General features: G+C 45.1%; 1 protein-coding gene across 1 annotated transcript; it reads right to left on the bottom strand.

Annotated features, from left to right (window-relative positions):
* Positions 1 to 24,349: 24,349 nt before the first annotated feature.
* LOC116376492 (ras-related protein Rab-15) lies at positions 24,350 to 54,917 on the bottom strand. The gene is made up of 6 exons (XM_031836804.1): positions 54,369 to 54,917; positions 34,400 to 34,460; positions 33,151 to 33,211; positions 32,162 to 32,239; positions 31,844 to 31,999; positions 24,350 to 29,203 (listed from the first exon to the last, which is right to left on the bottom strand). The coding sequence occupies exons 1-6, from the start codon at positions 54,490 to 54,492 to the stop codon at positions 29,045 to 29,047; spliced, it is 639 nt and encodes a 212-aa protein (XP_031692664.1). The 5' UTR covers positions 54,493 to 54,917; the 3' UTR covers positions 24,350 to 29,044.
* Positions 54,918 to 60,948: the final 6,031 nt, after the last annotated feature.

Here is a 60,948-nt window from a genome sequence, read left to right on the forward strand (position 1 = left end):
GTTAGAGAATGACCAAATGATCACTGTGGAGAGGAGTTAGAGAATGACCCTGTAGAAAATGACCAAATGATCCCTGTTGAGAGGAGTTAGAGAATGACCCTGTAGAAAATGACCAAATGATCCCTGTTGAGAGGAGTTAGAGAATGACCCTGTAGATGATTAGTGGCTCTTCCACGAAGACATAAGGACAAACTAACAGACTAACAGACTAACAGACTAACAGACTAACAAACTAACAGACTAACAGACTAACAGACTAACAAACTAACAGACTAACAAACTAACAGACTAACAGACTAACAGACTAACAAACTAACAGACTAACAGACTAACAGACTAACAAACTAACAGACTAACAGACTAACAAACTAACAGACTAACAGACTAACAGACTAACAAACTAACAGACTAACAAACTAACAGACTAACAGACTAACAAACTAACAGACTAACAGACTAACAAACTAACAGACTAACAGACTAACAGACTAACAAACTAACAGACTAACAGACTAACAGACTAACAAACTAACAGACTAACAAACTAACAGACTAAAAGACTAACAAACTAACAGACTAACAAACTAACAGACTAACAGACTAACAGACTAACAAACTAACAGACTAACAGACTAACAGACTAACAGACTAACAGACTAACAGACTAACAAACTAACAGACTAACAGACTAACAGACTAACAAACTAACAGACTAACAGACTAACAAACTAACAGACTAACAGACTAACAAACTAACAGACTAAAAGACTAACAAACTAACAGACTAACAAACTAACAGACTAACAGACTAACAGACTAACAAACTAACAGACTAACAGACTAACAGACTAACAGACTAACAGACTAACAGACTAACAAACTAACAGACTAACAGACTAACAGACTAACAAACTAACAGACTAACAGACTAACAAACTAACAGACTAACAGACTAACAGACTAACAGACTAGACTGGAAAATGCTATTCTTTGTATGTATTTTGTATTTATTGAAAGAACAGTGGGAAAGTGTAGCGGGGGCAGTAGCATGTAGAGGGGGTAGTAGCATGTAGAGGGGGTAGTAGCATGTCGAGGGGGTAGTAGCATGTAGAGGGGGTAGTAGCATGTAGAGGGGGTAGTAGCATGTAGAGGGGGTAGTAGCATGTCGAGGGGGTAGTAGCATGTAGAGGGGGTAGTAGCATGTAGAGGGGGTAGTAGCAGGTAGAGGGGGTAGTAGCATGTAGAGGGGGTAGTAGCATGTAGAGGGGGTAGTAGCATGTAGAGGGGGTAGTAGCATGTAGAGGGGGTAGTAGCATGTAGAGGGGGTAGTAGCATGTAGAGGGGGTAGTAGCAGGTAGAGGGGGTAGTAGCATGTAGAGGGGGTAGTAGCATGTAGAGGGGGTAGTAGCATGTAGAGGGAGTAGTAGCATGTAGAGGGGGTAGTAGCATGTAGAGGGGGTAGTAGCATGTAGAGGGGGTAGTAGCATGTAGAGGGGGTAGTAGCATGTAGAGGGGGTAGTAGCATGTAGAGGGGGTAGTAGCATGTCGAGGGGGTAGTAGCATGTAGAGGGGGTAGTAGCATGTAGAGGGGGTAGTAGCATGTAGCGGGGGTAGTAGCATGTAGAGGGGGTAGTAGCATGTCGAGGGGTAGTAGCATGTAGCGGGGGTAGTAGCATGTAGAGGGGGTAGTAGCATGTCGAGGGGGTAGTAGCATGTAGAGGGGGTAGTAGCATGTAGAGGGGGTAGTAGCATGTAGAGGGGGTAGTAGCATGTAGAGGGGGTAGTAGCATGTAGAGGGGGTAGTAGCATGTAGAGGGGGTAGTAGCAGGTAGAGGGGGTAGTAGCAGGTAGAGGGGGTAGTAGCATGTAGAGGGGGTAGTAGCATGTAGAGGGGGTAGTAGCATGTAGAGGGAGTAGTAGCATGTAGAGGGGGCAGTAGCATGTAGAGGGGGTAGTAGCATGTAGAGGGGGTAGTAGCATGTAGAGGGGGTAGTAGCATGTAGAGGGGGTAGTAGCATGTAGAGGGGGTAGTAGCATGTAGAGGGGGTAGTAGCATGTAGAGGGGGTAGTAGCATGTCGAGGGGGTAGTAGCATGTAGAGGGGGTAGTAGCATGTAGAGGGGTAGTAGCATGTAGCGGGGGTAGTAGCATGTAGAGGGGGTAGTAGCATGTAGAGGGGGTAGTAGCATGTAGAGGGGGTAGTAGCATGTAGAGGGGGTAGTAGCATGTCGAGGGGGTAGTAGCATGTAGAGGGGGTAGTAGCATGTAGAGGGGGTAGTAGCATGTAGCGGGGGTAGTAGCATGTAGAGGGGGGTAGTAGCATGTCGAGGGGGTAGTAGCATGTAGCGGGGGTAGTAGCATGTAGAGGGGGTAGTAGCATGTCGAGGGGGTAGTAGCATGTAGAGGGGGTAGTAGCATGTAGAGGGGGTAGTAGCATGTAGAGGGGGTAGTAGCATGTAGAGGGGGTAGTAGCATGTCGAGGGGGTAGTAGCATGTAGAGGGGGTAGTAGTCGAGGGGGTAGTAGCAGGTAGAGGGGGTAGTAGCATGTAGAGGGGTAGTAGCAGGTAGAGGGGGTAGTAGCATGTAGAGGGGGTAGTAGCATGTAGAGGGGGTAGTAGCATGTAGAGGGAGTAGTAGCATGTAGAGGGGGCAGTAGCATGTAGAGGGGGCAGTAGCATGTAGAGGGGGTAGTAGCATGTAGAGGGGGTAGTAGCATGTAGAGGGGTAGTAGCATGTAGAGGGGGTAGTAGCAGGTAGAGGGGGTAGTAGCATGTAGAGGGGGTAGTAGCATGTAGAGGGGGTAGTAGCATGTAGAGGGGTAGTAGCATGTAGAGGGGGTAGTAGCAGGTAGAGGGGGTAGTAGCATGTAGAGGGGGTAGTAGCATGTAGAGGGGGTAGTAGCATGTAGAGGGGGTAGTAGCAGGTAGAGGGGGTAGTAGCATGTAGAGGGGGTAGTAGCATGTAGAGGGGGTAGTAGCAGGTAGAGGGTGTAGTAGCATGTAGAGGGGGTAGTAGCAGGTAGAGGGGGTAGTAGCAGGTAGAGGGGGTAGTAGCATGTAGAGGGGGTAGTAGCATGTAGAGGGGGTAGTAAGCATGTAGAGGGGGTAGTAGCAGGTAGAGGGGGTAGTAGCATGTAGAGGGGGTAGTAGCATGTAGAGGGGGTAGTAGCATGTAGAGGGGGTAGTAGCATGTAGAGTGGGCAGTAGCATGTAGAGGGGGTAGTAGCATGTAGAGGGGGTAGTAGCATGTAGAGGGGGTAGTAGCATGTAGCGGGGGTAGTAGCATGTAGCGGGGGTAGTAGCATGTCGAGGGGTAGTAGCATGTCGAGGGGGTAGTAGCATGTAGAGGGGCACAGATGGGAAAGTGTAGCAGGGGTGGTAGCATGTAGAGGGGGTAGTAGCATGTAGAGGGGGTAGTAGCATGTAGAGGGGGTAGTAGCATGTAGAGGGGGTAGTAGCATGTAGAGGGGGTAGTAGCATGTAGAGGGGGTAGTAGCATGTAGAGGGGGTAGTAGCATGTCGAGGGGTTAGTAGCATGTCGAGGGGGTAGTAGCATGTAGAGGGGGTAGTAGCATGTCGAGGGGGTAGTAGCATGTAGAGGGGCACAGATGGGAAAGTGTAGCAGGGGTGGTAGCATGTAGCGGGGGTAGTAGCATGTAGAGGGGGTAGTAGCATGTCGAGGGGGTAGTAGCATGTAGAGGGGGTAGTAGCATGCCGAGGGGGTAGTAGCATGTAGAGGGGGTAGTAGCATGTCGAGGGGGTAGTAGCATGTAGAGGGGGTAGTAGCATGTCGAGGGGGTAGTAGCATGTAGCGGGGGTAGTAGCATGTAGAAATCATTGTAATGGTATCAAATGCATCAAAACACATGGGTTCCATTCCATTCCCTCCGTTCCAGATATTATTATGAGCCGTCCTCCCCTCAGCAGCCTCCACTGGTTGCAATACCCCAGCACATATTTGAATCGATAACCTTCGGCGTATCATTGGCTGAATTTGCTTGGGCCTCTTGGTGCTAGACCAATAAACACCAGTCATAGAGAAGCCCCACAAACAAATACTGGAAAGCAAAGGGAGAATGGAGGGTAAATCATCAATTATTTACTAGGTGTATTTTAAGGCTGTAGCTCCACTTGAGGTACGAGTTGCATCACAGATCTACTGCAACACAAATCATAGATGAGGAAAATACTGTTGAGTTGAGTCCGAAGGAGTTCATTCTAAGTAACCTTGTTTTATTGGGTTTAAACGTTTGTGTGTGTCTGTTAAAAAACAAACACATATTTTATACCGCTATACTGCTCTCTCAATTCAATTTAAGGGCTTGACTGGCATTGGCAACATGTGTTAATGGGAAACATGTGTTAACATCGGCAAAGCAAGTGAAATAGACAATAAACAAAAGAGAAATAAACAATAAAAAATGTACAGTAAACATTACACATACAGAAGTTACAAAAGAATAAAGACATTTCAAATGTCATATTATGTCTATATACAGTGATGTAATGATGTGCAAATAGTTAAAGTACAAATGGGAAGATAAATAAACATAAATATGGGTTGTATTTACAATGGTGTTTGTTCTTCACTGGCTGCCCTTTTCTTGTGGCAACAGGTCACACATCTTGCTGCTGTGATGGCACACTGTGGAATTTCACCCAATAGATATGGGAGTTTATCAAAATCGGATTTATTGGTTGTGGAATTTAACAGCTCTTTTCTGGATTTTGATAATTAGCGTGTATCGGCGTAATTCTGTTCTGCATGCATTACAGAGGATATTTTTTGCAGAATTCTGCAAGAGTCTCAATTTGGGGTTTGTCCCATTTTGTGAATTCTTGGTTTCTGAGCGGACCCCAAGAACTCACAACCATGAAGGGCAATGGGTTCTATAATTGATTCAAGTATTTTTTTTCCTTCTGATGGCATAGAAGGCCCTTCTTGCCTTGTTTCTCAGATTGTTCACAGCTTTGTGAAAGTTAACTGTGGCTCTGATGTTCAGGCCAAGGTACACTACCGTTCAAAAGTTTGGGGTCACTTAGAAATGTCCTTGATTTTTAAAGAAAAGCACATTTTCTGTCCAATAAAATAACATCAAATTGGTCAGAAATAAAGTGTAGACATTGTTAATGTTGTAAATGGCTATTGTAGCTGGAAACGGCAGATTTTTTAAATGGAATATCTACATAGGTGTACAGAATCCCATTATCAGCAACCATCACTCCTGTGTTCCAATGACACGTTGTGCTAGCTAATCCTCGTTGATCATTTTAAAAGACTGAAGATCTCATACAACGCAGAGTTCCTCTGTCCAGTGTCTGTGTTCTGATGCCCATCTTAATCTTTGATTTTTATTGGCCAGTCTGAGATCTGGCTTTTTCTTTGCAACTCTGCCTAGAAGGCCAGCATCCTGGAGTCCTTCACTGTTGACGTTGAGACTAGTGTTTTGCGGGTACTATTTAATGAAACTGCCAGTTGAGAACTTGTGAGGGGGCCGGTCTCTTAAACTAGACACTCTAATGTACAGTCGTGGCCAAAAGTTTTGAGAGTGACACAAATATTAATTTCCACAAAGTTTGCTGCTTCAGTGTCTTTAGATATTTTTGTCAGATGTTACTATGGAATACTGATGTATAATTACAAGCATTTCATAAGTGTCAAAGGCTTTTATTGACAATTACATGATGTTGATGCAAAGAGTCAATATTTGCAGTGTTCAAGACCTCTGCAATCCGCCCTGCCATGCTGTCAATTAACTTCTGGGCCACATCCTGACTGATGGCAGCCCATTCTGACATAATCAATGCTTGGAGTTTGTCAGAATTTGTGAATTTGTCAGAATCATGACCACAAGTTCTCAATGGGATTAAGGTCTGGGGAGTTTCCTGGCCATGGACCCAAAATATCAATGTTTTGTTCCCCGAGCCACTTAGTTATCACTGTTGCCTTATGGCAAGGTGCTCCATCATGCTGGGAAAGGCATTGTTTGTCACCAAACTGTTCCTGGATGGTTGGGAGAAGTTGCTCTCTCTTACTTGCAATTCATCTGATCACTCTTCATAACATTCTGGAGTATATGCAAATTGCCATCATACAAACTGAGGCAGCAGACTTTGTGAAAATTAATATTTGTGTCACTCTCAAAACTTTTGGCCACGACAGTACATAATGTCCTACTTTTTACCAGAGCCCTATGGGTTGACTGTACTTGTCCTCTTGCTCAGTTGTGCACCGGGGGCTCCCACTCCTCTTTCCATTCTGGTTAGAGCCAGTTTGCACTGTTCTGTGAAGGGAGTAGTACACAGAGTTGTACGAGATCTTCAGTTTCTTGGCAATTTCTCGAATGGAATAGCCTTAATTTCTCAGAACAAGAATAGACTAATGAGTTTCAGAAGAAACTTTTTTGTTTCAGGCCATTTTGAGCCTGTAATCGAACCCACAAATGATGACGCTCCAGATACTCAACTAGTCTAAAGAAGGCCAGTTTTATTGCTTCTTTAATCAGAACAGTTTTCACATAATTTTAACATAATTGCAAAAGGGTTTTCTAATGATCTATTAGCCTTTTAAAATGATCAACTTGGACATTGGAGTAATGGTTGCTGATAACTGTACATTTATGTAGATATTCCATAAAAAAATCAGCCGTTTCCAGCTACAATAGTCATTTACAACATTAACCATGTCTACACTGTATTTCTGATCAATTTTATGTTATTTTACTGGACAAAATGGGCTTTTCTTTCAAAAACAAGGACATTTCTAAGTGACCCCACATTTTTGAACGGTAGTGTATGTATAGTTTTTTGTGTGCTCTTGGGCAACGGTGTCTAGATGGAATTTGTATTCGTGGTCCTGGCAACTGGACCTTTTTTGGAACACCATTATTTTTGTCTTACTGAGATTTACTGTCCAATCAAATCACATTTTATTGGTCACATACACATGGTTAGCAGATGTTAATGCGAGTGTAGCCAAATGCTTGTGCTCCTAGTTCCGACCGTGCAGTAATATCTAACAAGTAATCTAACAATTTCACAACAACTACCTTATACACACAAGTGTAAAGGAATGAATAAGAATATGTACATATAAATATATGGATGAGCGATGGCTGAACGGCATAGGCAAGATGCAGTAGATGGTATAGAATACAGTACATATGAGATGAGTAATGTAGGGTATGTTAACATTATATAAAGTGGCCTTGTTTAAGTGACTAGTGATACATTCATTACATCCAATTATGAATTATTAAAGTGGCTAGAGATTGAGTCTGTATGTTGGCAGCAGCCACTCAATGTTAGTGATGGCTGTTTAACCGTCTGATGGCCTTGAGATAGAAGCAGTTTTTCAGTCTCTCGGTCCCAGCTTTGATGCACCTGTACTGACCTCGCCTTCTGGATGATAGCGGGGTGAACAGGCAGTGACTCGGGTGGTTGTTGTCCTTGATGATCTTTTTGGCCTTCCTGTGACATTGGGTGATGTAGGTGTCCTGGAGGGCAGGTAGTTTGCCCCCGGTGATGCATTGTGCAGACCTCACTACCCTCTGGAGAGCCTTACGGTTGTGGGCGGAGCAGTTGCCGTACCAGGCGGTGATACAGCCCGACAGGATGCTCTTGATTGTGCATCTATAAAAGTTAGCCAAATTTCTGTTGCGCCTTCTTCACCACGCTGTCTGTGTGGGTGGACCATTTGAGTTTGTCCTCCCCCTCTAGGTCAGGGCCCAGGTCTGTCAGGGCCCAGGTCTGTCAGGGCCCAGGTCTGTCAGGGCCCAGGTCTGTCAGGGCCCAGGTCTGTCAGGGCCCAGGTCTGACAGGGCCCAGGTCTGTCAGGGCCCAGGTCTGTCAGGGCCCAGGTCTGACAGGGCCCAGGTCTGACAGGGCCCAGGTCTGACAGAATCTGTGCAGAAGATCTAGGTGCTGCTGTAGGCCCTCCTTGGTTGGGGACAGAATCACCAGATCATCAGTAAACAGTAGACATTTGACTTCAGATTCTTGTAGGGTGAGGCTGGGTACTGCAGACTTTTCCAGTGCCCTCGCCAATTTGTTGATATTTTTGTTGAAGAGGGTGGGGCTTAAGCTGCATCCCTGTCTCAGGAAAGAAATGTGTATGTTTTTTGCCAATTTTGACCGCACAATTTTTGTTTGTGTACATAGATTTTATAATGTCATATGTTTCTCCCCCAACACTACTTCACCAAAATTTTGTACAGTAGATCCTCATGCCAAATTGAGTCAAACGCTTTTTTGAAATCCCCAAAGCATGAGTAGACTTTGCCTTTGTTTTGATTTGTTTGTTTGTCAATTAGGGTGTGCAGGGTGAATACGTGGTCTGTCGTATGGTAATTTGGTAAAAAGCCAATTTGACATTTGCTCAGTACATTGTTTTCACTGAGGAAATGTATAAGTCTGCTGTTAATGATAATGCAGAGGATTTTCCCAAGGTTGCTGTTGATGCATATCCCACGGTAGTTATTGGGGTCAAATTGGGTTCTGGTCTTTAATAGCTGATTCTAAAATGTGTATTTGATCATGTATGTTTTTGCTGTTTGTTCTTTGTTATAGAGCCAATCAGATTGGAGAAGTGGTTTATCCATACAACTCCATTTTGGATAGAAAGCTCTTTGTGTTGTTGTTTGTTTAGAATTTCCCAGAAGTGATTCTATGGATTCTTCAATCCCATTGAGCTGATTTCTGGCATGCTGTTCCTTCTTTTTCCGTAGTGTATTTCTGTATTGTTTTAGAGATTCACCATGGTAAGGGCGTAGTCTCAGGTTTTCTGGGTCTCAGCAAGGGCTGATTTCAAGGTTTTACTGCTAACCTACAAAGCATTACATGGGCTTGCTCCTACCTATCTCTCTGATTTGGTCCTGCCGTACATACACGTACAAGGTCACACGTACCTACACGTACAAGGTCACAAGACGCAGGCCTCCTAATTGTCCCTAGAATTTCTAAACAAACAGCTGGAGGCAGGGCTTTCTCCTATAGAGTTCAATTTTTATGGAATGGTCTGCCTACCCATGTAAGAGACGCAAACTCGGTCTCAACCTTTAAGTCTTTACTGAAGACTCATCTCTTCAGTGGGTCATATGATTGAGTGTAGTCTGGCCCAGGAGTGGGAAGGTGAACGGAAAGGCTCTGGAGCAACAAACCGCCCTTGCTGTCTCTGCCTGGCCGGTCCCCCTCTTTCCACTGGGATTCTCTGCCTCTAACCCTATTACATGGGCTGAGTCACTGGCTTACTAGGGCTCTTTCATACCGTCCCTAGGAGGGGTGCGTCACTTGAGTGGGTTGAGTCACTGATGTGATCTTCCTGTCTGGGTTGGCGCCCCCCCTTGGGTTGTGCCGTGGCGGCGATCTTTGTGGGCTATACTTAGCCTTGTCTCAGGATGGTAAGTTGGTGGTTGAAGATATCCCTCTAGTGGTGTGGGGGCTGTGCTTTGGCAAAGTGGGTGGGGTTATATCCTTCCTGTTTGGCCCTGTCCGGGGGTGTCCTCGGAAGGGACCACAGTGTCTCCTGACCCCTCCTGTCTCAGCCTCCAGTATTTATGCTGCAGTAGTTTGTGTCGGGGGGCTAGGGTCAGTTTGTTAAATCTGGAGTACTTCTCCTGTCCTATTCGGTGTCCTGTGTGAATTTAAGTGTGCTTTCTCTAATTCTCTTTCTTTCTCTCTCTCGGAGGACCTGAGCCCTAGGACCATGCCTCAGGACTACCTGGCCTGATGACTCCTTGCTGTCCTCAGTCCACCTGGCCGTGCTGCTGCTCCAGTTTAAACTGTTCTGCCTGTGATTATTATTATTTGACCGTGCTGGTAATTTATGAACATTTGAACATCTTGGCCATGTTCTGTTATAATCTCCACCCGGCACAGCCAGAAGAGGACTGGCCACCCCACATAGCCTGGTTCCTCTCTAGGTCTCTTCCTAGGTTTTGGCCTTTCTAGGGAGTTTTTCCTAGCCACCGTGCTTCTACACCTGCATTGCTTGCTGTTTGGGGTTTTAGGCTGGGTTTCTGTACAGCACTTTGAGATATCAGCTCATGTACGAAGGGCTATATAAATACATTTGATTTGATTTGATTTGATTTAGTTGGATAGGTTTCTCCATTTCTTTTTTAGTTTTTTTCTTCATCAAACAATTGTTGTTAATTTTCTTAGGATGTCTGCTTGAAATCTTTATATTTGATAGGGAAGTTGATATATTGTTTAGGTTTTCTACTTCCAAATGTATAGCTTTATAATGAAACCTTTCGTCCAGGAAAATGTCTAGAAGAGATTGAATTTGTTATTGCCAAATTGTTTTTGGGGTAGATTTCCAGACTATTGTCCTTCCATCTATAGCATTTCTTAATATTATTCAGTTCATTTGGCTTTGATGCCTCATGATTGAGTATTGCTCTGTTCCAGTAGACTGAGATTTTGCTGTGATCTGATAGTGGCATCAGTGGGCTGACTGTGAACGCTCTGAGAGACTCTGGGTTGAGGTCACTGATAAAGTAGTCTACAGAACTACTGCCAAGAGATGAGCTATAGGTGTACCTACCATAGGAGTCCCCTCGAAGCCCACAGTACCATTGACTATGTACATACCCAGCGTCCGACAGAGCTTCAGCAGTTCTGACCCATTTTGGTTTGTTATGTTGTCATAGTTGTGCCGAGGAGGGCATCAGGGGGAGGGAATGCTGTCACCTCCAGGTAGGTGTTTGTCCCCCTGTGTGCTGAGGGTATCGGGTTCTTGTCCAGTTCTGGCACTTAGGTTGCCACAGACTAATACATTTCCCTGGGCCTGGTAATGGTTAATCTCCCCCTCTAGGATGGAGAAGATGTTATCGTTAAGGTATGGGGATTATATTGGGAGGATATAGATAGCACACATTTCTCTGTTGAGATAATTTCCTTCTTTTTTTTTAACCAGATGTAAAATGTTCCTGTTTTGACTAATTTAATGGAGTGAGTTAGGTCTGCTCTATACCAAGTTAGCATACCCCCTGAGTCACTTCCCTGTTTCACACCTGGTAGATTGGTGAATGGGACAACCAGCTCTCTGTAACCTAAAGGTTAACCAGTGGGTCCATCTCCTCTATACCACCCACCTGGTGGTTTAGGGGATGGGCTACCAGCTCTCTGTAACCTAGAGGGCAACCAGTGGGTCCATCCCCTCTATACCACCCACCTGGTAGTTTGGTGGATGGGCTACCAGCTCTCTGTAACCTAAAGGTTAACCAGTGGGTCTGTCTCCTCTATACCACCCACCTGGTAGTTTGGTGGATGGGACTACCAGCTCTCTGTAACCTAAAGGTTAACCAGTGGGTCTGTCTCCTCTATACCACCCACCTGGTAGTTTGGTGGATGGGACTACCAGCTCTCTGTAACCTAAAGGTTAACCAGTGGGTCTGTCTCCTCTATACCACCCACCTTTTAATTTTTTAATTTTTTTTATTTCACCTTTATTTAACCAGGTAGGCTAGTTGAGAACACCTTTATTTAACCAGGTAGGCTAGTTGAGAACAAGTTCTCATTTGCAACTGCGACCTGGCCAAGATAAAGCATAGCAGTGTGAGCAGACAACAAAGAGTTACACATGGAGTAAACAATTAACAAGTCAATAACACAGTAGAAAACAAAGGGGGAGTCTATATACAATGTGTGCAAAAGGCATGAGGAGGTAGGCAAATAATTACAATTTTGCAGATTAACACTGGAGTGATGAATGATCAAATGGTCATGTACAGGTAGAGATATTGGTGTGCAAAAGAGCAGAAAAGTAAATAAATAAAAACAGTATGGGGATGAGGTAGGTGAAAAAGGGTGGGCTATTTACCAATAGACTATGTACAGCTGCAGCGATCGGTTAGCTGCTCAGATAGCTGATGTTTGAAGTTGGTGAGGGAGATAAAAGTCTCCAACTTCAGCGATTTTTGCAATTTGTTCCAGTCACAGGCAGCAGAGTACTGGAACGAAAGGCGGCCAAATGAGGGGTTGGCTTTAGGGATGATCAGTGAGATACACCTGCTGGAGCGCGTGCTACGGATGGGTGTTGCCATCGTGACCAGTGAGCTGAGATAAGGCGGAGCTTTACCTAGCATAGACTTGTAGATGACCTGGAGCCAGTGGGTCTGGCGACGAATATGTAGCGAGGGCCAGCCGACTAGAGCATACAAGTCGCAGTGGTGGGTGGTATAAGGTGCTTTAGTGACAAAACGGATGGCACTGTGATAGACTGCATCCAGTTTGCTGAGTAGAGTGTTGGAAGCCATTTTGTAGATGACATCGCCGAAGTCGAGGATCGGTAGGATAGTCAGTTTTACTAGGGTATTGTATGGCATTGAAGCTTATTTGGAGGTTAGATAGCACAGTGTCCAAAGACGGGCCGAAAGTTTATAGAATGGTGTCGTCTGCGTAGAGGTGGATCAGGGAATCGCCCGCAGCAAGGGCAACATCATTGATATACACAGAGAAAAGAGTCGGCCCGAGAATTGAACCCTGTGGCACCCCCATAGACTGCCAGAGGACCGGACAGCATGCCCTCCGATTTGACACACTGAACTCTGTCTGCAAAGTAATTGGTGAACCAGGCAAGGCAGTCATCCGAAAAACCGAGGCTACTGAGTCTGCCGATAAGAATATGGTGATTGACAGAGTCGAAAGCCTTGGCAAGGCCGATGAAGACGGCTGCACAGTACTGTCTTTTATCGATGGCGGTTATGATATCGTTTAGTACCTTGAGTGTGGCTGAGGTGCACCCATGACCGGCTCGGAAACCAGATTGCACAGCGGAGAAGGTATGGTGGGATTCGAGATGGTCAGTGACCTGTTTGTTGACTTGGCTTTCGAAGACCTTAGATAGGCAGGGCAGGATGGATATAGGTCTGTAACAGTTTGGGTCCAGGGTGTCTCCCCCTTTGAAGAGGGGGATGACTGCGGCAGCTTTCCAATCCTTGGGGATCTCAGACGATATGAAAGAGAGGTTGAACAGGCTGGTAATAGGGGTTGCGACAATGGTGGCAGATAGTTTCAGGAATAGAGGGTCCAGAGTGTCAAGCCCAGCTGATTTGTACGGGTCCAGGTTTTGCAGCTCTTTCAGAACATCTGCTATCTGGATTTGGGTGAAGGAGAACCTGGAGAGGCTTGGGCGAGGAGCTGCGGGGGGGGGGGGGGGGGGGGGCGGAGCTGTTGGCCGAGGTTGAAGTAGGCGGAAGGCATGGCCAGCCGTTGAGAAATGCTTATTGAAGTTTTCGATAATCATGGATTTATCAGTGGTGACCGTGTTACCTAGCCTCAGTGCAGTGGGCAGCTGGGAGGAGGTGCTCTTGTTCTCCATGGACTTCACAGTGTCCCAGAACTTTTTGGAGTTGGAGCTACAGGATGCAAACTTCTGCCTGAAGAAGCTGGCCTTCGCTTTCCTGACTGACTGCGTGTATTGGTTCCGGACTTCCCTGAACAGTTGCATATCACGGGGACTATTCGATGCTATTGCAGTCCGCCACAGGATGTTTTTGTGCTGGTCGAGGGCAGTCAGGTCTGGGGTGAACCAAGGGCTGTATCTGTTCTTAGTTCTGCATTTTTTGAACGGAGCATGCTTATCTAAAATGGTGAGGAAGTTACTTTTAAAGAATGACCAGGCATCCTCAACTGACGGGATGAGGTCAATGTCCTTCCAGGATACCCGGGCCAGGTCGATTAGAAAGGCCTGCTCACAGAAGTGTTTTAGGGAGCGTTTGACAGTGATGAAGGGTGGTCGTTTGACTGCGGCTCCGTAGCGGATACAGGCAATGAGGCAGTGATCGCTGAGATCCTGGTTGAAGACAGCGGAGGTGTATTTGGAGGGCCAGTTGGTCAGGATGACGTCTATGAGGGTGCCCTTGTTTACAGAGTTAGGGTTGTACCTGGTGGGTTCCTTGATGATTTGTGTGAGATTGAGGGCATCTAGCTTAGATTGTAGGACTGGCGGGGTGTTAAGCATATCCCAGTTTAGGTCACCTAACAGAACAAACTCTGAAGCTAGATGGGGGGCGATCAATTCACAAATGGTGTCCAGGGCACAGCTGGGAGCTGAGGGGGGTCGGTAGCAGGCGGCAACCGTGAGAGACTTATTTCTGGAGAGAGTAATTTTCAAAATTAGTAGTTCGAACTGTTTGGGTATGGACCTGGAAAGTATGACATTACCATTATCTCTGCAGTAAACTGCAACTCCTCCCCCTTTGGCAGTTCTATCTTGACGGAAGATGTTATAGTTGGGTATGGAAATCTCTGCATTTTTGGTGGCCTTCCTGAGCCAGGATTCAGACACAGCAAGGACATCAGGGTTAGCAGAGTGTGCTAAAGCAGTGAGTAAAACAAACTTAGGGAGGAGGCTTCTGATGTTGACATGCATGAAACCAAGGCTTTTTCGATCACAGAAGTCAACAAATGAGGGTGCCTGGGGACATGCAGGGCCTGGGTTAACCTCCACATCACCCGCGGAACAGAGAAGGAGTAGTATGAGGGTGCGGCTAAAGGCTATCAAAACTGGTTGCCTAGAGCGTTGGGGACAGAGAATAAGAGGAGCAGGTTTCTGGGCATGGTAGAATATATTCAGGGCATAATGCGCAGACAGGGGTATGGTGGGGTGCGGGTACAGCGGAGGTAAGCCCAGGCACTGGGTGATGATGAGAGAGGTTGTATCTCTGGACATGCTGGTAGTAATGGGTGAGGTCACCGCATGTGTGGGAGGTGGGACAAAGGAGTTATCAGGGGTATGAAGAGTGGAACTAGGGGCTCCATTGTGAACTAAAACAATGATAACTAACCTGAACAACAGTATACAAGGCATATTGACATTTGAGAGAGACATACAGCGAGGCATACAGTAATCACAGGTGTTGAATTGGGAAAGCTAGCTAAAACAGTAGATGAGACAACAGCTAATCAGCTAGCACAACAACAGCAGGTAAAATGGCGTAGACTAGGCAACGGGGCCAACAGATAAAACAAACAAGCAGAATGGAGTACCGTGATTAATGGACAGTCCAGCGTGCATCAGCTATGTAGCCAAGAGATCAGTGTCCAGGGGGCAGCGGTGGATGGGGCAGGGAAGCTGGACTGGCGAGTGTTATCCAGGTAAAAAAAAACTAACAATGACTAAATAGCTTGTAGCTAGTTAGCTGGTTAGCTTCTGGAGGTTCTTGAGTGTGTTCTAAAAATAAAAAAATAATAGCGATTCCGTATCACATTGGGTGAGGCAGGTTTCCGGAAGGTATAAACAAATTAAAAGTCAAAAGAGATAGAAAGTAAATATGGGTCCGGTGAGCGTTTGGGACGCGGCGATTCAGGCGGTTAGCAGGCCTGTGCTAACAAGCTAACAGTTTGTAGGCCCGGGCTAGACAAGGTAGCAGTTAGCGGACCGGAGCTGGACAAGCTAGCAGTTAGCAGGCCGAATTAGCAAGCAGGGAGATAGCGAGGGCTAGAGAGTTAGCCTTTGGGGGACGTCGCGATGGGGTGAGTCTGTTTATTCCTCTTCATGCGGTGACATCGATAGACCGGTCGTGGGCCCGGGTATTGTAGCTCAGGAGTATGCTACGGTGGTAGCACAGGTGCGCAGGCCAGGCTAGCTTCAAGCTAAGTGGGTGGAAACGCTAGCCAGGAGTAATCATCCGGGGTTGCAGTTTAGCTAGATAGATAGTTGTGAAGATCCAGCTGACCGGTTAGCTGAAGACCGCTAGCATAGCTGGTGGTTAGCTGGCTAGCTTCAGTTGAGGGGTTCCGAAGTAAATATAAATACTTTAGGAAAAATAGCTACATTGGGTGAGGCGGGTTGCAGGAGAGTATTTGGAAGCTTAGGTTTAGCAAAATGTTTTTAAAGAGATATGCGGAGAAAAATATGTAAAAAACGAAAAAGAAACGATATATACAGGGACACGACAGGACAGGACGACTTACTGCTACGCCATCTTGGGACACCAATGATTGGTAGAGCTGGTAGATTGGTGGATGGGACTACCAGCTCTCTGTAACCTAGAGGGCAACCAGTGGGTCCGTCTCCTCTATACCACCCACCTGGTAGTTTGGTGGATGGGACTACCAGCTCTCTGTAACCTAGAGGGCAACCAGTGGGTCCATCTCCTCTATACCACCCACCTGGTAGTTTGGTGGATGGGACTACCAGCTCTCTGTAACCTAGAGGTCAACCAGTGGGTCTGTCTCCTTTATACCACCCACCTGGTAGTTTGGTGGATGGGACTACCAGCTCTCTGTAACCTAGAGGGTAACCAGTGGGTCCATCTCCTCTATACCACCCACCTGGTAGTTTGGTGGATGGGACTACCAGCTCTCTGTAACCTAGAGGTTAACCAGTGGGTCCGTCTCCTCTATACCACCCACCTGGTAGTGTGGTGGATGGGACTACCAGCTCTCTGTAACCTAGAGGTCAACCAGTGGGTCTGTCTCCTTTATACCACCCACCTGGTAGTGTGGTGGATGGGACTACCAGCTCTCTGTAACCTAGAGGTCAACCAGTGGGTCTGTCTCCTTTATACCACCCACCTGGTAGTTTGGTGGATGGGCTACCAGCTCTCTGTAACCTAGAGGTCAACCAGTGGGTCTGTCTCCTTTATACCACCCACCTGGTAGTTTGGTGGATGGGACTACCAGCTCTCTGTAACCTAGAGGTCAACCAGTGGGTCTGTCTCCTCTATACCACCCACCTGGTAGTTTGGTGGATGGGCTACCAGCTCTCTGTAACCTAGAGGTCAACCAGTGGGTCTGTCTCCTTTATACCATTACCGTTTCTTGTAGGATGACAATGTCTGTATTTCTAATTTCTTTGATGAATTCTGGGTTCCTGCTCTTTAGGCCACAGGCAGAGGACCTCAGTTCGTGTATATTCCAGGTTGAGATAGTAGAAGCTTTGTGTTCCATAGTGTCTGGTGTTGTTTCTGTTGTTGGTTTAGGCCCCGGACCATCACAGTGAGCAGAGCATGTTGAGCATCTCTCTCTCTATCAATTACTCTCACACATTTTAGTCTCTCAACCACACAAGAAGCAGTTTAGTTAAATTGTGGATAATCGTTTCAGCAGTCTTTCCCATACATTTCCAATAAGCAGCTCTTAGCCATTAATATTTAGCCACATTCTTGACACTAATCTAGACTTTGGCTGAATGAAGAATATGTTTGTTTTAACAATTGGCAGCTTGTCTAGTTTACAGCTCTGCCTCTCTCACTTCCAATTATGCACCCACCTGTGTGTGCATGCATTCATGCGTGCCTGTGTTTGTATGCATAGGTATGTATAGAGGGACTGGAGGAATATAAAAAATAAGATATATTTTAACATATATAAGTAGAAGAAAAAGACTGCAGCTTCAAAACTGGCCTGTTTATCATTCAGCAGTGAGGGAGATCTGGCCTGTTTATCATTCAGCAGTGAGGGAGATCTGGCCTGTTTATCATTCAGCAGTGAGGGAGATCTGGCCTGTTTATCATTCAGCAGTGAGGGAGATCTGGCCTGTTTATCATTCAGCAGTGAGGGAGATCTGGCCTGTTTATCATTCAGCAGTGAGGGAGATCTGGCCTGTTTATCATTCAGCAGTGAGGGAGATCTGGCCTGTTTATCATTCAGCAGTGAGGGAGATCTGGCCTGTTTATCATTCAGCGGTGAGGGAGATCTGGCCTGTGTATCATTCAGCAGTGAGGGATATCAGGCCTGTTTATCATTCAGCAGTGAGAGAGATCTGGCCTGTTTATCATTCAGCAGTGACAGTGATCTGGCCTGTTTATCATTCAGCGGTGAGGGAGATCTGGCCTGTTTATCATTCAGCAGTGACAGTGATCTGGCCTGTTTATCATTCAGCGGTGAGGGAGATCTGGCCTGTTTATCATTCAGCAGTGAGGGAGATCTGGCCTGTTTATCATTCAGCAGTGAGGGAGATCTGGCCTGTTTATCATTCAGCAGTGAGGGAGATCTGGCCTGTTTATCATTCAGCAGTGAGGGAGATCTGACCTGTTTATCATTCAGCAGTGAGGGAGATCTGGCCTGTTTATCATTCAGCAGTGAGGGAGATCTGGCCTGTTTATCATTCAGCAGTGAGGGAGATCTGGCCTGTTTATCATTCAGCAGTGAGGGAGATCTGGCCTGTTTATCATTCAGCGGTGAGGGAGATCTGGCCTGTGTATCATTCAGCAGTGAGGGATATCAGGCCTGTTTATCATTCAGCAGTGAGAGAGATCTGGCCTGTTTATCATTCAGCAGTGACAGTGATCTGGCCTGTTTATCATTCAGCGGTGAGGGAGATCTGGCCTGTTTATCATTCAGCAGTGACAGTGATCTGGCCTGTTTATCATTCAGCGGTGAGGGAGATCTGGCCTGTGTATCATTCAGCGGTGAGGGAGATCTGGCCTGTTTATCATTCAGCAGTGAGTGAGATCTGGCCTGTTTATCATTCAGCAGTGAGGGAGATCTGGCCTGTTTATCATTCAGCAGTGAGTGAGATCTGGCCTGTTTATCATTCAGCAGTGAGGGAGATCTGGCCTGTTTATCATTCAGCAGTGAGGGAGATCTGGCCTGTTTATCATTCAGCAGTGAGGGAGATCTGGCATGTTTATCATTCAGAGGTGAGGGAGATCTGGCCTATTTATCATTCAGCAGTGAGGGAGATCTGGCCTGTTTATCATTCAGCAGTGAGCGAGATCTGGCCTGTTTATCATTCAGCAGTGACAGAGATCTGGCCTGTTTATCATTCAGCGGTGAGGGAGATCTGGCCTGTTTATCATTCAGCGGTGAGGGAGATCTGGCCTGTTTATCATTCAGCGGTGAGGGAGATCTGGCCTGTTTATCATTCAGCGGTGAGGGAGGTCTGGCCTGTTTATCATTCAGCAGTGAGGGAGATCTGGCCTGTTTATCATTCAGCAGTGAGGGAGATCTGGCCTGTTTATCATTCAGCGGTGAGGGAGATCTGGCCTGTTTATCATTCAGCGGTGAGGGAGATCTGGCCTGTTTATCATTCAGCAGTGCACACCTCTCCTCCTCTCAGGGAGCTCTGGAGGGGAAGAAGAAGAGTGACTCACTCTGGAGTGAACACACCGCGGAGAAGAGAAGAGGTGGGAGGATGACATCACTACAGTCATAACACTGAAGAGTTGCCTTAAAGCTGCTGCTGATCACAGATACACACACACACACACACACGCACATACACACACACACACACACACACACACACACACACACACACACACACACACACACACACACACACAGAGACAGACAGACAGAGAAACAGACAGAGGGAAACAGACAAACACAGAGAGAGAGAGATAAAGACACACACACAGAGAGAGAAACAGACACATACACACAGAGAGAGAGCGAGAGAGAGAAACAGACACTACACACAGAGAGAGAGCGAGAGAGAGAGAGAAACAGACAGAGAGAGAGAGAAACACATGCACACAGACACACACATTCTCCCTCCCCATCTCCACCCACCACCAATGTCAAACTCCTCTTCCACATGCACACTGAGCCCTCCTCTCCTCCCTTCATCCTCCCTCCTCCCATAACAACACAGAACATCGCCCTCCTCTCCTCCCTTCATCCTCCCTCTTCCCATAACAACACAGAACATCGCCCTCCTCTCCTCCCTTCATCCTCCCTCTTCCCATAACAACACAGAACATCGCCCTCCTCTCCTCCCTTCATCCTCCCTCCTCCCATAACAACACAGAACATCGCCCTCCTCTCCTCCCTTCATCCTCCCTTCTCCCATAACAACACAGAACATCGCCCTCCTCTCCTCCCTTCATCCTCCCTCCTCCCATAACAACACAGAACATCGCCCTCCTCTCCTCCCTTCATCCTCCCTCTTCCCATAACAACACAGAACATCGCCCTCCTCTCCTCCCTTCATCCTCCCTCCTCCCATAACAACACAGAACATCGCCCTCCTCTCCTCCCTTCATCCTCCCTCCTCCCATAACAACACAGAACATCGCCCTCCTCTCCTCCCTTCATCCTCCCTCCTCCCATAACAACACAGAACATCGCCCTCCTCTCCTCCCTTCATCCTCCCTCCTCCCATAACAACACAGAACATCGCCCTCCTCTCCTCCCTTCATCCTCCCTCCTCCCATAACAACACAGAACATCGCCCTCCTCTCCTCCCTTCATCCTCCCTCCTCCCATAACAACACAGAACATCGCCCTCCTCTCCTCCCTTCATCCTCCCTCCTCCCATAACAACACAGAACATCGCCCTCCTCTCCTCCCTTCATCCTCCCTCCTCCCATAACAACACAGAACATCGCCCTCCTCTCCTCCCTTCATCCTCCCTCCTCCCATAACAACACAGAACATCGCCCTCCTCTCCTCCCTTCATCCTCCCTCCTGCCATAACAACACAGAACATCGCCCTCCTCTCCTCCCTTCATCCTCCCTCCTCCCATAACAACACAGAACATCGCCCTCCTCTCCTCCCTTCATCCTCCCTCCTCCCATAACAACACAGAACATCGCCCTCCTCTCCTCCCTTCATCCTCCCTCCTCCCATAACAACACAGAACATCGCCCTCCTCTCCTCCCTTCATCCTCCCTCCTCCCATAACAACACAGAACATCGCCCTCCTCTCCTCCCTTCATCCTCCCTCCTGCCATAACAAGAACATAGTTTTCTTGATGTACTGTTATGAGGAAATGTTTCAGATGTTTGTTTTTGGTTTGTCACCAGGCTAACTAGAGGAGGGTTAGGGGGAGGAAGGGGGAGAGTGGGGGTCAGGCTAACTAGAGGAGGGTTTGGGGGAGGAGGGGGGAGAGTGGGGGTCAGGCTAACTAGAGGAGGGTTAGGGGAGGAGGGGGAGAGTGGTGTTCAGGCTAACTAGAAGAGGGTTAGAGGGTTAGGGGGGGGGAGTGGTGGTCAGGCTAACTAGAGGAGGGTTAGGGGAGGAGGGGGAGAGTGGGGGTCAGGCTAACTAGAGGAGGGTTAGGGGAGGAGGGGGAGAGTGGTGTTCAGGCTAACTAGAAGAGGGTTAGAGGGTTAGGGGGGGGGGAGAGTGGTGGTCAGGCTAACTAGAGGAGGGTTAGGGGAGGAGGGGGAGAGTGGTGTTCAGGCTAACTAGAAGAGGGTTAGGGGGAGGGGGGGGAGAGTGATGGTCAGGCTAACTAGAGGAGGGTTAGGGGGAGGAGGGGGGATAGTGGTGGTCAGGCTAACTAGAGGAGGGGGGAGAGTGGTGGTCAGGCTAACTAGAGGAGGGTTAGAGGGAGGAGGGGGAGAGTGGTGGCCAGGCTAACTAGAGGAGGGTTAGGGGGAGGAGGGGGGAGAGTGGTGGTCAGGCTAACTAGAGGAGGGTTAGGGGGAGGAGGGGGGAGAGTGGTGGCCAGGCTAACTAGAGGAGGGTTAGGGGGGGGGGGGGAGTGGTGGTCAGGCTAACTAGAGGAGGGTTAGGGGGAGGAGGGGGTAGAGTGGTGGCCAGGCTAACTAGAGGAGGGTTAGGGGGAGGAGGGGGGAGAGTGGTGGTCAGGCTAACTAGAGGAGGGTTAGGGGAGGAGGGGGGAGAGTGGTGTTCAGGCTAACTAGAGGAGGGTTAGGGGGAGGAGGGGGGAGAGTGGTGTTCAGGCTAACTAGAGGTGGGGGGAGAGTGGTGGCCAATGGGTGGCTAGGACACGGTCACACTCTGACAAGATTTTTGGGATGGGGGCTAAGGTGTAGAAATGGAGGAGCGGAGGGGATTTCAAACTGTGGCCCTGTGCTGTGACAACGACAGTGTGTGTGTGTGTGTTTGCATGTGTGTGTGCGTGTCTGAGTGCATGTGTGTGTGAACTGTCTTCCCTAAAGGCACAGCTTGGTCCCAGCTCCCGGCCCTGGGATGCCATGATAGCACAGAGGGACGAGGGGAGTGTGATTAATCTGTAGCCCCCCCCACACACACACACACACACTTTCACAAATACACTCTCTATCACAAACACACACTCTCTCTCTCTCACACACACACTCCCTCCTACTGTTCCTAAATGCGATTGAATGGAGCCTGATGAAAGGCAGTTGGATTAGTTCTAGAAGCATCTGTGAGATGGTGTAGGTTAAGATGCAGACGGTGTTTCTTTCATGACATCCAAACTGTATCCCAAATGACACCATGTTCCCTATATTTTGCATTACTTTTGACCAGGGGCCAACAGGGAATGGGGTGCCATTTGGGACAGCCCCAATCCCATGTATCTTCCTCTAATCTCTATAAATAACCACTAGAGCCTCTGGACATGGAAGCCACCTAATCAGGGACTGGTTCAGACCTGGGACATTAGGTGGGTGATTCCCCTCTAATCAGGGACTGATTTAGACCTGGGACACCAGGTGGGCGAATCCCCTCTAATCAGGGACTGATTTAGACCTGGGACATTGGGTGGGTGATTCCCCTCTAATCAGGGACTGATTTAGACCTGGGACATTAGGTGGGTGATTCTCCTCTAATCAGGGGCTGATTTAGACCTGGGACATTAGGTGGGTGATTCCCCTCTAATCAGGGACTGATTTAGACGTGGGACACCAGGTGGGCGAATCCCCTCTAATCAGGGACTGATTTAGACCTGGGACATTGGGTGGGTGATTCCCCTCTAATCAGGGACTGATTTAGACCTGGGACATCAGGTGGGTGCAATGTTAATGATCAGGTAGAACAGAGAACCAGCAGGCTACAGACCTGGTAGGGTCAGAGTTGAATACCCCTGCACTAGAGGATGAGGATCCTCTCTCTCTCAAGCATCTATGTTTCCCTCTGTCTTCACACTAAGCAGAATTGGACCTACTTGAGATATGGTAGCTACTCTCCTCATGGCACCAACTGTGTGTGTGTGTTTGTGTGTATGAAAGGGGGTGTGTGTTTCCGAGCGAGAGCGAGAGAGATGCATGAGGGAGAGGGATATTTCAGGTCGGGGAGGGTCTTCTCTATCTCACAGAACTGCTATAGCAGCCCCCCCTCTCATTCTCTCACCCAGAGGCGGCAGCTCAGGGTTCTGTGTGATGTGCTCTGATCACTGCTTTCTCTGACACGCCACGCCACGGATTAGACTAGTGGACTAGTTCCCACCAAATTATAGAGAGTACGGTCTCTCCATCTGTGTGTGTGTCTGCCAGAGAGAGAGAGAGAGAGAGAGAGAGAGAGAGAGAGAGAGAGATGAATAAAGAGTGAGGAGAGAGTGAAGAGAACGAGTGAAGAGTGAGAGAGAGAGAGAGAGAGAGAGAGAGGAGAGAGAAAGAGAGAGTGAAGAGAGAGAGAAAGAGAGAGAGAGGAGAGAGAGAAAGAGAGAGAGTGAAGAGAGAGTGAAGAGAGAGAGAGAGAGAGAGAGAGAGAGAGGATACATCCCAATAATATCTCCTTTCTTCAGAAGTGTGTACTCATTCACTACTTCCCCACAAATCTAAAAGCATTGCATTGCTGGTTGCATATTTCTTAGACCATTTATTTCCTTTGAAGCAGTGAGGGGATTGACCAGGTGCACACGTTGGAGAGGAGGAGAGACGTAACCAGAGAGAGTGGGTGTCACACAGATACAGAGATATATCCCAAAGCTGCCATTTCAGTCAGGTAGACTTCACAGCAATACCTCTGACACATCATCATTATTATGCAGATTCACGTGTTAGTCATTTAGCAGACGCTCTAATCCAGAGTGATTTACAGGAGTTGACTGCATGCATTTTTCCCATATTTGTTCTGCGTGGGAAAAAAAGGAACCCGTAAGGAACCCGTAAGGAACCCGGGCATTGTAAGCGCCATGCTCTACCAACTGAGCCTCACGGGACACCATAGGCTGCCAGTCACCCTCGCTGTCACCTCGGACTGAGGAATCGTTGCTTGTGTTTCGTCGTGATCCTCAGTCTTGCCAGGATTAAATGAAAACAGATTTGGAGTTGAAGGAAAAGATCCTTCTAGAACTACATGTACTTGTAAACCCAAAACAGACACAACATTCATCCGGATACAATTATTTAAACTTTTAGGTTCTTTTCCTGGGATATATGGATGCAATGAGATCATGTAAAACATGAGTTATCCAACTATTCCACCTACTGGTAAAAAAGAGAAGAAGAAGAAGAAGAAGCAAAATACTTTATATTCCAGATTTCTACTTTCTGAGACACAGGAGCTGATGTCCTACTGGTCTTTCCATTTGACACCCAGGTCTAAATTAGTCCCTGAAACAGGCATCAATAAAAACAACAACTAAAAAGTCATTCGTGAAAGCCATTGGGCGCTGTTTGCCTGGAATTCAATCCAATTCATGCTTTATTGATTCCTATTGGTCCATGACATAGGGGTGGCCAATCGTACCCCTTTTTCTTTCTCTATTTCATCAAGTTACCACACAGCATGATGAGTCATACATCTGCCAGTATTTATTCAATAAACATCTGAAAGTATTACAACGTTCCTCCTTATGTATTTCCACCAAATGTAATTCAAGTAGTTATGATCAAACAGCACAGATATACATTTCATCATCACAGATCATAGTCCTGTATTTCACCCTTAGAGATCATAGTCCTGTATTTCACCCTTAGAGATCATAGTCCTGTATTTCACCCTTAGAGATCATAGTCCTGTATTTCACCCTTAGAGATCATAGTCCTGTATTTCACCCTTAGAGATCATAGTCCTGTATTTCACCCTTAGAGATCATAGTCCTGTATTTCACCCTTAGAGATCATAGTCCTGTATTTCTGCCTTAGAGATCATAGTCCTGTATTTCACCCTTAGAGATCATAGTCCTATATTTCACCCTTAGAGATCATAGTCCTGTATTTCAGCCTTAGAGATCATAGTCCTGTATTTCACCCTTAGAGATCATAGTCCTGTATTTCACCCTGTATTTCAGCCTTAGAGATCATAGTCCTGTATTTCACCCTGTATTTCACCCTTAGAGATCATAGTCCTGTATTTCACCCTGTATTTCAGCCTTAGAGATCATAGTCCTGTATTTCAGCCTTAGAGATCATAGTCCTGTATTTCACCCTTAGAGATCATAGTCCTGTATTTCACCCTTAGAGATCATAGTCCTGTATTTCACCCTTAGAGATCATAGTCCTGTATTTCACCCTTAGAGATCATATTCCTGTATTTCACCCTTAGAGATCATAGTCCTGTATTTCACCCTTAGAGATCATAGTCCTGTATTTCACCCTTAGAGATCATAGTCCTGTATTTCACCCTTAGAGATCATATCATAGTCCTGTATTTCACCCTTAGAGATCATAGTCCTGTATTTCACCCTTAGAGATCATAGTCCTGTATTTCACCCTTAGAGATCATAGTCCTGTATTTCACCCTTAGAGATCATAGTCCTGTATTTCACCCTTAGAGATCATATTCCTGTATTTCACCCTTAGAGATCATAGTCCTGTATTTCACCCTTAGAGATCATAGTCCTGTATTTCACCCTTAGAGATCATAGTCCTGTATTTCAGCCTTAGAGATCATAGTCCTGTATTTCAGCCTTAGAGATCCTAGTCCTGTATTTCAGCCTTAGAGATCATAGTCCTGTATTTCAGCTGTATCAGAGATCATAGTCCTGTATTTCACCCTTAGAGATCATAGTCCTGTATTTCACCCTTAGAGATCATAGTCCTGTATTTCAGCCTTAGAGATCATAGTCCTGTATTTCACCCTTAGAGATCATAGTCCTGTATTTCAGCCTTAGAGATCATAGTCCTGTATTTCAGCCTTAGAGATCATAGTCCTGTATTTCACCCTTAGAGATCATAGTCCTGTATTTCAGCCTTAGAGATCATAGTCCTGTATTTCAGCTGTATCAGAGATCATAGTCCTATATTTCACCATTAGAGATCATAGTCCTGTATTTCACCATTAGAGATCATAGTCCTGTATTTCACCTGTATCAGAGATCATAGTCCTGTAATTCACCTGTATCTAGAGATCATAGTCCTGTATTTCACCCTTAGAGATCATAGTCCTGTATTTCACTTGTATCTAGAGATCATAGTCCTGTATTTCAGCTGTATCTAGAGATCATAGTCCTGTATTTCACCCTTAGAGATCATAGTCCTGTATCAGAGATCATAGTCCTGTATTTCACCCTTAGAGATCATAGTCCTGTATCAGAGATCATAGTCCTGTATTTCACCCTTAGAGATCATAGTCCTGTATCAGAGATCATAGTCCTGTATCTAGAGATCATTGTCCTGTATCAGAGATCATTGTCCTGTATTTCACCTGTATCAGAGATCATAGTCCTGTATTTCAGCTGTATCAGAGATCATAGTCCTGTATTTCAACTGTATCAGAGATCATAGTCCTGTATTTCACCTGTATCTAGAGATCATAGTCCTGTATTCCACCTGTATCTAGAGATCATAGTCCTGTATTCCACCTGTATCTAGAGATCATAGTCCTGTATCAGAGATCATAGTCCTGTATCTAGAGATCATTGTCCTGTATTTCACCTGTATCAGAGATCATAGTCCTGTATTTCAGCTGTATCAGAGATCATAGTCCTGTATTTCAACTGTATCAGAGATCATAGTCCTGTATCAGAGATCATAGTCCTGTATCTAGAGATCATAGTCCTGTATTTTACCCTTAGAGGTCATAGTCCTGTATTCCACCTGTATCTAGAGATCATAGTCCTGTATCTAGAGATCATAGTCCTGTATCTAGAGATCATAGTCCTGTATTTCACCCTTTAAGATCATAGTCCTGTATTTCACCCTTAGAGATCATAGTCCTGTATTTCATTCAAAACGACATACCTTATTATCACTTGCACACAAACAGTAGTTCTTGACAGTAGCGGTAGTAACATTGAGTCAGTAGCTGCAGACAGTAGAGGTCAGTCCTAAGATCAGTTCCTATAGCCAATCGGGTCAAAAGGCTAAACGAGGGATATAGGGGTATCATGAACAGTTAAATAATTAACTTCATTGAAGTTGCAAGACAGAAGAAGATGAGGACGGACGTCGGACACATGACACATCTCTTGCTGGTCCTTTGCTAGTCTGGATGATACGTTTCTAAGTTTCCATTCGATGGGCTACTCCGGAAACAGCAGCTATCTAGTGGATAATATGGCGTAAACCTGAAGCAAACTAAATATGTCATCATAGATAGAATCACAGATGGAATATTTCTAGAGCATCGAAATTAAAAGTCAACACCTTTTTCCAGGCCTTGTTAATGCTCATAGCTTTAAACTAACATTAAACTAACGGACATGATCATGGAAAGTTGTATTGAGAAACACAATTTGTAAAGCTAAAACTAAACGGAACATTGTCTGCACTACAAACGACACCCTATCCCCTATAGTGCAGTAGGTCTGAGCAGAGCCGAGCAGTGTGATTTGAGACTCACTACAGTAGAACAGTGTGTGTAATGTGTCGTGACCCCCTTCATCAACAGCTCTGCAGTGTATCGGCTTCATATAGCAACGCAGCATGTATCAGTAGCACCGTCTGGTGCCGAAATCTATGAACTACAATGAAAAATACCATGAAAAACCACTATGCTTTCTAGATGACTGATAAAGGGGCACTGTTTTGAAGCCACCGCGCCTCCATCTTGGTACTCCCCCACCAGTGTAAAAAAAAATACCTAGGAAGATATAGAAATGTATTTATAAATGTCTATATTTGTTTTTGCCACATTTATTCTATTACAGACAACTTAAAGCATACTTTTAAATTATATTGTGTGAGCTAAACATACCAAAAAATATAGAGAATAAAAAAACTAAAAATTAAATTAAGTACTGATATTACTGTTCCCACTATAACAAAAAAATACTTAAATACATGTAATTTTGTCCTTGAAACATTTCAATGAAATACTGTAGAATTCCATTCATTCCTAGAGGACTGCTTTTCTGAGGAGAGCCAATATGGCCGACCGGTGACTTCAAAGCATCTCATTGGCCAATACATAGCATTAGCAATCCAGGGTTTTACAAACATCACTGGTAAAAACCTATCAAACACCAGTACACCACCTACAATGGTAGAAAGGCAATCAGCTACGAGAAGTGTCACCCCCCCCCCTCCCCCTCCCACCATATTCCCTACATAGGGCATCACTTTTGTCACTCTATTCCCTACCTAGGTCATCACTTTTGTCACTCTATTCCCTACATAGGGCATCACTTTTGTCACTCTATTCCCTACAAAGTGCACTACCTTCAAGCAGAGCTCGCATAAGGAATAGGGTGTGATTTTAAACGCAGCCAGACCCAGTCCTTACATAAGGAGAAGTGGCACCCTATTCCCTATATTAGTTCCCTACTTCTCTCACCCTATTCCCTATATAGTTCCCTACTTCTCTCACCCTATTCCCTATATTAGTTCCCTACTTCTCTCACCCTATTCCCTATATAGTTCCCTACTTCTCTCACCCTATTCCCTATATAGTTCCCTACTTCTCTCACCCTATTCCCTATATAGTTCCCTACTTCTCTCACCCTATTCCCTATATAGTTCCCTACTTCTCTCACCCTATTCCCTATATTAGTTCCCTACTTCTCTCACCCTATTCCCTATATAGTTCCCTACTTCTCTCACCCTATTCCCTATATAGTTCCCTACTTCTCTCACCCTATTCCCTATATAGTTCCCTACTTCTCTCACCCTATTCCCTATATAGTTCCCTACTTCTCTCACCCTATTCCCTATATTAGTTCCCTACTTCTCTCACCCTATTCTCTATATAGTTCCCTACTTCTCTCACCTTATTCCCTATATAGTTCCCTACTTCTCTCACCCTATTCCCTATATAGTTCCCTACTTCTCTCACCCTATTCCCTATATAGTTCCCTACTTCTCTCACCCTATTCCTTATATTAGTTCCTTACTTTTCTCACCCTATTCCCTATATAGTTCCCTACTTTTCTCATCCTATTCCCTATATAGTTCCCTACTTTTCTCACCCTATTCCCTATATAGTTCCCTACTTTTCTCACCCTATCCCCTATATAGTTCCCTACTTTTCTCACCCTATTCCCTATATAGTTCCCTACTTTTCTCACCTTATTCCCTATTTAGTTCCCTACTTTTGACCAGGCCCTTAACACCAGCAGCTCTTCTGTGAGGCGGCGGCCCCGTCTGTGATGCCCTCCTCCTCCTCCAGGGCGGTGAGGTTGAGCTCGTCTGTGACCGACGCCCTCAGGAGGTCCAGGTCCTTCTTATTGGCCGACAGGACCTGCTCAGCCAATCGCGTGAAGGACTGGGTGAAGGACAGAAACGTGTTTTGCAACACCAATCATTAATTTAACTGTTAGTGCAAATATATATATATATATATATATATATATATATATAGATATATATATATATATTATTATTATTATATATTACTGTATATATCACAGTATATATGTCACTGTATATGTCACTATATATAATCACTGTATACAGTGCATTCAGAAAGTATTCAGACCCCTTGACTTATTCTAAAATGGATCAAATAGTTTTTTCCATTCATAAATCTACAAAAAAAATACCCCATAATGACATCACAATACCCCATAATGACAAAGATAAAACAGGTTTTTAGATTATAATTTTTTACATAAGTATTTAGACCCTTTACTCAGTACTTTGTTGAAGCACCTTTGGCAGCGATTACAGCCTAGAGTCTACTTGGATATGACACTACAACCTTGGCACACCTGTACTTGGGGAGTTTCTCTCATTCTTCTCTGCAGATCCTCTCAAGCTGTCAGGTTGGATGGGGAGCATCGCTGCACAGCTATTTTCAGGTCTCTCCAGAGATGTTCGATCGGGTTCAAGTCCGGGCTCTGGCTGGTTCACTCAAGAACATTCAGAGACCTGTCCCGAAGCCACTCCTGCGTTGTCTTGGCTGTGTGCTTAGGGTTGTTGTCCTGTTGGAAGGTAAATCTTCGCCCCAGTCTGAGGTCCTGAACGCTCTGAAGCAGATTTTCATCAAGGATCTCTCTGTACTTTGCTCCGTTTATCTTTCCCTCTGCCAGATTTCCTCCAGACGTGACACTTGGCATTTAGGCCAAAGAGTTCAATCTTGTTTCTCATGGTCTGAAAGTCCTTTAGGTGCCTTTTGGCAAACTCCAAGCGAGCTGTCATGTTCCGTTTACTGAGGAGTGGCTTCGGTCTCCCAGTCTGGTCTCCCAGTCTTTCCCGCTGAAAAACATCCCCGCAGCATGATGCTGCCACCACCATGCTTCACCGTAGAGGAGGTGCCAGATTTCCTCCAGACGTGACACTTGGCATTTAGGCCAAAGAGTTCAATCTTGTTTCTCATGGTCTGAAAGTCCTTTAGGTGCCTTTTGGCAAACTCCAAGCGAGCTGTCATGTTCCGTTTACTGAGGAGTGGCTTCGGTCTGGCAACTACCATAAAGGCCTGATTGCTGGAGTGCTGCAGAGATGGTTGTCCTTCTGGAAGTTTCTCCCATCTCCACATAGGAGCTCTGCAGCTCTTTCAGAGTGACCATCGGATTCCTGGTCACCTCCCTGACCAAGGCCCTCCTCCCCTGATTGCTCAGTTTGTCTGTGCGGCCAGCTCTAGGAAGAGTCTTGGTGGTTCCAAACTTCTTCCATTTAAGAATGATGGAGGCCACTGTGTTCTTGGGGACCTTCAATGCTGCAGAAATGTTTTGGTACCCTTCCCCAGATCTGTGCCTCAACAAAATCCTGTCTCTGAGCTCTATGGACAATTCCTTCGACCTCATGGCTTGGTTTTTGCACTGTCAACTGTGAGACCTTATATAGACAGGTGTGTGCCTTTCCAAATCATGTCCAATCAATTGAATTTACCACAGGTGGACTCCAATCAAGTTGTAGAAACATCTCAAGGATGATCAATGGAAACAGGATGCACCTGAGCTTAATTTAAAGTCTCATAGTAAAGGGTCTGAATACTTATTTAAATAAGGTATTTCGTTTTTTAAAAGTTTTAATACATTTGCAAAAATGTATGAAAACCTGTTTTCACTTTGTCATTATTGGTGTATTGGGTGTAGAAATAAAGTAATTTAATACATTTTAGAGTAAGGCTGTGTCGTAACAAAATGTGGAAAAGGTCAAGGGGTCTGAATACATTCCGAAGGCATTGTACATGTCAGGAGGTTGATGGCACCGTAATTGAAAACTCAAAGTCTCTCTGCTATCCTTAGATCTTCCTCTCTCTGAGCTCCATTACAACGGTCTGAGACCTCACAGTGTGGTGGAACTGATCTCCGTCTGATCTGTGATCCTGTATATAGGCTGTGGTGAACAGGAGGTATGATGGCACCTTACTTGAGAAGAACGGGCTGGTGGTAATGACAGGAGTGGAATCAGTGGAATGGAATCAAAATACATGGTTTCCATGGTTTCTAGATGTTTGATGCCGTTCCATTTGCTCTGTTCCGGGTCTTTTTATTACGAGCCTGTTCTCCCATCAGCAGATTCCACTGATCACTGTATGTCAACTGTGAGAGCCAGAAATCTTGCTTGTTTGTAGATGACCAAATACTTATTTTCCACCATATTTTGCAAATAAATTCATAAAAAATCCTACAATGTGATTTTCTGGAATTTTTTTTCTCATTTTGTCTGTCATAGTTGAAGTGTACCTATGATGAAAATTACAGGCCTCTCTCATCTTTTTAGGTGGGAGAACTTGCACAATTGGTGGATGACTAAATACTTTTTTGCCCCACTGTATATCACTTGGACTCTGGGAGATACAGAATAAGACAAGGTGACTAAGGATGAAATGTTGTTCCATTTTATCGTCATCAATAGTTCACATACCGGTAGTCTGGCCGTGGTGTTTGCCAATGGTCCTGTGACAGACAGGCAGGCAGCCAGCCGTACAGTGTTTCTACGGGAGCTATCAGCCACTCACCTCTGTTATGTTATGGTTGGTGAAGGCACTTGTCTCAAAGAAGTCCATCCCATAATCCTTGGCCAGCTTGTTGCCCTGTTCTGTAGCTACCTGCCTCTTCTCCTCCTCGTCTGACTTGTTCCCTATGAGGATCCTCTGGATGTTATCAGGAGCATACTGAGAGAGAGGGAGGGAGGGAGGGAGGGAGGGAGGGAGGGAGGGAGGGAGGGAGGGAGGGAGGGAGGGAGGGAGGGAGGGTCATTCAGTCTGATTTGACAAAAGCACCCTGTGCTGCTATATAAAATAAGTTGGCCTGACCCTTGTTCCCCTTGATCTCACCTCGTCCACATCGCTGGCCCACTTCATGATGTGCTGGAAGGATCGCTCACTTGTGATGTCGTAAACCAGGAAGATTCCCTGAAGAGAGGCGAGGAGAGGGTAGGAGATGAGGGGAGGGAAGAGGAGAGGGTAGGAGATGAGGGGAGGGAAGAGGAGAGGGTAGGAGATGAGGGGAGGGAAGAGGAGAGGGTAGGAGATGAGGGGAGGGAAGAGGAGAGGGTAGGAGATGAGGGGAGGGAAGAGGAGAGGGTAGGAGATGAGGGGAGGGAAGAGGAGAGGGTAGGAGATGAGGGGAGGGAAGAGGAGAGGGTAGGAGATGAGGGGAGGGAAGAGGAGAGGGTAGGAGATGAGGTAGAGGGAAGAGGAGAGGGTAGGAGATGAGGGGAGGGAAGAGGAGAGAAGAGGGGAGGGAAGAAGAGAGGGTAGGAGATGAGGGGAGGGAAGAGGAGAGAAGAGGGGAGGGAAGAGGAGAGGGTAGGAGATGAGGGGAGGGAAGAGGAGAGGGTAGGAGATGAGGGGAGGGAAGAGGAGAGGGGAGGAATTGAGGGGAGGGAAGAGGAGAGGGTAGGAGATGAGGGGAGGGAAGAGGAGAGGGTAGGAGATGAGGGGAGGGAAGAGGAGAGGGTAGGAGATGAGGGAAGGGAAGAGGAGATGAGGGGAGGGAAGAGGAGAGGGTAGGAGATGAGGGGAGAGAAGACGAATTGTCAGCTAATTCAGTTATGGTTGTCACAGCAACCCCACGTGGTTTAGGGTGGTGAGTGGACAGGAGGAAACTAGCACCAAGAAACTGTGCTACCAACCATAACTACAGTACATATTTGACATACAACTGCAGCTTTAGCTACAAGTGCAGAAGGGAGAGCTCCCTCGTCTCCAGGCTAATGACCAGACGGATTAGACTCAAGAAAGAGTGGAGCTCCAGTAAAATAATCTTACCTGATCTGACCTCTTACCTACAATATCTTGAGGGAAGAGTAGCGTTACCTTACCTGTGCTCGTCTGTAGTACTGCTTAGTGATGGTCTGATATCTCTCCTGTCCTGCTGTGTCCCTGGAAGAAATCAAATGTCAAACACCCTCTCTTAGAAAATGACAAAACAGGTAGCGAATAGTGATAATATCAGGCAATGTTTCAATCCAATGTGGATCTTCGTGAGTTCAAACTTTTTTTTTTTAATCTTGAGATAAGACTCCTTGCAGGGCAGGAGGAACTGGTTTAGTGTCAAGTCTGAGTAAACAACAGTATAGGCTAAGACTGAACATCCCTGACAGAATAGCGTGGGCTAAGACTGAACATCCCTGACAGAATAGCGTGGGCTAAGACTGAACATCCCTGACAGAATAGCGTGGGCTAAGACTGAACATCCCTGACAGAATAACATGAGGTAAGACTGAATATCCCTGACAGAATAGCATGGGCTAAGACTAAACATCCCTGACAGAATAGCATGGGCTAAGACTAAACATCCCTGACAGAATAGCGTGGGGTAAGACTGAACATCCCTGACAGAATAACATGAGGTAAGACTGAATATCCCTGACAGAATAGCATGGGCTAAGACTAAACATCCCTGACAGAATAGCATGGGGTAAGACTGAACATCACTGACAGAATAGCATGGGGTAAGACTGAACATCCCTGACAGAATAGCGTGGGGTAAGACTAAACATCCCTGACAGAATAGCGTGTGGTAAGACTGAACATCCCTGACAGAATAGCATGGGGTAAGACTGAACATCCCTGACAGAATAGCATGAGGTAAGACTAAACATCCCTGACAGAATAGCATGGGGTAAGACTGAACACCCCTGACAGAATAGCGTGGGGTAAGACTGAACATCCCTGACAGAATAGCATGGGGTAAGACTGAACATCCCTGACAGAATAGCATGAGGTGAGACTGAACATCCCTGACAGAATAACATGAGGTAAGACTGAACATCCCTAGCATGGGGTAAGACTGAACATCCCTGACAGAATAGCATGGGGTAAGACTGAACATCCCTGAGAGAATAGCATGGGGTAAGACTGAACATCACTGACAGAACAGTATGGGCTAAGACAGAACATCCCTGACAGAATAGCATGAGATAAGACTGAACATCCCTGACAGAATAGCGTGGGATAAGACTGAACATCCCTGACACTGAACTAGGACATTCACTATATTCAAAGGGGTGATTCCCATGTTTGACCTACTTTAGTAGAATGCTCTGGCTGCATGCATTCACAACTTACCATATCTGTATCCTAACTTTGATGCCATCTATCTCCAGTGTCTTCATTTTAAAATCGACTCCTGCAAAAAAAGAGAAGAGTCAAATATTGTGAATATGAAAACCTCTTGATTAATTCATCCTATTTAATGTGTGGAGAGGTAAGGTGAGGCGAGACGAGGCTAGCGAGGCGAAGACAGTCCTGCTGTTTATTCTCCTCAAGGTACCTTTTATCTCAGTTTCGTACAGCTTTTTAACAGCAAAGATACTGAGAGCCATTTTATCCCATATCTATCAGGCCTTTTTTAAATTACGACTGAATGCTCCTTTAAAGATATAGAGCTAATGGTGATGGATCAGTGAGATTAACTTAGTTTAGACCTGGATCGATCACGGGGGGGAAAGATACTGGAGGGGAGGAGGGAGAAGAGGGAGAGGACTGGGTAGCAAAGCAAGAGGTTTTTTAACCTCTGCCTCCCTCCCACCCCCACCAGAGAAAGAGGGAGGGAGGGAGGCAGGGACAGACAGACGGACGGACGGACAGACAGAGGGATAGCTAATAAGCAAGAGAGAAACTGAGAGAAAAACAGAGAGATCGAGGGAGAGAGGTGGGTTTTGCTCCAATGAGCTATGGCCAGACAGCAGCATGGAGAGGCCCAGAGAGACTGACGTGTCAGGCCAATCAGAGCACTGAGTTACTGTATATAAGAGCCATTGTAGGCCGTCGTTGTAAATAAGAATTTGTTCTTAACTGACTTGACTAGTTAAATAAAGGTTAAATAAAATAAACACATAAATAAAATACTATGAAGGTAAACAGACTGTCGGGTATACTGTATATTATACTATATATTATACTATATATTATACTATATATTATACTATATATTATACTATATATTATACTGTATATTATACTATATATTATACTATATATTATACTATATATTATACTATATATTATACTATATATTATACTGTATATTATACTATATATTATACTATATATTATACTATATATTATACTATATATTATACTGTATATTATACTATATATTATACTATATATTATACTATATATTATACTATATATTATACTATATATTATACTGTATATTATACTATATATTATACTATACAGTACTACCTGTTTTGTGTAGTTTCTAAACAGACTACTAGATGAATACTATGGAGGTAAATAAACATACATGGCATTTAAACAACACAACAATCCCAGATAAACCAATAACCAGCTCTAACCGATGAGACCAACCCTCTCTGCAGCTAAAATACCATTACTCAGTATGTTGGGCTCCACTCTACACCGCTGTAGGGTAAACTGTGGCAAATCGATACTCAGTCCCTCCGATTCTCAGACTGAAACACTGAGAGAGACGCGAGTCATCCCTGTTTTTCTTCAGTTATATTCCTCTACTGAGCCTGAGCGTGCTCTCCCATGAGAATGAGGAGAGTACAGAAATACTGCTCTCGAACTGCAGTGTGTTCTCTTGATAAGGGCCTTGGCACTTCAACCTGTCTGTAGAGCCTGTAGACACACTGTCAGACCCTCAGACTTAACCAGTGACATGCCCTTTAACCTATCTGTAGACACACTGTCAGACCCTCAGACTTAACCAGGGACATGCCCTTTAACCTATCTGTAGACACACTGTCAGACCCTCAGACTTAACCAGGGACATGCCCTTGAACCTATCTGTAGACACACTGTCAGACCCTCAGACTTAACCAGGGACATGCCCTTTAACCTATCTGTAGACACACTGTCAGACCCTCAGACTTAACCAGGGACATGCCCTTGAACCTATCTGTAGACACACTGTCAGACCCTCAGACTTAACCAGGGACATGCCCTTTAACCTATCTGTAGACACACTGTCAGACCCTCAGACTTAACCAGGGACATGCCCTTGAACCTATCTGTAGACACACTGTCAGACCCTCAGACTTAACCAGGGACATGCCCTTGAACCTATCTGTAGACACACTGTCAGACCCTCAGACTTAACCAGGGACATGCCCTTTAACCTATCTGTAGACACACTGTCAGACCCTCAGACTTAACCAGGGACATGCCCTTTAACCTATCTGTAGACACACTGTCAGACCCTCAGACTTAACCAGGGACATGCCCTTGAACCTATCTGTAGACACACTGTCAGACCCTCAGACTTAACCAGGGACATGCCCTTGAACCTATCTGTAGAGCCTGGGGCTGATATACTACAGTATTTACCTTGTGTGTTGAATGGGTCCTCTGACTGGGCCCTCTGACTGGGTCCTCTGATAGATGTGACATACTGCTTTTATACTTCTGCGTGTTCATTTGAAACAAGGACCTCCCACTATCCCCTACAGACATCTCACTATCCCTCACAGACCCCCCCCCTACCCCCCACAGACCTCCCACTACCCCCCACAGATCTCGTTACGCATACCTCATCTAAAATACTATCGATGACGAGAGGCACTCTCAGAGGCCAACTTTTCAAACTGCCGCTTGAAACAGTCTCAGGCACACGTCTCATGTAAAACACTATAGACATGCTCTCACAGTCCTGGGCCAAGACTGGAGTTCACTCCACTTCAGTGAGAGACGGAGTGACTGAGAGGCCTTTGAAAACAGTGAAGCAGCCTGCTGTCTGACCAGGACTGTGTGACTACTAGAGAGTAAAGGCATAGACACACTAGGTTTGGTTTGCTCCTAGCAGATCTCGGCTTGGCAAAACTAACATCTGTGCCTCACATACTCCCTTAAAAAACCTTCAGTTGAAAAATGAAATTCTGGCTACCGAACTTCGACCATCTTCCCCCCAATTTTTTTTTTGCCCGAACACAAAATGTTGTCATGATATATGCGCAAACTGTTTGGACTGTTTGGACTGGGAAGCATACGATAAGGAGGGAGGGAGTATGCAGTATGCAGACAGTGGCACAGTGAAAGGCCATCAACATCATCACAGTCACTGGCCTGCTTTGCCTGGGGCTGGGAAGCGTCTCCCTCTCCCTTTCTAGGATGCTTCTCTCCAAGCACCTCTCTCTTCTCCTCCCTCTTTTTATTCTTATCGATCCACCCCTTGAATCTCTCTCTCTTCCCTACCCTCTTTCTATTCTTATCTATCCACCCCTTGAATCTCTCTCTCTTCCCTACCCTCTTTCTATTCTCATCGATCCACCCCTTGAATCTCTCTCTCTTCCCTACCCTCTTTCTATTCTTATCGATCCACCGCTTGATTCTCTCTCTCTCTCTCTCTCTCTCTCTCCTACCCTCTCGCTATGTTTCTTGTTCTCCCGATCTTTCTCTATCCCTCTTTTCTATGCCTTTTGCTTCTGTCCTGGAGTCATCCATGCGTTCAGTGATTTGGAAGTGAGTGAAGTTCAGCTTCAAAATAAATGTAGCATCTACGACGTCATCTAAATGAATGGGAAGTCTTGGCCCAGCTATCTTTTTTCATTTATTTGTATTATTTTTAAGGGTAGATCAGCTTTAATAATGCAGATTGTAGCTTCCATCAATGTAATTGTCTGCATCATTTCCAATCCCCCATATATATTTTTTTTGGGGGGGGGAAATATATACGTTTTGAATCCGGCATTGTTTTGCGTATCAGTTCATAAACCATGTGTCATGGAATCGGTACATCCAAGATCCTTCCACTTGCTTCTTTCATTTTTACAGTAATGCTGCAATAGTTGGTTGTAATTTTGGATAGATCAGACATTTCCATATATTTCTGTTAGCTGCATGTGTGACATAACTCCACCAGTCCTATTTATGATATAATTTCCAAATATATATATATATATATATATATTTTTTTTAATTTTAATAAATGCATTTTTTATTTATTTTAATCAATTAGTATATTTGAGTTGAACCATAATATTTGCTGTATTATTTGTTTGTCTTTTCTGGGGATTCAACTGAAATTGCAACCAACTTTCTAAGGATTGTTTTAAAAATAGCAATATTTTTTAGATTGTTTCTTTTTGAAATAATGGAAAGTGACAGGTTGTAATGTGAATAAAGGGGAAAAGGCCATTCTTGAACAAGGGGTGAGACATTCTTCCTAATCGGGCTAGAGAACCAGTTCGGATTTAAGTATAACTTTTGTATGACTGAAGCCTTTAGTGAGAGGTCTTTAGTGAGAGGTCTTTAGTGAGAGGTCTTTAGTGAGAGGTCTTTAGTGAGAGGTCTTTAGTGAGAGGTCTTTAGTGAGAGGTCTTTAGTGAGAGGTCTTTAGTGAGAGGTCTTTAGTGAGAGGTCTTTAGTGAGAGGTCTTTAGTGAGAGGTCTTTAGTGAGAGGTCTTTAGTGAGAGGTCTTTAGTGAGAGGTCTTTAGTGAGAGGTCTTTAGTGAGAGGTCTTTAGTGAGAGGTCTTTAGTGAGAGGTCTTTAGTGAGAGGTCTTTAGTGAGAGGTCTTTAGTGAGAGGTCTTTAGTGAGAGGTCTTTAGTGAGAGGTCTTTAGTGAGAGGTCTTTAGTGAGAGGTCTTTAGTGAGAGGTCTTTAGTGAGAGGTCTTTAGTGAGAGGTCTTTAGTGAGAGGTCTTTAGTGAGAGGTCTTTAGTGAGAGGTCTTTAGTGAGAGGTCTTTAGTGAGAGGTCTTTAGTGAGAGGTCTTTAGTGAGAGGTCTTTAGTGAGAGGTCTTTAGTGAGAGGTCTTTAGTGAGAGGTCTTTAGTGAGAGGTCTTTAGTGAGAGGTCTTTAGTGAGAGGTCTTTAGTGAGAGGTCTTTAGTGAGAGGTCTTTAGTGAGAGGCCTTTAGTGAGAGGTCTTTAGTGAGAGGTCTTTAGTGAGAGGTCTTTAGTGAGAGGTCTTTAGTGAGAGGTCTTTAGTGAGAGGTCTTTAGTGAGAGGTCTTTAGTGAGAGGTCTTTAGTGAGAGGTCTTAGTGAGAGGTCTTTAGTGAGAGGCCTTTAGTGAGAGGCCTTTAGTGAGAGGTCTTTAGTGAGAGGTCTTTAGTGAGAGGTCTTTAGTGAGAGGTCTTTAGTGAGAGGTCTTTAGTGAGAGGTCTTTAGTGAGAGGTCTTTAGTGAGAGGTCTTTAGTGAGAGGTCTTAGTGAGAGGTCTTTAGTGAGAGGTCTTTAGTGAGAGGTCTTTAGTGAGAGGTCTTTAGTGAGAGGTCTTTAGTGAGAGGTCTTTAGTGAGAGGTCTTTAGTGAGAGGTCTTTAGTGAGAGGTCTTTAGTGAGAGGTCTTTAGTGAGAGGTCTTTAGTGAGAGGTCTTTAGTGAGAGGTCTTAGTGAGAGGTCTTTAGTGAGAGGTCTTTAGTGAGAGGTCTTTAGTGAGAGGTCTTTAGTGAGAGGTCTTTAGTGAGAGGTCTTTAGTGAGAGGTCTTTAGTGAGAGGTCTTTAGTGAGAGGTCTTTAGTGAGAGGTCTTTAGTGAGAGGTCTTTAGTGAGAGGCCTTTAGTGAGAGGCCTTAGTGAGAGGTCTTTAGTGAGAGGTCTTTAGTGAGAGGCCTTTAGTGAGAGGTCTTTAGTGAGAGGTCTTTAGTGAGAGGCCTTTAGTGAGAGGTCTTTAGTGAGAGGTCTTTAGTGAGAGGTCTTTAGTGAGAGGTCTTTAGTGAGAGGTCTTTAGTGAGAGGTCTTTAGTGAGAGGTCTTTAGTGAGAGGCCTTTAGTGAGAGGTCTTTAGTGAGAGGTCTTTAGTGAGAGGTCTTTAGTGAGAGGTCTTTAGTGAGAGGTCTTTAGTGAGAGGCCTTTAGTGAGAGGTCTTTAGTGAGAGGTCTTTAGTGAGAGGTCTTTAGTGAGAGGTCTTTAGTGAGAGGTCTTTAGTGAGAGGCCTTTAGTGAGAGGCCTTTAGTGAGAGGCCTTTAGTGAGAGGTCTTTAGTGAGAGGTCTTTAGTGAGAGGTCTTTAGTGAGAGGTCTTTAGTGAGAGGCCTTTAGTGAGAGGTCTAATGATTTTAATATTGAATCATTTCTGCCCTCTAATTCATATTCATTATATAAATAGGTCTGTTTAATTTAGTCTTTCTTTCCGTTCCAAATCTAATGGAATTGGCCCACCTATTTTAGCAAATTACAGACCTCAAGGGAATGAAGGAATACCTCAAAGCAATGTAATTCTCAAACACACGGTATAAAAAAAGCTTCTTACAATCATATACACTCACAGAGTAGGTTTATGTGAGAGTGGCCTTAAGGTAGTGCAGCTTGGTCCCAGATATGTTTGTAATAACATGTCAACTCCTTGTGAGTGGCATGATGGTACAAACAGACTGGTACCCAGGCTAGCCTAAAGGTTGACTTGTAGTCCAAGAATTCTTAAAGACGAAACAGTCAACGATGACCATCGTTTTTCTTTCTTTCTTTTCTATCTACCCCTTTTTCTCCTAAATCGCTGCAACTCCCCAACGGACTCGGGAGAGGCGAAGGTCGAGAGTCACGCGTCCTCCGAAACACGACCCAGCCAAGCCGCACTGCTTCTTGACACACTGCTCGCTTAACCAGGAAGCCAACCGCACCAATGTGTCGGAGGAAACACCGTCCAACTGGCGACCGGAGTCAGCTTGCAGGCGCCCGGGCCCGCCACAAGGAGTCGCTAGAGCGCAATGAGACAAGGTAATTCCGTCCGACAAACCCTTCGCTAACCCAGACAACGCAGGGCCAATTGTGCGCCGCTCTCATATGGCTCTCCCAGCCTGGAATCAAACCCGGGGCTGGAGTGACGCTGTAATGCAGTGTCTTAGAAACCATCAGACCTAAGTGTTAACAGCAGCCTATACTTACCCAGTAGCCTATAGTTGTATCAAAGTATATGTACACCTAAGTTCATTGTTTTGCAACAGTTTAATTCAACACACTGACAAAAGTGTTGCTAGTTAGCGTAGCTATTAGCTAACAGTTTAATTCAACACACTGTTGCTAGTTAGCGTAGCTATTAGCTAACAGTTTAATTCAACACACTGTTGCTAGTTAGCGTAGCTATTAGCTAACAGTTTAATTCAACACACTGTTGCTAGTTAGCGTAGCTATTAGCTAACTGTTTTTCTATGAATGGATTAGTATCTGTTCACACTACCGTGTCCAGGGCATCTCCCTACTGTAGCTATACCATAACGAGCAGCACTTAACCCTTATAGTGAGGGGGCTGATGGGCCAGGGACATAGTAGCTGTGGTTCAGGGCTATAAGGAGGAGAGCAGCTTATTGAGCCAGGGGTAGACACACGCACACAGAACTCTCACTATCCCTCACAGACCTCCCACTATCCCCCACAGACCTCCCACTATCCCTCACAGACCTCCCACTATCCCTCACAGACCTCCCACTATCCCTCACAGACCTTCCACTATCCCTCACAGACCTCCCACTATCCCCCACAGACCTCCCACTATACCCCACAGACCTCCCACCATCCCCCACAGACCTCCCACTATCCCTCACAGACCACCCACTATCCCTCACAGACCACCCACTATCCCACAGACCTCCCACTATCCCTCACAGACCTACCACTATCCCTCAGACCTCCCACTATCCCCCACAGACCTCCCATTATTCCTCACAGACCTCCCACGAGCCCACACAGACCTCCCACTACCCCTCACAGACCTCCCACTACCCCCCACAGACATCCCACTACCCCCCACAGACCTCCCACTACCCCTCACAGACCTCCCGCTACCCCTCACAGACCTCCCACTACCCCTCACAGACCTCCCACTACCCCTCAGACCTCCCACTATCCCTCACAGACCTCCCATAGACCCCCCACATACCTCCCACTACCCCCCACAGACCTCCCATTGACCTCCCACCGTGTGTGTGTGTGCCTGTGTGTGTGTGTGTGTGTGTGTGTGTGTGTGTGTGTGTGTGTGCCTGTGTGTGTGTGTGTGTGTTTGTGTGTGTGTGTGTGTGCCTGTGTCTTAGACATCTCCCTAACTGACTGCAGGCATTATTATTACTGGAGACTCCCATCTATAGAGCCCTGTCTGTGTGTAGAGCCCTGTCTGTGTGTAGTGCCCTGTCTGTGTGTAGAGCCCTGTCTGTGTGTAGAGCCCTACAGGGCCCTGTCTGTGTGTAGAGCCCTATAGAGCCCTGTCTGTGTGTAGAGCCCTGTCTGTGTGTAGAGCCCTGTCTGTGTGTAGAGCCTTGTCTGTGTGTTTCTGAGATGATACCATGGTGAAGACAGCTTGATGAAGACAGCTCGATGAGGACAGCTCGATGAGTACAGCTCGATGAGGACAGCTCGATGAGGACAGCTCGATGAAGACAGCTTGATGAGGACAGCTGGACAGTTTGATGAGGACAGCTTGATGAGGACAGCTTGATGAGGACAGCTTGATGAAGACAGCTTGATGAGGACAGCTTGATGAGGACAGCTTGATGAAGACAGCTTGATGAGGACAGCTGGACAGCTTAATGAGGACAGCTTGATGAGGACAGCTTGATGAGGACAGCTTGATGAGGACAGCTCGATGAAGACAGCTTGATGAAGACAGCTCGATGAAGACAACTCGATGAGGACAGCTTGATGAGGACAGCTGGACAGCTTGATGAGGACAGCTTGATGAGGACAGCTGGACAGCTTGATGAAGACAGCTTGATGAGGACAGCTTGATGAAGACAGCTTGATGAGGACAGCTTGATGAGGACAGCTGGACAGCTTGATGAGGACAGCTTGACAGCTCAATGAAGACAGCTCGATGAGGACAGCTTGATGAGGACAGCTTGATGAGGACAGCTGGACAGCTTGATGAGGACAGCTCGATGAAGACAGCTTGATGAGGACAGCTTGATGAGGACAGCTGGACAGCTTGATGAGGACAGCTTGATGAGGACAGCTGGACAGCTCGATGAAGACAGCTTGATGAGGACAGCTTGATGAAGACAGCTTGATGAGGACAGCTTGATGAGGACAGCTGGACAGCTTGATGAGGACAGCTTGATGAGGACAGCTGGACAGCTTGATGAGGACAACTTGATGAGGACAGCTTGATGAAGACAGCTTGATGAGGACAGCTTGATGAAGACAGCTTGATGAGGACAGCTTGATGAGGACAGCTCGATGAGGACAGCTTGATGAAGAGAGCTGGACAGCTTGATGAGGACAGCTTGATGAAGACAGCTTGTTGTCAAAAAGCATCTCTCAGCCAAGGGAGGGGACTCACTCACAATTTTGCTTGAGAACACAGCCATGACTAAAGAATGGTACTAACACATCCTCTGAGAGCAACTTCTCCCAACCATCCAGGAACAGTTTGGTGACGAACAATGCCTTTTTCAGCATGATGGAGCACCCTGTCATAAGGCAACAGTCATAACTAAGTGGCTCAGGGAACAAAACATTGATATTTGGGTCCATGGCCAGGAAACTCCCCAGACCTTAATCCCATTGAGAACTTGTGGTCAATCCTCAAGAGGCGGGTGGACAAACAAAAATCCACAAATTCTGACAAACTCAAAGCATTGATTATGCAAGAATGGGCTGCCATCAGTCAGGATGTGGCCCAGAAGTTAATTGACAGCATGCCAGGGCGGATTGCAGAGGTCTTGAAAATGAAGGGTCAACACTGCAAACATTGACTCTTTGCATCAACTTCATGTAATTGTCAATAAAAGCCTTTGACACTTATGAAATGCTTGTAATTATACTTCAGTATTCCATAGTAACATCTAACAACATTATCTAAAGACACTGAAGCAGCAAACTTTGTGGAAATTAATATTTGTGTCATTCTCAAAACTTTTGGCCACGACTGTACAGCTGATTCTCAAGATCTTGCACAGTAATGAGATGCTATTGAGCCCACACTACTACACTGTCTGAGCCAAGGACAACATGCTTTCTGGTAAGCTTTGATTACAATACTGGGTGGGTTGAATATATTTTATACGACATACATGATATTTTGATAACTAGTAATTAGTAGCCTACAGCAAAGTGTGTTGAAATCATTTCTAACTTGTTAACATTTTCTGCTAGTTATTTTTTTGCTACCGTGTGGGTTTTAGCTTGCTTGAGCCTGCTAACTGAGGAGTGTTATTTCACCTGTTTCCATACATGTTTCATTTTAAAACATATTCTACAAGAGCACAGACAAGGGACAGCAGACACACTGGTCTCTACATTGCAGATGAGCTGAAGGCTGTCATCAATGACCTTGGACCACAGAAGGTATTTGCACTGGTGACAGACAGTGCTGCGAACATGAAGGCTGCTTGGTCTAAAGTGGAGGAGTCCTACCCACACATTAAATTTGCTGTTCATGCATTGAATCTGCGCCTCAAGGACATCAAGGACTGAAAACAATGGATACACTCTACAAGAGAGCCAAGGAAATGGTTAGGAATGTGAAGGGTCATCAAGTTATAGCAGCAATCTACCTCACCAAGCAAAGTGAGGTAGATTGGGGTGGTGTTGTCATCATGTTTGACAGTCTCCTGGAGGGGAAGGAGCCTCTCCAAGAAATGGTCATATCACAGTCTGCCGATATGGTCAGCCCCATCAAGGGGATTCTCCTGGATGATGTATTTTGGGAGAGAGTAGTAAGCAGCCTGAAACTCCTGAAACATATTGCAGTAGCCATGGCACAGATTGAGGGAGACAATGTCTGATGTTCAGACTCTGCTTGCAGATGTAAGAGAAGAAATCCGTACAGCCCTGCCCACTTCACTGTTGCTCCAAGCAGAGGAAACTGCAGTTTTGAAATCCATCACAAAGCGTGAAGACTTCTACCTGAAGCCCATACATGCTGCAGCGTACATGTTGGACCCCATGAATGCTGGCAAGAGCATCCTGTCTGGTGCAGAGATCAACAAGGCCTATGGTGTCACCACTACTGTGTCTCGCCACCTTGGCCTGGATGAGGGCAAGGTTCTTCGCAGTCTGGTGAATTATACTTCCAAGCAAGGGCTTTGGGGTGGAGATGCAATATGGCAGTCGTGCCAACATATCTCATCAGCCACCTGGTAGAAGGGACTTTGTGGATCATCCTCAATCATCCCCCAAATACCACCAACATCAGGCGCCTCAGAGCACAACTGGTCCTTGTTTGGGAACACACACCAAAGAACGCAACAAGCTGACCGATACAAGGGTGGAACAATTGGTGGCCATCCGGGCAATTTTGAGTTTTTTTGAGCCTGACAACGAGCCATCCTCAACAAGGTTGGAAAGTGACAGTGAAGATGAGGCCTCAGAGTCTGATGTTCAAGAGGTGGACATTGAGGAGGTCCAGCGAGAAGACATAGAAGCCTGAGAGGAAGACAACCAAAGCTTTAGTTCCAAGACTATCATTTTACAGATGTATGTTGAAAACGTTTTTGGGAGATGCAATGGATCATTGGGGATCATTCAATATTCCCTTTCTTTTGCTGTTCAGTGAAATCATCCCATGTGAAGAGTCAACTAATTTACTTTAAAGTTCAATTCTTAACTAAATAAAAAATATATATATATATTAGAAGGATTTAATCATTTATAATTATATCTACTTATGATAAGGTAAAAGGTTTATGTTTCTGTCTCCATATGATATGGTAAATATATCCAATGCAAAAAAACATCTACATTTATATGGTATTAATATTAATTTGCATATATTTCCGTTAATTCCCATATATTCACATTAATTCCCACAGAAAGTTTCCACCTCTGAATATTCCCCAAAATGTGCAACCCTAAGTGGGCCAATCATTTGTTTTTCAACAGGACAATGACCCAAAACACACCTCCAGGCTGTGTAAGGGCTATTTGACCAAGAAGAAGAGTGATGCATCAGATGACCTGGCCTCCACAATCACCTGACCTCAACCCAATTAGGATGGTTTGGGATGAGTTGGACCGCAAAGTGAAGGAAAAGCAGCCAACAAGTGCTCAGCATATGTGGGAACTCAAGACTGTTGGGAAAGCATTTCAGGTGACTACCTCATGAAGCTGGTTGAGAGAATGCCAAGAGTGTGCAAACCTGTCATCAAGGCAAAGGGGGTCAACTTTGAAGAATCTCAAATATAAAATATATTTTGATTTGTTTAACACTTTCTTGGTTACTACATGATTCCATATGTGTTGTTTCATAGTTTTGATGTCTTCACTATTATTCTACAATGTAGAAAATAGTCAGAATTTGAATGAGTAGGTGTGTCCAAACTTTTGACAGGTACTGTATATTTTGCTGCACATGTTGTTGCGTTACAGCCTTATTTTAAAATGGATTACTGACACGAATATTACCGAAGGTGACTCCCCTTCTTGTTCGGGTGGCGCTCGGCGGTCGTCGTCGCCGGTCTACTAGCTATCGCCGATCCGTTGTTCTGTGTTCCTTTGGTTTTGTCTGATTGGTATCACCTGTTTCTTGTTTGGTTGTTAGGAGAGGGTTATATATAGTTCGTTCAGCCCGCTTCTGTTTCGTGTGGGCTTGTCAGTCTGTTTGTTGTTTGGTTGTTAGGAGAGGGTTATATATAGTTCGTTCAGCCCGCTTCTGTTTCGTGCGGGCTTGTCAGTCTGTTTGTTGTTTGGTTGTTAGGGGAGGGTTATATATAGTTCGTTCAGCCCGCTTCTGTTTCGTGCGGGCTTGTCAGTCTGTTTTGTTGTTTGAGTGTATTTTGTTTGTATTTGGGTTTCACGCTGTCCGTTTATATTTCTGATCATTTTGTTTTTCCACTTTTGGTTCATGTTATGTTTCCGGGACATTAAAACGTGTTTTTTCCCACATCTTTTGCTCTCTGCGCCTGACTCCACACCTCCTCACTCATTTCACGTAACAATTACATTCTCATCAATCTACACATAATACCCCATAATGACAAAGCAAAAACAGGTTTTTAGAAATGTTTGAAAAATGTATTAAAAACATAAATACCTTATTTATATACTGTAAGTATTCAGACCCTTTACTCAGTACTTTGCTGAAGCACCTTTGGCAGCGATTACAGCCTTGAGCCTTCTTGGGTATGACGCTACAAGCTTGGCACACCTGTATTTTGGGGAATTTCTCCCATTCTTCTCTGCAGATCATCTCAAGCTCTGTCAGGTTGGATGGGGAGCGTCGCTGCACAGCTATTTTCAGGTCTCTCCAGAGATGTTCGATTAGGTTCAAGTCTCTGTACTTTGCTCCGTTTATCTTTCCATCGATCCAGTCAGAAGACGAGTGGGAAAACATTCCACAGGCCTCAACAGCCTGATCAACTCTATGGGAAGGAGATGTGTCGCTCTGCATGAGGCAAATGGTGGTCACACCAGACACTGACTGGTTACTCCACACCCCTACTTTTTTTTTTAAAAGGTATCTGTGACCAGCTCAGTTGTCCTGAGTCTGCACAACTCTCCCAGGACCTAGGATCAAGAGAGACGCTCAAGTGTTTTAGTACTATATCTCTTGACACAATGATGAAAATAATCATGGCCTCTAAACCTTCAAGCTGCATACTGGACCCTATTCCAACTAAACTACTGAAAGAGCTGCTTCCTGTGCTTGGCCCTCCTATGTTGAACATAATAAACGGCTCTCTATCCACCGGATGTGTACCAAACTCACTAAAAGTGGCAGTAATAAAGCCTCTCTTGAAAAAGCCAAACCTTGACCCAGAAAATATAAACTATCGGCCTATATCGAATCTGCTGTTGCGCAGCAACTTACTGCCTTCCTGAAGACAAACAATGTATACGAAATGCTTCAGTCTGGTTTTAGACCCCATCATAGCACTGAGACGGCACTTGTGAAGGTGGTAAATTACATTTTAATGGCATCGGACCGAGGCTCTGCATCTGTCCTCGTGCTCCTAGACCTTAGTGCTGCTTTTGATACCATCGATCACCATATTCTTTTGGAGAGATTGTAAACCCAAATTGGTCTACACGGACAAGTTCTGGCCTGGTTTAGTGAATCTGTGAATGGTTTGTCCTCTGACAAATCAACTGTAAATTTCGGTGTTCCTCAAGGTTCCGTTTTAGGACCACTATTGTTTTCACTATATATTTTACCTCTTGGGGATGTTATTCGAAAACATAATGTTAACTTTCACTGCTATGCGGATGACACACAGCTGTACATTTCAATGAAACATGGTGAAGCCCCAAAATTGCCCTTGCTAGAAGCATGTGTTTCAGACATAAGGAAGTGGATGGCTGCAAACGTTCTACTTTTAAACTCGGACAAAACAGAGATGCTTGTTCTAGGTCCCAAGGAACAAAGAGATCTTCTGTTGAATCTGACAATTAATCTTAATGGTTGTACAATCGTCTCAAATAAAACTGTGAAGGACCTCGGCGTTACTCTGGACCCTGATCTCTCTTTTGAAGAACATATCAAGACCATTTCAAGGACAGCTTTTTTCCATCTATGTAACGTTGCAAAAATCAGAAACTTTCTGTCCAAAAATGATGCAGAAAAATGAATCCATGCTTTTGTCACTTCTAGGTTAGACTATTGCAATGCTCTACTTTCCAGCTACCCGGATAAAGCACTAAATAAACTTCAGTTGGTGCTAAATACGGCTGCTAGAATCCTGACTAGATTTTAAAAATTTGATCATATTACTCCAGTGCTAGCCTCTCTACACTGGCTTCCTGTCAAAGCAAGGGCTGATTTCAAGGTTTTACTGCTAACCTACAAAGCATTACATGGGCTTGCTCCTACCTATCTCTTTGATTTGGTCCTGCCGTACATACCTACATGTACGCTATGGTCACAAGACGAAGGCCTCCTAATTGTCCCTAGAATTTCTAAACAAACAGCTGGAGGCAGGGCTTTCTCCTATAGAGCTCCATTTTTATGGAACGGTCTGCCTACCCATGTCAGAGACGCAAACTCGGTCTCAACCTTTAAGTCTTTACTGAAGACTCATCTCTTCAGTGGGTCATATGATTGAGTGTAGTCTGGCCCAGGAGTGGGAAGGTGAACGGAAAGGCTCTGGAGCAACGAACCGCCCTTGCTGTCTCTGCCTGACCGGTTCCCCTCTTTCCACTGGGATTCTCTGCCTCTAACCCTATTAGTGGGGCTGAGTCACTGGCTTACTGGGGCTCTCTCATGCCGTCCCTGGAAGGGGTGCGTCACCTGAGTGGGTTGATTCACTGATGTGGTCATCCTGTCTGGGTTGGTGCCCCCCCTTGGGTTGTGCCATGGCGGAGATCTTTGTGGGCTATACTCAGCCTTGTCTCAGGATGGTAAGTTGGTGGTTGAAGATATCCCTCTAGTGGTGTGGGGGCTGTGCTTTGGCAAAGTGGGTGGGGTTATATCCTTCCTGTTTGGCCCTGTCCGGGGGTGTCCTCGGATGGGGCCACAGTGTCTCCTGACCCCTCCTGTCTCAGCCTCCAGTATTTATGCTGCAGTAGTTTATGTGTCGGGGGGCTAAGGTCAGTTTGTTATATCTGGAGTACCTCTCCTGTCCTATTCGGTGTCCTGTGTGAATCTAAGTGTGCATTCTCTAATTCTCTCTTTCTCTCTCTCTCTCGGAGGACCTGAGCCCTAGGACCATGCCCCAGGACTACCTGACATGATGACTCCTTGCTGTCCCCAGTCCACCTGGCCGTGCTGCTGCTCCAGTTTCAACTGTTCTGCCTTATTATTATTCGACCATGCTGGTCATTTATGAACATTTGAACATCTTGGCCATGTTCTGTTATAATCTCCACCCGGCACAGCCAGAAGAGGACTGGCCACCCCACATAGCCTGGTTCCTCTCTAGGTTTCTTCCTAGGTTTTGGCCTTTCTAGGGAGTTTTTCCTAGCCATCGTGCTTCTACACCTGCATTGCTTGCTGTTTGGGGTTTTAGGCTGGGTTTCTGTACAGCACTTTGAGATATTAGCTGAAGGGCTATATAAATAAATTTGATTTTGATTTGACCAACAGATGCATATCTGTATTCCCAGTCATGTGAAATCTATAGATCAGGGCCTAATGAATGTACTTAAATTGACTGATTTCCTTATATGAGGTTAAAGTGCAGACTGTTCAGCTATAATTTGAGGGTTTAGAAATTACAGCACTTTTTCTCCCCAAAAGCATTGGGACCAATTCACTTATATGTGTATTGAAAGAAGTCAAAAGTTTTGTATTTGCTCCCATATTCATAGCACGCAATGACTTCATCATTCGACACCATTCTGTCACTTCTGGCCCCTCTTTGGACACTGTGTTAACTAACCTCCAGACGAGCTTCAATGCCATACAACTCTCCTTCCATGGCCTCCAACTGCTCTTAAATGCAAGTAAAACTAAATGCATGCTATTCAATCGATCACTGCCCGCACCTGCCTGCCCGGCCAGCATCACTACTCTGGACGGCTCTGACTTAGAATACGTGGACAACTACAAATACCTAGGTGTCTGGCTAGACTGTAAACTCTCCTTCCAGACTCACATTAAGCATCTCCAATCCAAAATAAAATCTAGAATCGGCTTCCTATATCACAACAAAGCCTCCTTCACTCATGCTGCCAAACATACCCTCGTAAAACTGACCATCCTACCGATCCTCGACTTCGGCGATGTCATCTATAAAATAGCCTCCAACACTCTACTCAACAAATTGGTAGTGCCATCCGTTTTGTCACCAAAGCCCCATACACTACCCACCACTGCGACCTGTACGCTCTCGTTGGTTGGCCCTCGCTTCATACTTGTCGCCAAACCCACTGGTTACAGGTTATCTTCAAGTCTCTACTAGGTAAAGCCCCGCCTTATCTCAGCTCACTGGTCACCATAGCAGCACCCACTTGTAGCACGCGCTCCAGCAGGTAGCTGGAGGCAGGTAGCCCATTCCTCCTTTGGTTGCCTTTCCTTCCAGTTCTCTGCTGCCAATGACTGGAACGAACTGCAAAAATCACTGAAGCTGGAGACTCATATCTCCCTCACTAGCTTTAAGCACCAGCTGGCAAAGCATACCTGGCTAAATAAAGGTTGTAAAAAATCAAGCTTGTGACTGTACACATTTGCTGTTTGTTTTGGTTGCGTTTCAGGTTATTTTGTGCCCAATAGAAATGAATGGTAAATAATGTACTGTGTCATTTTGGAGTCACTTTTATTGTAAATAAGAATATAATGTTTATAAACCATTCTATATTAATGTGGACTCACAAATATCATACCCCCATGCCATTATAATGGTGAAAGGTTAGCATATCTTGGGGGTATGATATTTGGCATCTGTATTCAGCATTCTCAATCACCATTATTCTAGAAATTGGAACTTTCCCCAAATATTTCCTCAATTCTATTCTAGAATGGTTGCTACTGTATGATGTACTCAAGGACGACTCAAGGACGATTTATGTACTCTAATTCAAGGACGATTTATGTACTCTAATTCAAGGACGATTTATCAACACATGAAAAGCTGGCACAGGCAAACACATTGAATTACACTAATCCCTATTGTGTCCCTGTTTTGCAGTCAGATGTCCTTGTCTAGTAGACCAACATGCCTGTACAGTATTGGAGGGCCAGTAGGGGGCACTCTTTCCTCTGGTCTAAAAAAATATCCCAAATGCCCCAGGGCAGTGATTGGGGACACTACCCTGTGTAGGGTACCGTCTTTCGGATGGGACGTTAAACAGGTGTCCTGACTCTCTGAGGTCATTAAAGATCTCATGGCACTTATCGTAAGAGTAGGGGTGTTAACCCTGGTGTCCTGGCTAAATTCCCAATCTGGCCCTCAAACCATCACGGTCACCTAATAATCCCCAGTTTACAATTGGCTCTTCATCTCCCTCCTCCTCTCCCCTGTAACTATTCCCCAGGTCGTTGCTGCAAATGAGAACGTGTTCTCAGTCAACTTACCTGGTAAAATAACAGATAAATAAAAATATCACACCCACTACTAGTTAAAGTCTCTTCTTCCCAATCAATGCGTAGAGGTGAGAGACCAGGGATGCCCGGCTATAGATGCACCCTTAATCCAACCAATGACTTCCTCTGCAGTGGGTGATGTGTGGATGCCTCCCAGGTGGCACCCTATTTAATATATTGTCAAAAGTAGTGCACTACAAATGGAATAGGGTGGCATTTGGGACATGGGATTTCTCTGCGATGGGAGGTGGAGTTCAATGAGCAGTCACTAACCAAGTTCCCATCCATAGTTTTTATGTGAGTAAAGTCATACCTTTTATAATAAATACATCACTGGAAACAGGAAGTTTTATTATACATTTATATACATTTTATAAATGGCGACAGATCATTTGTTTCTGTTTTGTTTGACACGGTGGGATCTTTTTGTATCTGTGAAATTAATTATGCGAGAAACGGTAGTGGAAACGCCTTTATGCGGAAATAGTGATATAATAACCATCATATCGAAGTTAACTTAAGAGTCTTGCGATGACATGTTGTGCGGTCCTCCCACTGCGACTCGAGGAAGCATGCAGTTTATTAGGCTACAGATTAAATAAATGATGATGAACTTCACAGGGTGGTGAAAGTGCACGGTGATGAACTTCACAGGGTGATGAAAGTGCATGGTGATGAACTTCACCGGGTGGTGAAAGTGCACGGTGATGAGCTTGATGCTCCTTTCCAATAAATATTGAGGGTCTTATTCTGGTGACATGATGATCTATGCTTGAGATTGGTAAAGGAGGAAGAAGGCTGTCCTGAGAGAGAGATTGGTAAAGGAGGGAAGAAGGCTGTCCTGAGAGAGAGATTGGTAAAGGAGGGAAGAAGGCTGTCCTGAGAGAGAGATTGGTAAAGGAGGGAAGAAGGCTGTCCTGAGAGAGAGATTGGTAAAGGAGGGAAGAAGGCTGTCCTGAGAGAGAGATTGGTAAAGGAGGGAAGAAGGCTGTCCTGAGAGAGAGATTGGTAAAGGAGGGAAGAAGGCTGTCCTGAGAGAGAGATTGGTAAAGGAGGGAAGAAGGCTGTCCTGAGAGAGAGAGATTGGTAAAGGAGGGAAGAAGGCTGTCCTGAGAGATATTGGTTTCAAGCTCCAGAGTGGTGCAGTGATATAAGACACTGCATCTCAATGCAAGAGGCATCACTGCAGTACCTGGTTCAAATCCAGGCTGCATTACATCTGGCTGTGATTGGGAGTTCCCTAAAGCATTGTAAGGGGTAGGCTGTCATTGTAAATGAGAATTTGTTCTTGACTAGTTAAATAAAAGGGGGAAGAAAGCTGTCCTGATAGATAATTTCACTGGCCTCAATAAGAAAGCTGTGGATGTACTGAATTCTAACTAGTGAAAATCAGTGTGACTGTCCGGATTAACTCTAGGGGCCGAGCCTGGCTGGTTAAGTCCATAGGCTACTGCTTTAATGTTTTCTCTATACAAGGTGGAAGAGGGGAAATTAGAGGATTTTCTGCTGTAAAGACTTGTATGTGTTGTAATATTAATTCGAGCTACTGTGATATGAATGTTATGGCAGCACAGTAAAAAGGTATATACAGGATTATAACCCACATATAAAGTTTAATTCCACTTTAGTTCATTTTGCACATTTTTCCAGTAGAGGAAGCACTATGACTGTGACACGTGCCCCAAATCTTTCTGACAGTTGCTAACATTTTGACGTTAACATGTAATTGTGTTGCATTTTGTTATTTTCAAAATTGAATATTGTGTTTATAGTTTGCATATAGCAGCTATAGTAGAATTCCATTTATCACAGGATCCAGGTAGCAACTGTGGCTCTTTTAATTACGCTACTGGACATCGTATGAACAGTTTTATCTTTTGCCAAGTGGATGCCCTCACAAGTGGTTATTTTAATTTGTCCTGCAGCTGTCCTTTTGTTTTCGATTAAATAAGCTATTTATTATTTTAATCCGAGTTTAGAGCTGAATAACAATGCAAATATATAGTGCCTTGAAATAGAGTGCCAAATTATTTTAATACAATAGGCTATTTGTAAATGTATAATATCAAATTGCGAACAACATTCTGCACAAAGGAAGTGTAGGCCGTACATAATAATATAATTTCAATAGGCTAATGATATAGCACCAGTAGCATATTCCATAAGACTATTTAGCCTAGAGATAATCAGATCGTATTAGGTGTATTCTGATTTCCTCAAATAATGCATGCATCAAAGAAGCGGTCTTACCGATTGTGGAGATGTGAGACGGGTGAAATTCGTTGTCCGTGAATCTGCATAATAAACATGTTTTCCCAACCCCCGAATCACCGAGAAGCAGGAGTCGGAAGAGCACATCATACTGCTTAGCCATAGCGTCTTAGAAATAAGAACAGCAAGCCAGCTAACTCAGCAACGAATTACCAAACACAACACACCTACAACCCAGCCCATATCTACCCTAAACCCAACCCATCTACAACCCAGCCCATGTCTGTCCAAAATATAAAGTAGTCTTCTAATTTTCTTTCGAAAAACGGGAGAGAAAGCTCGAACCAGTCTTTTCTTCTATCAACCCTGGAGCGGTCTCTTTTGGTAACAAAGAGTAGTTATATGAGAAGGGACCAGATTCCCTCCATCCACAGCCCTCTCCTCCTTTCTGATGGGCGCGGTGACGGGGGATGCGCGCTCCGCAGCATCCTATTTCCTCTCTCGATATTACCGTCAACGCACGAGGATGGGGTCAAATCCGGTTTCAAAAGTCTAACGGGCACTAGATAGAGCGCGCGAGCAATATGAAACATTGCGTGAGTAAACATTGAAGCTGTGTTCGACTACCCATACTAACATACTGTATACTACATACTTAATGAGTATATACACTACATAATGTAACGACCCTGCCGCACGAGCATGCTTTTGCGGCACAGTAGATAGCGCGCCGGGCCTCGGGCTCAAAGGTCGAGGGTTCGAGACCTGCTACCTGCCTGTTTCATTACAATATTTATTAGTTTATTTTAGTATACTGTCAACGAACAGTATCCTTTCAGTTGAGCGTACTAGCTCTTCGAACAGTATCCTTTCAGTTGAGCGTAATAGCTCTTCGCCTGTCTACCGGAAGTTGCTCTTGCTAGCTAGTTAGCATAACAAATGACTAGTGAGACATTTTACGACTTCGGGTGTGGAGTGCCAGAGTGCACTTGTAAATTCAGAGCGTTGTCAGATTGTCCTTGTCCCCATTTTCTTAAAATCTGAAAACGATTTGAAGCAACCCCCATTTCCTGAAGAACTGCATTATGGGTCCTAAAGTACGGAAATAGTGTCCTCTGTGTGTATACTTCATATTTTGGCGATGTACAACATCCGGGAACTTTTGGCATACTAACTATATCCATACTGTGACCAATAAGCATACTATATACTAAAATTCACGTCACAAATTGTACGGTTAGTGCGGTTAGTATGTGTATTTGAACACAGTTTGAGTCTAGAGAGAAGAAAATGGTCGAGCAAGTGCAAATTAAACTTACGAGCTTGCAAGTGTGACTTTGAGCGAGCAGAACATCATTGTCAGAGATCCCGCCCCCAAAAAATATGTTAAAGCAATAGTCACTTGTCATTGTCAAGTTTTTGCTCTAAATTTCAAATTCCTCTCTCTCAAATTGTTGCACCTTTGGGTTTGGATTTCAGACTGATGGGGGTGGGGCTTAAAGGTGGGCACTTGTCTAGAAACATTCAATTGGTCACTTTCACTGGAGTGATGGACGAAGTAACAAGTAACTGGCAAGTCCAGTGTTGTGATTGGCTCTCACGAGCCTTTTGTTTGCGATGCACTGCAGTACCGTCTGTTTAGCTAGCTAGCTAGCCGGTTTGAGTAGAAAGCCTAAGATGTTTATAACTATCCCACCAATCTCATTGTTCTGTCTGTGAGTAAGCGCTGAACAATTTATGAAACCCAGCAGCTTGATAACCAAATTAATTGGCAAATACATTCTAATAGGTATACAAAACCTTGAGTTGAGTGGAATTTACGAGCTAAAATTAGCTAGCTTATTACTTGTCAGCCAGCAACATTTGTCTGTAAAATGAAAAGCAGACAGTCAAGCAAACACCATAAAACAAGTTCCTCTAATTGCAGGCAGGAGCTCATATTTAGTGTATTAAGCCCAATGACACAAACACGCAGCACATGGGGGGGTTAGCTCCCTGAGGTACATCCCACTGAGTGTAACGGATGTGAAACGGCTAGCTTAGTTAGCGGTGCGCGGTCCCTGGTTCGCGCCCGGGTATGGGCGAGGGGAGGGTCTAAAGTTATACTGTTACATTGGTGCCGTGACCCGGGATCACTGGTTGCTGCGGAAAAGGAGGAAGGTCAAAAGGGGGGTGAGTGTAACGGATGTGAAACGGCTAGCTTAGTTAGCGGTGCGCTCTAAATAGCATTTCAATCGGTGACGTCACTTGCTCTGAGACCTTGAAGTAGTAGTTCCCCTTGATCTGCAAGGGCCGCGGCTTTTGTGGAGCAATGGGTAACGATGCTTCGTGGGTGACTGTTGTTGATGTGTGCAGAGGGTCCCTGGTTCGTGCCCGGGTATGGGCGAGGGAACAGTCTAAAGTTATACTGTTACACACGCAGCACATGGGGGATTTTGAATGGAACTCACTAAGGAGAGAATCTGCTACCTGCTGCAAGTTCATTCAGTACATAATCAGTCCCTAATAATAGAATGTAAACTGATATGATAAACCAACTCAGCAGGCTAACTAACATGTTAGAATCAGCTTTATTCAACAAATGCATTTGCATGTACAGGAATTTGACTCTGTGAAATGGTGCTGCCACAATAAACAGAATATAGAGATGATAGACAGAATATACAGACAAACAATTATATTGTATTTACCAGTCAAAAGTCTGGTCTGCTGATGCAGCACTCCGTCACTCTCAAATAGCCCTTACTAAACCCGGAGGTGTGTTGGGTCATTGTACTGTTGAAAAGGCCAGCATCCCAGAGAAGCCTCTTCACTGTTGACGTTGAGACTGGTGTTTTGCGGGTACTATTTAATGAAGCTGCCAGTTGAGGACTTGTGAGGCGTATGTTTCTCAAACTAGAAACTCTAATGTACTTGTCCTCTGGCTCATATGTGCACCGGGGCCTCCCACTCCACTTTCTATTCTGGTTAGAGCCAGTTTGCACTGTTCTCTGAAGGGAGTAGTACACAGCGTTGTACGAGATCTTCAGTTTATTGGACATTTCTTGCATGGAATAGTCTTAATTTCTCAGAACAAGAATAGACTGATGAGTTTCAGAAGAGTTCCATTTCGAGCCTGTAATTGAACCCATAAATGCTGATGCTCCAGATACTCAACTAGTCTAAAGAAGGCCCTTTTTATTGCTTCATTTAAGCAGAAACAACCGTTTTCAGCTCTGCTAACAAAATTACAAAAGGGTTTTCTAATGATCAATTAACCTTTTAAAATTATTAACTTGGATTAGCTAACACAATGTGCCATTGGAACACAGGACTGATGGTTGCTGATAATGGGCCTCTGTACGCCTATGCAGATATTCTTTTAAATATCAGCCATTTCCAGCTACAATAGTCATTTACAACATTAACAATGTCTACACATATCTATATTTCTGATCAATTCTATGTTATTTTAATGGATTACAAATGTGCTTTTCTTTCAAAAACAAGGACATTTCTAAGTGACCCCACACTTTTGAACGGTAGTGTACAAATTAAATGAGTAAAGCAGTATGTAAACATTATTAAAGTGACTAGTGGTCCGTTCTTAAAGTGACCAGTGATTCCATGTCTATGTATATAGGGCAGCAGCCTCTAAGGTGCAGGGTTGAGTAACCGGGTAGTAGCTGGCTAGTGATGGCTATTTAACAGTCTGATGGCCTTTTTCAGTCTCTCGGTCCCAGCTTTGATAAACCTGTACTGACCTTGCCTTCTGGATGGTAGCGGGGTGAAAAGGCCGTGGCTCGGGTGGTTGATGTCCTTGATGATATTTCTGGCCTTCCTGTAGCATCGGCTGCTGTAGGTGTCCTGGAGGGCAGGCAGTGTGCCCCCAGTGATGAGTTGGGCAGACCTCACCACACTCTGTAGAGCCCTGCAGTTGCGGGCAGTGCAGTTGCCGTACCAAGCGGTGATACAGCCCTACAGGATGCTCTGAATTGAGTATCTGTAAAAGTTTGTAAGGGTCTTAGGGACCAAGCCAAATTTCTTCAGCCTCCTGAGGTTGAAGAGATGCTGTTGAGTCTTCTTCACCACACTGTCTGTGTGGGTGGACCATTTCAGATTGTCGGTGATGTGTACACTGAGGAACGTGAAGCTTTTCACCTTCTCCACTGCAGTCCCATCAATGTGGATAGGGGTGTGCTCTCTCTGCTGTTTCCTGAAGTACACAATCATCTCCTTCGTTTTGTTGACGTTGAGGGAGAAGTTATGCGCCTGGCATCTCTCCACCAAGGCTCTCACCTCCTCCCTGTAGGCTGTCTCATCATCGTTGGTAATCAGGCCTACAACTGTTGTGTCGTCTGCAAACTTGATGATTGAATTGGAGGCATGCGTGGCCACACAGTCATGGGTGAATAGGGAGTACAGGAGGGGGCTGAGCACGCACCTTTGTGGGGCCCCTGTGTTGAGGATCAGTGAAGTGGATGTGTTGTTTCCTACCTTCACCACCTGGGGGCGGCCCGTCAGGAAGTCCAGGACCCAGTTGCACAGGGCGGGGTTTAGATGCAGGGCCCCGAGCTTAATGATGAGCTTGGAGAGTGCTATGGTGCTGAAGGCTGAGCTATAGTCAATGAACAGCATTCTTACATAGGTATTCCTCTTGTCCAGATGGGATAGGGCAGTGTTCAGTGCGATGGCGTTTGCATCGTCTGTGGATCTACTGGGCCGGTAAGCAAATTGAAGTGGGTCTAGGGTGTCAGGAAAGGTAGAGGTGATATGATCCTTAACTAGCCTCTCAAATCACTTTATGATGACAGAAGTGAGTGTCATGGGGCGATAGTATTTTAGTTCAGTTACCTTTGCTTTCTTGGGTATAGGAACAATGATGGACATCTTGAAGCAAGTGGGGGCAGCAGACTGGGATAGGGAAAGATTGAATACGTCCGTAAACACTCCAGCCAGCTGGTCTGCGCATGCTCTGAGGACATGGCTAGGGATGACGTCTGGGCCGGCAGCCTTGCGAGGGTAAACAAGTTTAAATGTCTTACTCACATCAGCCACGGATAAGGAGAGCCCACAGTCCTTGGGAGCGGGCCTTGTCGGTGGCACTGTGTTATCCTCAAAGCGGGCGAAGAAGGTGTTTAGCTTGTCCGGGAGCAAGACGTCAGTATCTGCGACGTGGCTGGTTTTCCCTTTGTAAACCTTGATTGTCCGTAGACCTGCCACATACGTCTCATGTCTGAGCCATTGAGTTGCAAATCCACTTTGTCTCTGTACTGACGTTTAGCCTGTTTGTTTGCCTTACGGAGGGAATAACTACACTGTTTGTATTCTGCCATATTCCCAGTCACCTTGCCATGGATAAATGCGGTGGTTCGCACTTTCAGTTTTGTGCGAATGCTGCCATCTATCCACGGTTTCTGATTTGGGTAGGTTTTAATAGTCACAGTGGGAACAACATCTGGTATACACTTCCTGATGAACTCAGTCACAGTGTCAGTGTATACATCAATGTTATTCTCAGAGACCAGCTGAAACATATCCCAGTGATCAGTGAAACATATCCGCATGATTAAAACAATCTTGAAGCATAGATTCCGATTGGTCAAACCAGCATTGAATAGACCTTAGCACGGGTATTTCCTGTTTGAGTTTCTGCCTATAGGAAAGGATGAGCAAAATTGAGTTTTGCCAAAGGGAGGGTGTCGGAGGGCCTCCTAGGCATCCCGGAAGTTGGAGTAGCAGTGGTCGAGTGTTTTAGCAGCTCGAGTCCTACAGTAAATGTGTTGATAGAACTCAAGTCCTACAGTAAATGTGTTGATAGAACTCGAGTCCTACAGTAAATGTGTTGATAGAACTCAAGTCCTACAGTAAATGTGTTGATAGAACTCGAGTCCTACAGTAAATGTGTTGATAGAACTCGAGTCCTACAGTAAATGTGTTGATAGAACTCGAGTCCTACAGTAAATGTGTTGATAGAACTCGAGTCCTACAGTAAATGTGTTGATAGAACTCGAGTCCTACAGTAAATGTGTTGATAGAACTCGAGTCCTACAGTAAATGTGTTGATAGAACTCGAGTCCTACAGTAAATGTGTTGATAGAACTCGAGTCCTACAGTAAATGTGTTGATAGAACTCGAGTCCTACAGTAAATGTGTTGATAGAACTCGAGTCCTACAGTAAATGTGTTGATAGAACTCGAGTCCTACAGTAAATGTGTTGATAGAACTCGGGTCCTACAGTAAATGTGTTGATAGAACTCGAGTCCTACAGTAAATGTGTTGATAGAACTCGAGTCCTACAGTAAATGTGTTGATAGAACTCCGGTAGCATTTTCCTCAAATTTGCTATATAAAATTATAGTATCAATTATTATTGATTTTGGAGAGAAAACTGGAGAACTGGTGTGAGAGGGAGAAAAGACATTCGTGTGGGGACGCAGTAATTTCTGAGTCTTGACATGTAGTAAGTATTGTATTTCTTCAGGCGAACAACAAAATCTCTGCTCTCAAGTTAATTTACTGGAAAGCGGAAATTCGAGCATCGCAAGCTCTCAATTTAATTTTGGTTCAGCACGCTGGCCTGCGCTGGTGGCACCCGTCCTCTGCTCGCTCAACCACAGTTCCTCTCTTGACTCAAGTG

Source organism: Oncorhynchus kisutch, linkage group LG12 (assembly GCF_002021735.2).
Source record: "Oncorhynchus kisutch isolate 150728-3 linkage group LG12, Okis_V2, whole genome shotgun sequence".
NCBI lineage: Eukaryota > Metazoa > Chordata > Actinopteri > Salmoniformes > Salmonidae > Oncorhynchus > Oncorhynchus kisutch.

Bases quoted from the DNA above. Each gene is read 5' to 3' on its own strand.
- LOC116376492 (XM_031836804.1), bottom strand. From the start codon at position 54,492: ATGGCTAAGCAGTATGATGTGCTCTTCCGACTCCTGCTTCTCGGTGAT. The intron at 34,461-54,368 runs GTAAGACCGCTT...CTTTTTTTGCAG, and splicing joins GTCTCACATCTCCACAATCG to GAGTCGATTTTAAAATGAAG. The intron at 29,204-31,843 runs GTGAGTGGCTGA...TCCTTCACCCAG, and splicing joins CCAACCATAACATAACAGAG to TCCTTCACGCGATTGGCTGA.